The sequence below is a fragment of the Microtus oregoni genome, unplaced genomic scaffold (genome assembly GCF_018167655.1).
Source record: "Microtus oregoni isolate MIOR12 unplaced genomic scaffold, Mior012 000026F_ref0000081, whole genome shotgun sequence".
In the NCBI taxonomy this organism is placed as follows: Eukaryota; Metazoa; Chordata; class Mammalia; order Rodentia; family Cricetidae; genus Microtus; species Microtus oregoni.
In genome coordinates, this window is record NW_024543085.1 from 34,733,765 (window position 1) to 34,805,673 (window position 71,909).

The 71,909-nt window shown below is 44.7% G+C and overlaps 1 protein-coding gene across 3 annotated transcripts; it reads right to left on the reverse strand.

Moving 5' to 3' along the window:
- Positions 1-6,565: 6,565 nt before the first annotated feature.
- Positions 6,566-32,486, reverse strand: LOC121463382 (E3 ubiquitin-protein ligase makorin-1). Of its 3 annotated transcripts, none has more exons than XM_041675571.1 (8): positions 32,124-32,486; positions 19,970-20,098; positions 14,257-14,486; positions 13,198-13,424; positions 9,873-10,087; positions 9,011-9,121; positions 8,441-8,579; positions 6,566-8,118 (listed from the first exon to the last, which is right to left on the reverse strand). In XM_041675571.1, the coding sequence occupies exons 1-8, from the start codon at positions 32,306-32,308 to the stop codon at positions 7,909-7,911; spliced, it is 1,446 nt and encodes a 481-aa protein (XP_041531505.1). In that variant the 5' UTR covers positions 32,309-32,486; the 3' UTR covers positions 6,566-7,908. The 3 variants fall into 3 exon arrangements, with proteins under 3 accessions (XP_041531505.1, XP_041531507.1, XP_041531506.1); XM_041675573.1 differs by lacking the exon at positions 32,124-32,486 and adding an exon at positions 31,909-32,070; XM_041675572.1 differs by lacking the exon at positions 32,124-32,486 and adding an exon at positions 25,807-25,926.
- Between the last annotated feature and the right edge of the window lie 39,423 nt (positions 32,487-71,909).

A 71,909-nucleotide genomic window follows, 5' to 3' on the forward strand; every position in this document is an offset into this window, starting at 1 on the left:
GCTTGCCTAATATGCACCAATCCTGGGCTTCAAGCTTCAGTACCAAGTGCGGTAGTACACACCTATCATCCTAGCACTTGGAAAACAGAAGCAGGACAATTAAAAGTTCAGGGTCATCGTCACCTACATAGCAAGTCAGAGGGACAACCAGGGATACAAGAGAAACTGTGTCAATAAATCAAACTATTAAAAATGAAAGCTTGACAGCTGGTGTTGACATTTCTTTCTTTCTTTTTCTCTGTGCAGCCCTGGCTGTCCTGGAACTAACTCTGTCTGTAGATGAAGCTGACCTCAAACTCACAGAGATCCACCTGCCTCTGTCTCTCAAGTGCTGGGATAAGGGCATGCATCACCATCATCCACATTTCTAATCCCAGCAGTGATGTGGGATTCCCCCTCTGTATGCTGTGAATGTGCTTTGTTACCACTGGTTAATAAAGAAGCTGCTTTGGGCCTATGGCACAGCAGAATAGAGTAAGGCAGAAATTCCAAGCAGAGAGAGGCGGGAAAGAAGGCGGAGTCAGAGAGATGCCATGTAGCCACCAAAGGAGACAGATGCCCCAAACCTTGTCAGTAAACCACGAGCCTCAGGTAATACACAAAATAAAAAATGGGTTAACTTAATATGTAATAAAAATATACTAAGTAAAAATATACCTAAGTTGGTTGAACAGTATTGTAATTAATAGTTTCTGTGTGATTATTTCAGATGGGGGGGGGACAAGCAAGACTCTACACAGCTCTTGCATGTGGGTATCTTGAGGTAGGAAAATCACAAATTCAAGGCCAGCTGGAAAAACAGTGAAACCTGACTTCAAACAAGCACTGCCAGGTGGTCATGGCGCACACCTTAAATCCCAGTACTTGGGAAGCAGAGGTAGGCTGATCTGTGAGCTCAAGGCCAGCCTGAACTACAGAGCTAGTTCCTCTACAGTTAGGATTGTCAAGCAAAAAACAAAACAAAACAAAACAAACAAACAAACAAAAAAACCATTCTCAAAAGAAGACAGGCACTGCAGGCCTTGCTTTATTTATTTTGCTTGAGAAGGGTCCCACTGTGTATCCTCCCTCTCTGTCCTGGAACTCACCAGACAACACCAGACTGGACTTAAGTGCAGAGATCCGCCCCGGCATGATGGGTTTAAAGGTATGTGACACATGTCCAGCAGCACTCAATCCCAGCACTCTGAAGGCAGAGGCCGGTGGATCTCTGCGGGTTCCAGACCAAAATGGTCTACATAGTAAGTTTTACTGTGAAGCCAGCCAGCCAGCACTAGATAGTGAGTGAGCCCTTGTTTCACAGAAGACAGACAGAAAGACAAAAACAAAAAACAACCAAGTAATTTGCACCTTGGAAGGAAGTACACCATCGGGCGACTGCAATGCCACCCTGTGGACACGCACCAATTACGGTATCCACCGGCACTGAAATTCTCAAATTCTAGTACACTTTGGGGGATGATCTAGATTCAGACAGTCCTCCCTACAGGTTACATGTGTGAGACGAATCTACGTGAATACCAGCAACTTCTTATTAAACTTTGGGCTACTGTTCAAATTCTCAACACTTGGAACTGTATAGACTGGAGGGTTTCAGTGAACTGTATGCACAAAAGTCTTGCCTGCTACAAAGAGCGAGGCGGGCTTTCGCAAAGCTCATTAGGCTTCTGACTGCCCTGTAAACCATTTCCAGTGGACTTGACCCTGACTCAGCACTGGACAGGCTGTGTAGAATAGAATTATGGCCATTTTCACACACCCACAATATTGTATAGGTAGCAACCAGAAAATTATATGAAATCAAGATCCCAAAAGGGGCTGGGCGGTGGTGGCGCACGCCTTTAATCCCAGCACTCGGGAGGCAGAGACAGGTGGATCTCTGTGAGTTCGAGACCAGCCTGGTCTACAAGAGCTAGTTCCAGGACAGAAAACAAAAGCTACGGAGAAACCCTGTCTCAAAAAAAAATAAAAAATCCCAAAAGGGTGTTTTGAAAAAATAAAGATATAAAACGCTTCTTTCAGTATTTATTGTCCAGGGGTATACATACCTGTTAATATTTCATAGCTCATAAATTGTCCCTGAGGCGGCTGTGGCGTAGCAAGTGGGGTCTCCAGTTTTCTAATGATGGGAAGCAGAACATGCGAGAGGGAGGGGCATCAGCGCCTACCTTGAGAAATCTTGGCTTTGACAATGGTGAGTGGCCTGTCAAAATACCATCTAATACGGTTCGTTGGGCCGGTGAAGCTATGTTGTGTGAACTGTGAATGAAGAAGATGTCGTTCCTCACACCTGAGAACTTGATCTCATCCTCCACCATGGACTGGACACTAAACAGTCTCAAGAACCAACATTTGAGCTGGTGACGTGGCTCACCTACCATGACTGATGGATGAGCTGAGTTCTGTCCCGAGGAGATAACAGACTCTCTTGTACAAGCACACATGCACACGCACACAAATTCAGTAAAAAAAAAAAAAAAACAATGTAGTCTTTAAAAAGTCAACATTTACCTGGAGGAATGGCTAGAGCAGTTCTCTCCCATGGCTGTGACTTTCCCCTTTATTTACAATTTGTAGAGTTTATTTTTCATAAATGATTTTTTTCTATGCTTTGTTGTTTTGCCTGAATGTATGTCTGTGTGAGGGTGTCAGATGCCCTGGAATTGGTATTCCAGACAGTTGTGAGCTGCCATGTGGGTGTTGGGAATTGAACCCGGGTCCTCTGGAAGAACAGCTAGTGCTCCCAACCACTGAGTCATCTCTCCAGCCCTTGTAGAGACTAATGAAAGGAGAAATTACCTTTGATCCAGAAATTCCCATTACCTGTGGTCTGTAACAGAGGACGTACTGAGTGAGTGAGCATCTGTAGTCTAGGCAACCCAAGCATAAAGCTGAAGACAGACGCACACTTAAACTGAGCTGGCCAGACTGTTAGGTGTGGTGATGCACACCTTCAATCCCAGCACTTGGGAGGCAGAGGCAGGCAAATCTGCTAATTCAAGGCCAGCCAGAGCTACACAGTGAAACCTTGTGTGTGTGAGTCAGAGAGAGAAGTAACAGTAACAAAACCCTAGCACTCAGAGGCAGAGGCAGGCAGATAAATCTCTGTGAGTTTGAGGCCAGCCAGGTCTATAAAAGCTAGTTCCAGGACAGGAACCAAAAACTACGGAGAAACCCTGTCTTGGAAAAAAAAAAAAAAAAAAACCTAGAGAAACCCTGTCTCAAAAAACCAAAACAACCTTCCCCCCAAAAAGAAACAAACAAAAAACCCCTGAAGAGTCTCCAGAAATTTGAAGGTCAACACACATTCTGATTTCTCAAAGCAGGTTGGATACCACACTGACTTTGACCCGTTTGTTTACCATCTTCCCAGAATACAGAACTGTCATGTCAGAGTGTTTTGCCTACATGTATGTACGTCTGTGTGCCTTGTGTGTGCTTGGGGCTTGACAAGATCAGAAGAGGGTGTTTGGTTTCCAAAAACTAGTTAGGGATGGTGAAGAGCCACCATGGACGGATTAGAACTGAACCCAGGTTATCAAGAAGAACAAATTCTCTTAATGGTGGACTCATTTCTCCAATCTGGTTTCCTTTTTGCTACAGGTTTTCACTTTGAGACAAGACTTCATTCTGGGGGGCTGGAGAGATGGCTCAGTGGTTTAGAGCACCGTCTGCTCTTCCAGAGGTCCTGTGTTCAATTCCCAGCAACCACATGGTGGCTCACAACCATCTGAAATGAGATCTGGCGCCCTCCTCTGGTGTGTGGGCATACATGGAGGCAGAATGTTGCATACATAATAAATCTAAAAAAAAAAAAAGACTTCATTCTGTAACCTTGGCAACTATCAAACCCAGCTTTTGTTCCCATAGTTCCATGTCCCAATTGGGCATTCTCTTCATGAGTGAGGGTGGGGGCATAACCGCTTTCCACAAAACTTACTGCCATGGAAAAGGGGGATTTATTCAGATAAGGACCTTGGTTTCTGACTGAAGCTACATGATTTGTGTGTGACTGCTGTCTTATTTACATAGGAGCACTACACACAAGTATTGTTTAACTTCAATACAGTGGTTGCACCTTAATCTACTGCTATTTCAGCCAATTCCAACTCTGCAGTTACCGGCCTGCTTCTCTGGCAGCAGGCACAGGTGTGCAGGCTACACCCGGGTGGGAATTCTGTTTCCGCAGGGCAGGAGCTCTGCCTGCTAAAGGTAGCTCTAACTTAGATCTCTTAGGATTCAAAGGCTGGGGTGAAAACCTGTTAGCTCAGAGGTTGAGTAGCAACTACCTAAGCTTCTCTCCTTGCTGGTGTCTCCCAGAGAGCGCCCTTCTGCTCATCAAAACAAAACTCACTCCAAATGGTTCCCACTCCTTCCAGTGCCCAGGTGCCCTCTGATTACTTTCTGGAACTAGTTGCTAACTCAGCTGATATGGGATTCCCCTCTGTATGCTGTGAATATGATTGGTTAATTAGTAAAGAAAACTGGCTTGGCCTGATAACGCAGAGCAGAACTTAGCTAGGGGGGAAACTAGGCAGAATGCTGGGAGAAAGGAGGTGGAGTTGAGAAGCCATGTAGCCCCACCGGAGACAGATGTAGGAACCTTGCCAGTAGGCCATATACTTCGTAGTAAAATATAAAATACTGGAAATGGGTTAATACTAGATGTAAGAGCAGGGCAACAAATACAAACTTGTGGTTCAGTGTGACCAAATGTCCGCCAACTTCATGCTTATGAACTTAACTCCTTCCTCAGTCTAAGGCCACAAGAATGAGAAGCTGAAGAGCAGCAATGGTTAAAATGTTCCATACCTCCACCTATATCTCCATCATCAAGCCTCCCCCCCACCTCCAGACCTCTGCTATAGTCTTCGTGCCTTTTCACTAAGCATTTTCTTTTATAGTACTGGAGATTGAATTTTTTTTAAAGGTTTACTTACGTACAGTGTTCTGCCTGCCTGGCCAGAAGAGGGCACCAGATTAGATGGTTGAGAGCCACCATGTGGGGGCTGGGAATTTTACTCAGGACCTCCAGCCCCCCTCATGATTTTACTTATGCGTTTGTGTCTGTATGTGGGTTAGTGTACACTGAGAACAGCTGTCCATAGCCCTGGATCCCCTGGAGCTGCAAGTACAGGCACTTATGACCTGCCCAACATGGGAGCTGGGAACCAAAGGGAATAACGTGCTAACCACTGAGGCATCTCTCCATCCCTGAACTTTAGCCTTTAAAAAAAATGGGGTATGTGAAGGTGGGCTAGAGACATTGGCTGTGTGCTGGAAAATAATGTTGAGGTACAATGGAGCTGGAGAGATGGCTCAGTGGGTAAAAGCACTAGACCGCTCTTCCATGTACCCAGGTTCGATTCCTAGCACCTCCATTTTAAATAACAATTAGCCATGGTGGCACACACCTTTACTTGCGAGACAGAGCTAGGCAGTACTCTGCCAAGGGTAGTCCAGCCTACACGAGCTTCAGTGAGATCCGTTCTCAAACAAAATGAGGTGTCCCATGGCTTTTATTTTCTTGCAGAGTACTGGGTTCAAGTCCCAGCACCCCACCTTCAACTCCACTTCCAGGGGATCCAATACCCCCACCATCTTCTGACCTCTGCAGGTACCACACATATATATGGATATTCAAACCAAACCTTCACACATACAATAAATACATCTAAAAATTAAAAGAAAATTTGGTTGGGACACTTAGAGTTGAAGGAGTATCACCTCTGGGACAAGGAGGCCTTGCCTCAAAAGTTAATTTGATGTCAGTTGTGCCTAGCACCACAGCCGTGGGTTCAGTCAAATCCTGCATAACTGTGTAGAGTGGTACTTGGGTGCACAGAGAAGAGGACCAGGATTTAGTTCAAAGCCACCCTTGACAACACTGGGATCCATGAGACACTGTTATGACAAACTGGGAATGGTGGCATGTGCCTTGAATCTCGGCACTCTGGAGGCAGAAACATCGGAGTTCTGAGCAAGTCAAGGTGACACAGTGAGGCTGGAGCGATAGCTTGACAGTTACTGGCACTGCCTGTTCTTCCAGAGGACCTGGGTGCAATTCCCAGCACCCGCACTGGCTCACAGATATAAACGCAAGCAAAACATCCATGCGGCGGGCAGTGGTGGTGCACGCTTTTGATCCCAGCATTCTGGAGGCAGAGGCAGGCAGATGTCTGATGTTCGAAGTCAGTTGGGTCTACAGAGTGAGTTCCAGGACAACCAGAGCTGTTACACAGAGAAATCCTGCCTTGAAGAAACAAAAAAAAAAACCCACCAAGGAACCACTTCAGATTCCCAACCCTCCGGCTGGTCTTGCTTAGGAGCCCGAGCCAGGCTCCACTACAAGCACGCGGTACCAGGAGGGAGACGGTGACTTTGCGGATCCTACAAGAGTAGACAGCTGGCTGATGGCAGCCAGCACACAGGTGCCTTCAGGTTCTCGGGCACGAGGCGACTTAAAAAGGAGACCCACTTTTCCCAGCCAATCGAGACGACTGAGACTCAAAAGCTGACAGTTATCTGTGGTTTTGAAAACAGGTCATTAGAAAAGCAAGAAGGCAATTTTTTTAAATTGTTTTATTTGGGAAAAGTGCTTCTTACAAAAGGGCAGCTGCAAAATACAGAGACCTCTGCAACGATGACTTGCTTTTCTTAAGTGAAAGACCGGGTGGGTCCCAGGGAAGCAAGGCAGAGGGACAAATCCGAGCATCAAGTTATTTCCGGAAACAGCAACAAAAGGCAAAGGTGAAATCCCAGCAAGGGATTCTAGCAACTTAGCTTCTGCTTGTCTTGCAGGTAGCCATGCCCTCCTCTTCCTTTAGTGAGAGGGGTTATTACTACAGCAAAGAATTCTAGTATCATCAACACCTCATTTTGGAATTCACCTGTCTACTTTCAATGATGGAAACGAGGCAGATACCCACAAAGCAAACACAGATCCAAACAACAGAACCCTCAAACAAGGACAAAGGTTTTTCCAAAAAGCGCCTCAACTGAAAAGGCTAGACCATAAAACATTCAATACAATGGTGTGTCCAAGACCCAGCTTGTGCTGCTAAGGGGAGAAGCAGGTCACTTACCCTCTACAGATGATCCGCGTCTCTAGCATACAGAGCCACTATCACTGCTATGTTACCAACTACTGACACACTCTTGGTCCTTTACGACCTACCTGCCACACACGGCTGAAACCACTAATCCATCTCTGTTCACTAAGGCTAAGAATACTGCACCTATGCACAGATGGGAAGCTGCTCATGTGCTCGATCACGCTCAACACCAAGTTACCTGCCACCTCCGTTTCTCACGTTAGCCTTAACACGTTTGCACCTGGTTCTGGTTACTCAGTAGTATTTCTTGCGTGCAATTAAACAAGAGCCCCAAACCACAGGACAAGCACGGGTGATGGGGATTCCAGGGCAGGGAACAGACATAAACCACCAAGGTGCAGCTCTCACAGGAACCACCAGGAGCCCTCCTAATCTAGCGCAGAGAGCAACTTGCCGTCTCAGGTCCCCTTTTTCCCAATTGCCCCATCCTTGGACCCCCAAAGCATACTCAGTGCTTCTTCCTTTGAACTTGGGGTCTCAAATCGAGTGTGCAAAATCCGTGAACACAACCTGGCTGGAAACAGATGGCGCAACAACCCTACACTAACTGTCTGACAGTTACATTCATGTTACAAAAAAACTAACTTGAAGATTTATTTTTGTAACTTTTTGAAACAGAAAACAACACACTCTTGGGGGAAGGTGAGGGTAAAGGAGCAGGCCCTGGGGAGTGATGACGACAGCACCTGGAGTTGGAGGGGCCTGCCTAGGAGAGCCACGTGCACTGCCACACAGCACAGGGACAGCTACTGTCTGAGGCTCCGCAGACCAGTTCCCACGCCACGCAAAGCTGCTATAGATCCAAGTCATAAAAATCCTCCAGCTCATCGTGAAACAAGTCCCACTCGTCCTCAGAGTCTGTCAGCTCGTCGTCCCCACCTGCAGCCAAAAGCATAAGCAACATCTCGCCCAGCTCAAAGGTGACAACCTCCTCTTCGTCGTTGTCAAAGGGGTTGTTCTCTCTCTCCTCAATGAGCTCCCAGAAGTGGCTCCTTCGTTGGGCCTGTAAGAAACAAGCCATGATAGGGCGGCACGAGCAGTGGCTTCTGTCCTGTTGCTTATGAGGCAACCGTGTGACCAGAGGGCACGGCGAACCAGACTCCTGTTAGTCCACCTTACCAATGCCTCCCTCTGGCTAGTTAGACTTAGGGCTTTGAGCGCTTTCCTCTCCTACCCCTCCCGGTTTTCTGGGTTTTCTGAGGTCCGACTCCTTCACTCTGGCCTCCCCCCCAGACCCGAGTGTCATTCTTCCCCTACCCCAGTATGTGCAGGCTCAACTGACAGTGCGGCATTTCCCCTCGTTTAGAAAAACAGTTGAGAGTTACCCGGTATCTGCTTGATGTTCCCACTTTCTGTCTCTGAGGCTCCTCTCTACGGCCATCAGGGTACGCATGCTTGTAAAAACAGTTCCCTCCAAATGGGCAGCTCCCACGTCCTTCATCAAAATACCTGCACGCCTTGTTGCTGGAAAGGAAAATATCGCAACCCTTATTCACAGTGGACTTCAGGCCTGCATTGACTTATCACTGAGGCTGAACCAAGACTGCAGAGCCCCCCAAGACGTGTTCTTAGAAACATTGGCGAGAAACATCCCTCCTTAAACAAAGGTATACGGCTTGCCAGCACTAACACCGAGTGAAAACCCTCTGGAATCCCAGTACACAGGAACTCATCGGGCAACTCTTAAGACCCGGAATGAGCTAGGCTTCAGCTAGGAGACTTCCTTGGAATAGTCCCTCGGCAGACACCCAAGGGATGTGTTAAAAGCAAGAGACAAACTGGGTAAGCAGTGATGGGTGACAAAAGAAAGCAGCCTGGGGGGTCAAGAAAAGGAGGGGGAGCTAGGAGCACACAGCGCAGCACTGCTCTAGCCAAGGGAGCCAGGCTGCTCATACCTCATGGCCTCCTTGTATTTCTGAATGAGTTTCTGCTTCTCTTCTTTCTCCTCCACCCAGTACTCACTTGGAATGACAAAGTTAGATGTGATCCGGCATTCGGGGCAGGACCTGGGAAACAATGAACAGGCTGCAATGCGCGGTCCCCTCTCTAGGCCCGCACTTCAAGACACACCCTGGTGTGTCACCGAGACTTAGAGAAACTGACAAGAACGTGAGCATTTTCAGAAAGGGGTTCCACAAAGTCACAACTGACCCTTTCTTTGGAGGAAAGACAAACTTCATAAATCAACTCAATGGCTAGCCAGTTCAAAAAACAAAAACAAAACTTAAGTTTAAAAAAAAAAAAAAAAAACCAAAGGGGGGGAAAAAACAAAAAACAAAAAGAAGACATTTCACACAGACTCCTTCTTTCGTTTAAATAAATTTATTTCTTGTAACTTTGCTCTGTTTGGATTGTGTGGCTTTTGTTCAGTTATGAGAACAGTTTTTAAAGGATGGTGGATTATTGGCTAGCTTAATGAATGGAATAGGGAAATGGAAAAAAGGCCAAGAAACATACATTCAGAGCGAGATAGGTTTGTTCACGAACTCTAACTGTCAAATCCATTAAACACAATCTCCTCAAAAAACACTGAAGAGTCTACTAACTGATACACAGGGTTTCCTCATTTAAATAAAAGAGACAGACAACTAAACTAGCAGCTAGCTGAAGTACAAAGAAGAAATCCCAATTAGAACGCCCAGGTTCACAATAAAATACATGCATTTAAATGTGGTCCTTCTGGTTGGAAGTTGGCACAAGATACTAAATTCTTCCCGAAAATAGAAAGCACAAACGAAGATTGGGGAGGAGTCTCACTTTATGATCTTGCTTTCAAATTGCTTAGCACTTCTCCATTTGCGGATACACTTGAGACAGTAGGTGTGGTTGCAGTTGGACAGGATCCCAAAGCGGCGCTCGCTGGGGTTGGCTTTCTCATAGACCACCTCCATGCAGATCCCACATACCATGTCCTTGCTGCGCTGCACAGCAAAAGAGAGCTCCATGTCCTTCTCATGGGCCTCAATGCAAGACTGCAAGAAGGGAGAGACAGAGGCACAGTCAGGCTGCTGCAGTTCTCAGACCCCACCGTCAAGTCGCCTACCCTGCCTGTCTCTAGTCTGACCTGGAAGAAAGATTTGTTTGTTAACAAGCACAGGTCCAGGCAGCCACTGTGGGGTCAACTTCTGAGATCCGAAAAAATTATCCAATTCCCTTTACCCAGACCTGTAAAGCTCGGTACCCACAGTTCTCCCCCCCAAAGACCCTACCAATTCCCTACCAATTTCATAGATGTTTCAGTTTCTGGATGGAAAATAGAAAAACTAGGACTAAAACCTTCATTTCACATCTGTCAAGATTGTTAAATACTTGGGAGGTGAAGGCAGAAAGGGCAAGAGTTCTATAGGTTAAACCCATGCTACATGAGACCTTGTCTCCAAAGAAAAATAAAGGATACACAGTGTGGTGGCATACACCTGTAATCCCTTCACCCATGGAGCAGAAAGCAGGCAGATCTGAGTCGTATAACAGCCTGGTCTACATTCCCAGTTCCAGGACAGTCAGGGCTATGTAGAGGGACCCTGAATCAAAAAACAAAAGCAAACAAGAACAAAATGATGACCAGTAGTGGTGCACACCTTTAATCCTAGCACTTGGGAGGCAGAGGCAGGTGGGTGTCTATGAGTTGACGCCTGCCTGGTCTACAGGACAGTTAAGGCCATTATACAAAGAAACCTTGTCCTGAAAAACCAAAAAATGAAACAAAAACAAAAGAAGATGCACACAGTACTAGGTCACAATTATGCAGGGACATTATTTCCTAATCCCTGTAAAGGAGGGTGGTCTCAGTGGCACACACTTGCGGCCCCCAATATTCAGGATGCAGAAGCAGCAAGAACCCCACAAATGTGAGGTTCAGCTAACCTCGTCTATGCAATGAGTTGTTCCAACCAGGTCATTAAGGGCAACACCAGAGACATTGTCCCTAAAAAATTAAAACACTAACAACTTTACTGAGAATATTCACACCACACAATTCACCCATTTACATGCAATTAGATAATCACTGGTACTTTCAGAGAAATATAATACTTATCATTTAATAAAGAATTTTTTTTAATTATGTAGGTGTGGGCGTGTGGGTGTGCACGTGCGCAAGTGACTACAGGTGCCAGAGGCCAGGAGTTGGATCTCCCTGGCCTGCAGTTACAGATGGCTGTGAGTCACCAGATGTGGGTGCCAGGAATTAACTCAAGTACCCTCAACAAGGCTAAGCTACCTCTCTACACTTATTATCAGAATGTGCTCGTTATTCTTCATAAGCCCATCCTAACAGTTACTCGTATGTGGGCAATCATTATTCTGTGGTCTGCCAATTCTGTGGCTTTGAGACTAGCTTGATGGACTCTCTTTCCAAGGTTACCTGTTATTGTACTGCTGAATTCTCAGCACCCATCCCCAGAGACTGTATGAATGATGCTGTTATCAATCAAATAGGGCACTGGCCACTCAAGCCTAGCAACCCACACATAAAGGAGGGGAAAGGAACTGTCCTCTGACTTCTACAAAGGTGTGACATGTGTGAGCACACATGAAGAAAGCTGAGTGCGGGGCTCAAGAGACGCCTTGGCATTTAAGAGTACCGAGTGCTCCTGCAAAGGATCTGGTTCACTTCTCAAAACAAAGGCAGCTCCATAGCTCTTGTTCCAGGGGATCTGACACCTTCTTCTGGCTTCTGTTAACACTGTGCATGTGGTGAACCGACAGACAAACACACACACTCAACACCCATACACATAAAATGACAAATCAAAGCCAGCCAGGTACTCAAAGTGCTAAGCAAAACTGTCAGCTGACCCAGTGACTACTTCCAAAGGATAACCACAGCAGGGTCGGCCTGATATACAGCTTAGTAGATCTGCGCCTACTGCCAGACCTGACTGGATAAATTCAACCTCTGGGCTCCACTTAGTTCATCCAAGCTGCCCTTCGACCTCTATACATGTGTGCTGACATGCAACCCTCTCCACTATGCTAATTAATGTAATTAATGTAAAAGTCTAAGATAAAACACACGCTCACAGAACAGAATTGTTCATAATATCATAGCAGTCACACCTAATAAAAAGTTTAAGAAAAAAGAGAAATCTGTATAAAGATGAAACCATCTAAAAATAGAAAAACACAGGATTGGGGTCGGGAGGTCAGTAGAGTGCTCGTTGTACATACAAGCGTAGGCTCCTAGGTTTGGACTCTCGGTATGCATGTGAAAGCCAGAAACAGCAACATGCATTTGTAATCCCAGCACAGAAGCATGGAGATGAATAGACAGGTCATCTAATTGGTGAGCTCCAGATTAAGGCAGAGACCTTGCCTCAAAAATTAATGGAGAGAACAGAGAGGAAGATACCCAATGTTAACCTCTGGCCTCCATGGACACACCTGGAAACATACCAGGTAAACAAATGTGTAAATCACACACCCAGTATGCAACCACAAAATGAAGTACTGATACAGACTCCAACAGGGAAAACCTTGGAAACATCCTGATAAATGAGGAGCAGTCACTGAAGGTGACTCAGCTACATAATCTAGAATTGACAAAGTATCCAGAGAAACAAGGCAGATCCATTGTTGCCAGGAAAATAGAGCAGAGGCTGACGACTCAGTGGGTTTAAGGTTTCTTTGGGGATGAAAATACCTTAGAATTATGGTAATGACTGAAATTATTATGAATATATTAAAAAGCAATGAAATATGCGTTACAAAAGAACTATAAGAATTATAAATCTCAGAAAGTATTTATTATTAGTAAAAAAGGATGAGTAAAACAAAGCAAACCAGGTGGTGGCGGCGCACACGTTTAATCCCAACACTCGGGAGGCGGAGGAGCGAATTCCAGGACAAGCTCCAAAGCTAGAGAAACCCTGTCCTGAAAAAAACCAAATTAACAAACAAACAAAAAACCACACACCTTCTAAAAACCCATAGTCAGAGGTTCTGGAAACAGAATTCTTTAGGCATTGCTATAGCCGCTCTCTTCAGACCCTCTTGCCCTTGGCCTCCACAATGCTGGGGATCACACGGGTACATCAACACTTAGAATTCCTCAGACTCGGTGGAAGCTTCCTTGATCACTTACTTTTATGTGTTGTGACCTCTGGGCAGCATCCATTGGGTGCAGGACCTGTAGGCCACACATGTCACAGGAGTCTCCGTGGAGATACACACAGTTTTCCCCATAGCGACACTCTCCCACTGCAGCATAGGGGCAAAGCTGCTTCTTTGTCTCCACCGCAGCTGGCTCCTTCTCTGACTCTTCCTTGGTCACTGAGCCCTGCAGGGGTACTTCAGTGCAGGAAGGGGCAGCTGAAAATGTTTAAGATGGTAGTAAAGGTCCAAATACATAAGGCACAAGTACGAACTAAGGTAACAGAACTACAACTGTAAGGTATCAGCGAACCACTGCAGTGAAACCTAAAGTCAGACTACTCAAATTTCTACTTTCTCCCCAAGCCCTAATTTTGGTTTTTTAAGACAGGTTTTCTCTGTCCCCTTAGTTTTTTGAGACAGGGTTATACAGCCCAGGCTGGCTTAGAACTTGCTGTCTGCCTATTTCAAAACATCAACTGATGGAATTACAGGTATATACCCCCACTCTCCAGCTCCATTTTCTCTGCCCCCCCCCCATAACCCTAGGCTGGCCTTAAACTTAATCCTCCCACCCCAACCTCTCCAAAGCTGGTATTACAGGTGTGTGGCACCAAGCCTGGTTCTGCATGTAAATTTCTTAATATTAGTAGGTATTGGTTAGTGGGGTAGAATGGACCAGGAGAATTAGGAGTTCAAGGTCATCCTTCACTATCTGAGGAATCTGAACTACCAGAGACCCTGTGTCAAAAAACACACCAAATAAAGGACTGGCGGTGGGCTGAGTGTTAGCTCAATAGTAAAGCATTTGTCTAGCGTGTGCAAAGCCCAGGGTTTGATCTCAGCACCACCAGGAGCAGGCGGGGGACAGCATTTGGAGACATTTCAGTTTTTAAACATGAATTAATTTTTATTAGAGTTCAAAAAAATTCTTTTACTTCATCTCTCTTAGATAACCCAATCTAAAGTGTTGACAGTTAAATGAACTGAGACCCTGTGGCCTGTCACTTAGCCCTTTGACTGCATCTTACAGGGTCCTCACAATACTTACTACGGCCACAGTAAGGCTGCCCGGGGACAAACTCAATGGCATTCACCCAGTCCTCTGAACCTGCTCCTACAGCTGCAAAGTTTGGGTGTCTTGACTCAGCTTCGCCTGGATTCATTTCAGCAAGTGCTCCAACTCCTGGAGAGAGACTTGAGGAAGCAGCAAGGGATGGTTTCGCACTCGGGTCTGTTGCAGTCACTTCCTCCTGTTTCAGTGGCTTGCTGTGTTCGTATCTGACACACACAAAAGGAAGCAGTTACTGTCCACCTAGAGTCCCCGGACTCTTTTTTTTGTTTTGTTTTGTTTTTCGAGACAGGGTTTCTCTGTGGTTTTGGAGCCTGTCCTGGAACTAGCTCTTGTAGACCAGGCTGGTCTCGAACTCACAGAGATCCGCCTGCCTCTGCCACCCGAGTGCTGGGACTCTTCAAATGTCAGCGTGACCATAAACATGACTGGAAGCAGCTAGAGCTTGTCAAGATGGACTCATGTGTGGTGCATGTGAACCAATGTGTGTGCGTGTACACAGAGGCTCAAAGACACATGTAGATCCTAGGGCCAGAGTTAACAGGCAGTTGTGCACTGCCCAGTGAGTGCTGGGATCCAAACTCAGGTTCTCTCCAAGAGTCAGTGTTCTTAACTGCTGAGCATCTTCCCAGTCCCAGGTAACTTTCAGAGATGGTTTGGCTATGTAACTCAGGCTAGCCTCATGATCATTATTTAGCTCATGTGGCTTCAAATGCACAGATCCTTCTGCCATAGCCTCTCAAATGCTGGGACTACAGGCATATCAACATACCTGGCCTGATTTTCAACCCTGTAGTGCTGTGGATTGAGACCATCTTGTGTACCTGAGCAAGTACTGGGCTGTGCCTTCAGTTGGACATGGAGCCCATGACGGTGTGTTTCAAAAGCCTCACTGTGATGTCATACTGTTGATCAAGGCTTTACAAACTTTAGCAAACTTTACAAGGTCAAGTACAACCAGAGGGTCAGCTATCTGGAAGACTGAGGCAGGAGGATTCCATGTTTGAGACCAACCTAGAAAACTTGCAGAAACACTGCCTCAACAAAATTTTTATAAATGACTTATTTTCTATTTTATGTGTGGTGTTTTACTGCATCTATCTGTATGAGGGTGTCAGATCCTCTAGGACTGGAATTACAGATGGTTGTGAGCTCTCATGTGGGTGCTGGAAATTGAACCCGGGAACTCTGGAAGAGCAGCCAGTGCTTATAACCACTGAGCCATCTCTTCAGCCCCTCAAAACAAAATTTAATAAGGGGTACCTCTGCATAATCCTAGAACTTGATCAGCTAAGGAAGGAGGGTTCTTACAAATTTGAAGCCAATTTAGACCACGAATTGAGTTCTACCACCTACCCCCCCTTAAAAAAACAGACTAAAAGAAAGTTAAACAAACATATTCAAGCAATTAACATTTTTTTCTCACTACCTGGTAGTAAATCTACCAAGTACTAGGAACTTGTGTAATTTACTGTAAAATCAGTACAAATGATGTAAGGTCTCTTTACGAAAGGAGACTGTTGACATGGATACCAGTTAAGCAGGGTATCAAGCAAGTGCCTCTGCCACCACTTTGGAGGTCTCAAAAAAAATGGAGAAATCCGGGCGGTGATGGCACATACCTTTAATTCCAGCACTCAGGAGGCAGAGGCAGGCAGATCTTAGTGAGTTTGAGGCCAGCCTGGTCTACAGAGCTAGTTCCATGACAGCTAGGACTGTTACAGAAAAATCCTGTCTTGAAAAAACAAAACAAACAAACAAACCCAAAGAGAAAATCCAAATAAGCAAACCCAAAAGCCTTTGTTATGAGATTATATTCAAAAATAAATAGAATGGGGCTGAGAGATGGCTCAGAGGTTAAGAGCACTGACTGTTCTTCCAGAGGTCCTGAGTTCAATTCCCAGCAACTACATGGTGGCTCACAACCATCTATAATGAGATCTGGTGCCCTCTTCTGGCCTGCAGGGATGCAGGCAGATGTTGTATACACAATTAATAAATTAAAAAAAAAAAATAGAATGACTACGAATGCATGTAAGACAGGCCCAGTGTGCCCGTGCACACCTGTAATCCCAGAACTAGGGAAGCTAAGGCAGGCAGATCTCTGAACAACCTGGTCTACAGAACAAACTGCCAGTCAAGACTGTCTCCAAAGTAATATGAGATACTGATTCCCTTATAGATCTGCATAGAATATGCTCTGAAGTAAAAACTGAGTAGATACCAGGAAGGATAAATAAAGAGCAAAGAAAGAAAAGCCAAGGCCAGCAGGATGGCTCCATGGAACCAGGCAGACAAATGGCGCAGAGACATTCAGACAAGCAGAATAAACTAAATTAAAAAAAAAAAAAAGATGGGGGCTGCAGAAATAGCTCAGTGGTTAAGAGCACTGCCTGCTCTTTCAAAGGTCCTGAGTTCAATTCCCAGCAACCACATGGTGGCTCACAGCCATCTGTAATGGAGTCTGGTGCCCTCTCCTGGCCTGCAAGCATATATGCTGGCAGAACACTGTATACATAAATAAATAAATAAATAAATCTTGTTTTAAAAAGGTAAAAAGTAGGGGGCTGGAGAGATGGCTCAGTGGTTAAGAGCATTGCCTGCTCTTCCAAAGGTCCTGAGTTCAATTCCCGGCAACCACATGGTGGCTCACAACCATCTCTAAAGAGGTCTGATGCCCTCTTCTGGCCTGCAGACATGCACACAGACAGAATATTGTATACATAATAAATAAATAAATATTTAAAAAAAAAAAGGTAAAAAGTACAGTGCATGCAGGGAATGTTTGAAGAACACGGACTGACACAGTAAATATAATCACAACCAGGAAGAATGGCTTTGACAATTGGGTTTTTTTTTGCGGGGAGGGGGGTTTGAGACAGGGTTTCTCTGTAGTTTTGGAGCCTGTCCCGGATCTAGCTCTTGTAGACCAGGTAGGTAGGCCTCAAACTCAGAGATCCGCCTACCTCTGCCTCCCAAGTGCTGGGATTAAAGGTGTACACCACCACCGCCAGGCCTGTTTCGGTTTTTCAAGACAGAGTTTCTCTTTATATATACCTCTGACTGTCCTGGAATTCACTCAGAGATCAGTTTGTCTTTGCCTCCTAAGTGCTGCTGGTTTTGTGTTTTATTTTGGTTTGGTTTCTTTGGCATCTCATTATATAGCCCTGGATGTCCTTGAACTCACTGTGTAGACCAGATTGGTCTCATGCCTGAAGAGATCTATTCACCTGCCTCTGAATCCAGAGTGCTATGATTAAAGGTGTACACCAGTATACCCAACTCAAGACATCACTCAAGCCGGGCGATGGTGGCGCACGCCTTTAATCCCAGCACTTGGGAGGCAGAGGCAGGCGGATCTCTGTGAGTTCGAGACCAGCCTGGTCTACAGAGCTAGTTCCAGGACAGGCTCCAAAACCACAGAGAAACCCTGTCTCGAAAAAAAAAAAAAAAAAAGACATCACTCAATACAATGTATTGTCGTATAAAACCATGACTGGTGGCTTTGACATTTTTAAATGGTTTTAAAAGACGTATTTTTTCTTTTCTATCCTATCCTTTTTCTTTCTCCTTTTTTTCATTTGTTCTGGTTTTTCAAGACAGTGTTTCTGTGTAGCTCCAGCTGTCCTGGTACTTGCTTTGTATATCAAGCTTGCCTAGAATTCAAGCGATCTATTCTCCTGCCTCGCCCTCCAGAGTGCTGGAATTAAAGGTGTGCAGCACTCTGCCCAGCTCAAGACATACTACTTAACACAATGTAAGCTGCATAAAATTAAAATTGTAGTCACCCAAAATAAAGCTGCAAATTGAAACATTGCTGTATCCATTAGTTTATGTTATCTATGGCTGGTTTTTGCTTGAGAAACCACACACCTTGAGTCAAACACTGTACATTCTTTCCCTCCTGTAGATAAAGTCTGCCAATCCAGCCTATAAAGATCCTCACATCTGCTAGAATCATGAGCCCCTGGGAGAGTCTGTTATTACAGCTACTAAATTACAAGAGGATGTGACAAAATTGCTGGTTCTTTCAGAGTGTTAAGTGATGAAAAAATGCTGAGAAAACAGCGGATTCTTCCATATTCTGTATCAATATAGTTTAACTTCTTATATAAAGAACTTCAATGAGACTGGCAAGATGACTCAGTGGATAAAGGCACCTACCTACCACTAAGCCCGATGACCTGAGTTTGATTTCTGGAACCAACATGATGGAAGGAGGATTTTCTAAGTTGTCTTCTGATCTCCATGTGAGTAGAGAGTACTTCAGCTTAGCCACACCGTTCCCTCATTCTGTCCCATGGTCTACTCCCTATAGCTCTCTGCTATCCTCAATATTCTATTCCCCTCCCCAAGCCACTGAGGGCCAAACCTCCCCACAGTGAGCCTTGTCTATAAGATCCAAAGAAACTTTCCCGCAAAGAACTGCTCCTTCAACCCAGGGTGACATCCTGACATACCCTCCTTTTAACAGGATTGCAGGCCTCCAGAGATGACAATAAATGTATTAACTTGCTACCACTGAGTTATTAACAGCAGGAGACAAATAATACATGTGATGCCTTCTAACCTAGGAAGATCTGCTTTATTCAGTTTCTGCACAGAACCCACTATGGTAACAGATCAGGTGCCAGGCTTATGACAGCGATACCATGCCTAATGGCAGAGATTGCTTAGTACCGAATCCCTGTTGGTGTGCAAATACTTTAGAGGTATTCCGGGAAAGCACTGCCTGGAGCGCTCCTCCCTAAGCTTATGTTGTTTCCTGAGCTTAGGCTGTTCAATAGTTTTAGACCAACGGTTGGCTGTGAATAATGAGGCCCTGGGCTTTATCCCCAGAACTTCAAAGGGTGTGAAAGGAACTAGTGGAGTACACCAAATGCCCAGACCCATCTCACTCACAATCCACACTAGGAGAGGACAACTAAATGAACTAGCCCCGGTAGTAAACCTCACACCAACCTTTGTCTGTTTTCCTCCTAGTTTTTGTGACAGGGTCTCACCGTGCAGTCCTGGTTGGCCTAGAAACTTACTATGTAAACCAAGCTGGCCTCAAACTCACAAGACATCCAATGCCTGTGCTTTAATTTTTGGTTTCTTGGGTTTTACCAGAGAGTTTTTTGCACTCCAGTCCAAACTGGCCATGAGAATCCTGTCTTAGTTTCCTATTTCTTGGGATTAATAATAGGCATAGACCAACACATACAAATTCACCTTTGCCACACTTAAGAGATTAAGTTTGGAGACTTTGCTCCATGAGTATCGATTAAACTTAACAACCGTATTCCAAACATACTTTAACATGTGATGCAGTTCCTAGATTGACTTCTGTACGTGTGCTAACATTCCTAGGAATGTTATTGGTCTTCTTCAGCAGTAGCCAGGGCCTGAACAAAACCTTTGTCACACTACCACTTACTATAACCTCAGTCCATTTTCCCTTCAGAGTCAAGGTTGGACTCTGCAGCCCTAGGTAGCCTCAAACTTGCTTTTCTCCAACTCCAGTCTCCAGGAGCAGGTTTATAGGCATGTGCCACCACAGCTGATCCAATAAGGACTTTTCAAAGCATAAGCATTTTTAAGAGTGCTCTGTATAATGCTACTAGAATTATATATACAAAGCTACTACTAGGATTATGTATTTAGTTTCATTTCATTTCTTCCTCAGCCCACCCTTGAACAGAAGCCTTACCTGCAGCGGTCTCCGTACACACAGCACCCTCTTTGAAAATACTTGCACACTGCACCATACGGGCTGTCGGAAAGGTCATGCGAGTATCGACAGTTATCTCCTTCCTTACAAACCCCATGCATAAAATATCTGTAAGACAAAGAACCAGAAAACTAGATTAGAAGACTAAAGCCAACTCTCAAAAGAATCCATTACCACCACATTCTCCCGGCATGCTCACAACTATTTAGCTAACAAATGAGGTCAGTCTAGGCCGGGTGGCCAGGAATACCCATTTGGGTTCACAGATGCAGCATAGGGATCAAGGTACCTACCTGCCCCTAAAAGTTGGATGTTTATACAGGGTTCCTTTTTTGGGGGGGGGGGGGTAGGGGGGAGTGAACTAGGGTCTCAAACACACAAACACTATCACTGACTGAACTGTCTTCCCAGCTCCCCAACTTGAAGATTTTAAATATTTATCTTGTTCACTGAAGGTCAAGTCTGACCACTGTCCTCGATTTCGCAGTGCCCACTAACTTCAGCTCCTAACCACGATGATCTGCAAAGCACATCAAAGAGAAGGAACCAACAGGCTGCAACAGCTTATATTTTACTTTTGTCAAGGCAACAATTTTAATTCATTAGAAGCCACATGTGAAAACAAGCAAATAGGCCAGCAACTTTAAGGGATTCTAGGCAGGCAGTTTCTCAACAACAGCAACAGCAGCACCATCACCTGAGCATTTGCTACATGTGTGAACTGAGACCCTACCAGCCCTTCCCAGTTCCTAGTACAATCCTTTCTTTCTTCCTTCCATTCGTTCGCTCATTCATTCGTTCTGTTCTGTTCTTCTGTTCTTCAAGACAGGGTTTCTCTGTAGCTTTGGAGCCTGTCCCGGAACTAGCTCTTGTAGACCAGGATGGCGTCGAACTCAGATATCCACCTGCCTCTGCCGCCCAAGTGCTGTGATTAAAGGCATAAGCCACCACCGCCTGGCTCTGGCTCTTTTTAAAAAGATTTTTTATTATGTACAGTGTTCTGTCTGCATGTCTGCCTGCAGGCCAAAAGAGGGCACCAGGTCTCATTACAGATGGCTGTGAGTCACCACCACCACGTGGTTCCCGGGAATTGAACTCAGGATCTCTGGAAGAATCTGAGTCTTTCCAGCCCCCTAGTCCAATTGTAAATTGCACTGGAGATGAAGGGGTGGAAAGGGTTATTTGGAGAGCCCTCCTTCCATCCGCATATTAATTCTGCCAGAGTCCATTTGTCTATTCCCTTGATCTCCGAGCAGGACAATGAAGGTTACTTTTTGGCATGCCAAAGGAAGATAACTATTTCTTGGGTGTAAATGTGGTTGGTCTGTCTCACAGAGCACTCTTCCAACCCTTGAGCCATAGCTATATGAAGAGCACAGGGAGAAGCAGCAGTGGAGACAGTTCCACAGACTCCACACCCCACTGAACTGACGGCTATATTCACAAGAGCTGAATGTAGCACAGTGGAAGAGTGTGAGCTTACATGTGACCCCACAACAAAATAAAACAAAGAAAAAGCTGCCTGGGATTCAAATGAGTCTGAGTCTATACACGTTACCTGCAAATGCAGAGACAACAGAAGAAAAAGAATACCACATCTTGTTGGAAATTGTTTCAATTACCAAGATCCTACACCCTAGAATTGCAGACTATAATATAACAAAGCACAAGAACTCAGTAGGGCCGCACATGGTGGCATGTCTTTAATCCCAGCACCTGGGAGAAGGAGGCAGAGGCAGGCAGATCTCTCTGAGTCCGAGGCCAGTCTGGTCTACAGAGAGTTCCAGAACAGCCAGGGACAGAGAAACCCTGTCTCAAAAAACAAAACAAATAAGAACTCAGCAAGAAGTAGAATTACACACATAACTAGCCTCATTTCAACTGTATCGGGTCTAACCTACCCTAACTCAGGTATCAACTTGGGCAACTACAGTGCAATTTCTGAAAGCTTAAGGACTGAACTCTATAGAACGTTTTAAAAACCTTTCATTAAAAGTATCTAAAATGGGGGGCTGGAGAGATGGCTCAGTGGTTAAGAGCATTGCCCGCTCTTCCAAAGGTTCTGAGTTCAATTCCCAGCAACCACATGGTGGCTCACAACCATCTGTAATGAGGTCTGGTGCCCTCTTGTGGCCTGAAGACATACACACAGACAGAATATTGTATACATAATAAATAAATAAATATTTAAAAAAAAAGTATCTAAAGTGGGGGCTGGAGAGATGGCTCAGAGGTTAAGAGCACTGACTGCTCTTCCAGAGGTCCTGAGTTCAATTCCCAGCAACCACATGATGGCGCCCTCTTCTAGTGTGTGGGAAGCAGAATGTTGTACACATAATAAATAGATAAATTTAAAAAAAAAGTATCTAAAATGATGTTAGAGACACAGCTGGAAGTGATGGCTTAAATTTGCAATCCCATGAGGCTAAAGAAAACATGGCTGAGTCACAGCTCACTTAAGTGTTTAGTTTTATGTGATTACATGCCTTTTCTGACACTAACATTCTGTGAAATCCATTCTTTGTAAATCTGAGACATTATGAGATGGTGCAACATGTAACAAACAATAGGAAACAAAAAGGCAATGCACTTCCAAGAATTTCTCCCCAAAACAAAAGATGGAAGTGCTTGTCAGTGTGGTGGTGGTGGTATAAGCCTACAATCCCAGCACGGGGGAGATGGACGCAGGCATTCACAAACTGTCTCAAAAAAGAACAGGGTGGAAAAGATAACTTGGTGCTAAGACTGATAGCCTCAGTTTGATACAAGGGATGGACATAGGGAAACCTGACTCTTATGACTTGCCCTGACATTCACACACACACACACACACACACACACACACACACGCACGCACGCAAAACACATACAAATGAAGCATTAAAAAAAAAAAGCCTGTGGATAAACCCCAGCCAGCAGAATGTTTACCTAGCATGCACAAAGTTCTGGGTTCAAGGTCTAGTATGAGTCCCACTGCTAGTGTACACTGTGCAATTCCACCAGCACTAAGGTAGGTGGAGGCAGAAATTCAAAAGTCATCCTTAGGTACCTAGAGTATACGGCAGGGCTGGGCTACATGAGACTATGTTTAAAAACAAAAACCTACAAAAACCTCAAGTCTATACCTCTTTATTTTAGAAGGGAAAATAAAAGGTTGGAGATGGCTGAGTTGTTAAGAGCACAGACTACACTTGCAGAAAACCTAAGTTCAGTTCCTAGCACCCAAGTCAGACCCAACTCCAGAGACCTGAGGCCTCTACTCCCTACAGGTACCCACATACATGTGCACATACCCACAAACTGACAATTGAAATAAATCCTAAAACTAAAACCAAATGGCTGGGAATACAGCTGAGTTGTAAGGTGCTCTGTATTTGACGTCCCAAGTTTAATTCCCAGCACAAAAAAAAAGAAAAAAGAAATGAAAAGGAAAAAAAAGTAAGAACAAATGCAGTTCCTCTGCAAGAGCAAGAAGTATCCTAAACCACAAACTCATCTCTCCAGCACCACCCCCCACTTTGAGACAAGATCTCACTACGTATCCAGAGATCTGCCTGCCTGCTTTGGCCTCCTCAAAGTTGGGATTAAAGGTGTGTGTATCACCACACTTGGCTGATGTGTATAGCATGTGTCTCAGATGATATTTTAAATCCCTAGTGAGGAAGCATCATGATCTAGTCTTCTTTACACTCCCTATAGTACCTATCTCTCTCTTAAAGACACCCAAGTACCATAGTAAATGGTATAGTATCAGTAAGCAAATTAAATGTACCTAGGCAGGATTATCTTTACAAAACCATCCAAATGTATATAGCACCCATTACCTAAGAAAAAATTCTAAAGGAGAAAGGAGAAAAAAAACCTAAATATTTGACACAGAGTAGGGTTAAATCTGCAACCCCAGGTATTTGGAGAGCTGAGTTAATACTACTTAAAGAACATTGCAATAAATATTCTATCTCAAAAAGGAGAAAAATAAGGCTTGATGGTGCAAACCTTTCATCTCAGCACTAGGGAAGGGGGAAGCAGGTGGGCTAGAGTTTGAGGCCAGCCTGGATCAAAAAGGAGTAATGTAAGAGAGTAAAAAGAGCCTCTCTTAATTTGTTTTTCGAGACAGGGTTTCTCTGTAGCTTTGGAGCCTGTCCTGGAACTAGCTCTGGTAGACCAGGCTGAGCCTTGAACTTAGAGAGATCCCCCTGCCTCTGCCTCCCAAGTGCTGGGATTAAAAGTGTGCACCACCACCACCACCCATTAAGAGGAAACAAACACAAAAGCTGGGTCTGACTCCTACACAATCTTAAACAATCTGGTGGCTAAAACAAAGGGATATTGAGTTCAAGACTGGCCTAGGATACACATAGTGGGCCTGTCTCCCCACTTTCATACACTCCAAAGAAAAAAACCCCACTGTGGCAAATAATAGGTTTCAGAAGACAGGTGACATACACCTTGGATCCCAGGCAGCTCGGGAGGCAGAAGTGGACAGATCTGTTGAGTTTGAAGTCAGCCAGAGCTATATAGTGAAACTCATTCTCAAAAACGAATCAATTTCACTAGGCAAGGGACTTCTAGAACCTGTTTGAAAGGTACACTGTGATTCCAAAGTCCCATTAGCCATTTCTTGCTTAAAAAACAAAAAAACAGAAACTTGGGGCTGGCATGAAGCTCAGTTGGTAGAACACAAGCAGTCCTGAGTCCAATTCCCAGCACTCCAGAAACCCGCATGATGATCACGCCTGTGATCCCAACTCAGAAAGATCAGAAGAAAAAGTACATTCTTGCAACCTGCAGTTCAAGGCCAGTCTCCAGTAACCTGAATCCCCATCTCAAAGAAAACAAAAAAAAAAAAAAAAAAACAAAGCCAGATATGAAGTCACATGACTAGAATCCCAGGACTTGGGAGATTGAGACAGGAGGATCTGAGGCCAGCTAGACTTTGCCTCAATAATAAAGATAGATAATTTGGAGGAAAGAAACCTTAAAATTTTTGTGTTATTTCAACTGCCAGAATATTCATTTATTATTGTAGAAGCATTCTGATACAGAAGCATCTAGGTTAACAACTACAGTTTGAGCCGGGCGGTGGTGGCGCACGCCTTTAATCCCAGCACTTGGGAGGCAGGGGCAGGTGGATCTCTGTGAGTTCCAGGCCAGCCTGGTCTACAGAGTGAGTGCCAGGACAGGCTCCAAAACCAGAGAAACCCTGTCTCAAAAAAACAAAAACAAACAAACAAACAAAAAAACACTACGGTTTGAGCCGGGCGCTGGTGGTGCACGCCTTTAATCCCAGCACTTGGGAGGCAGGGGCAGGCGGCAGATCTCTGTGTTTGAGGCCAGCCTGGTCTACAGAGCGAGTGCCCAGACAGGCTCCAAAGCTACAGAGAAACCCTGTCTTGAAAAACCAAAAAAAAAAAAAAAACAAAACAACCCAAAAACAAAAAAAGCTACAGTTTGGGAGCCAGTGTGATGGCTCAGTAGTTACAATGGTGGCTCCTCTTCCCAGGACACAGGTTTGATTTCAAGCTCCTACATGGGGCCTCACAACTGTTCTGACCTCTTCCGGTTTCCCCAGGCACTGGGCATACGTGGCACAGACATACATTCCAGCTAAACACAAAGTAATTCACAGCATAGATGGCTGTGGTTAAAAATGAGTACTGAGCAGAGCGGTGGTGGTGCGCGCCTTTAATCCCAGCACCCGGGAGGCAGAAACAGGCAAATCTCTGTGAGTTTGAGGCCAGCCTGGTCAACAAGAACAACCCTGTCTCAAAAAACCAAAAGAAAAAGAAGACTTGACTTTGATTAGCAATACCCACCTCGGGTGCTGCATAGCTGCCTGTGACCTCCAGCTCCAAGGGGACTGGTGTCTCTGGGCTCCGTGGGTAACCATATTCACATGGACAGGTGGACATACACACTCACACAAAATAGAAATAAATCTTGCCATTCTGGTCTACACATTGACTTCCAGGTCAGCCAAGGCTACATGATGAGATTCTGTCTCAAAAAAAAAGCCAGTAAATACGCCAGGTGGTGGTGACACGTGCTTTAATCCCAGCACTCAGGAGGCGCAGGCAGGCAGACCTCTGTGGTTCAAGGCCATCCTGGTCTACAGAGGAAGTTCTGTCCAGGACTGTCTTCACAGCACCTCTCTAATAAGGGTGTAGTAATAATATAGGTGGCAGTGTAACTTTCTCAGCCTAGGCCCTTGTTTCTTAGGCAGCCTGTAGGTGGCAGTGTAACTGTTTCTCAGCAGACCCACTTGTTTCTTAGGCAGCACAAACAAAACAACTCTTTCGGAAGCATTAACAGTAGCTAATGAGAAGACTGAACAATTAAAAATGAGGACGGAGCTCGCTGAGGGGGCCTACAGGAGGCAGGCAGATCTGTGAATGAGGGGCTCCTTCCTGGTCAGTTCAAGCTACACAGTAGGATCCCTGCCTGAGAACAAGGAGAGCATCCCCGGCTGGAAGAGCTGGCTCAGTAGTTAGGAGCACCACTTGCTGCTTTCACAGAGGACCCAGGTTTGACTGCCAACACCATGATGGCTCACAAACAACTGTAACTCCAGTTCCAGTGGACCTGAAGCCTTCTTCTGGCCTCAGTGGCTACCAGGCATGCACGCAATACATTCAGAGAAACACTCATTCACATTAAAAAGTAAATTATCTTTTCAAAACTAAAAAATAGGGGCTAGAGAGGTTAAAAAGCACTGGCTGCTCTTCCAGTGGTCCCTATTTCAACTCTTAGTACTCACACGGTAGATAGCAGTCTGTAACTGCAGTCCAATGGGATCCAACGACCCCTTCTGGCATGCAGACGAACATGCAGATAAACAACCATATACATAGATAAATAATGTAGCACAAACAATAAAAACCCAGAGGCAGATATTGGGGTTCAACCCGAAAACCAGAAAAGCAAAGCAGCCAAGCTACTAAAGAAGTCTTACCTCTACCAAGGCTGGACAACAGCAGACTAAGCAGAGTCTGCCTCTCTCCCATTTTATATTCCCTCTAGTGCTGAAATGAAAGGCGTGTTGACTTCCTAGTATGGGGGATTAAAGGTGTAGGCCACCACCACCTGGATTGGTTTCTGCATTGCTATTGAGTAGCCTAGGGTGGCCCAGAACTCAGATCTGCTTTGTCTCCCAAATCCTGGGATTAAAGGTGTAGGCCACCACTGCCTGACCTCTAATGGCTTAGTTCTGCCCTTCTGATCTTTAGGCAAGCTTTATTTACTAAAATAAAATATCAACTATAAAATAAATCTTAGAAAAACAACAACATTATTATCTAAGCAAGTAACTTTAAAGAGGGATATGCCCGAGGCTTAGAAAACACCCTTGAGGGGGCCGGGCGGTGGTGGCGCACGCCTTTAATCCCAGCACTCGGGAGGCAGAGGCAGGCGGATCTCTGTGAGTTCGAGACCAGCCTGGTCTACAAGAGCTAGTTCCAGGACAGGCTCCAAAACCACAGAGAAACCCTGTCTCGAAAAACCAAAAAAAAAAAAAAAAAAAAAAAGAAAACACCCTTGAGGGGCTGGAGAGCCGGCTCAGAGGTTAAGAGCATTGCCTGTTCTTCAAAGGTTCTGAGTTCAATTCCCAGCAACCATATGGTGGCTCATAACCATCTGTAATGGGGCCTGATGCCCTCTTCTGGTCTGCAGACATACACACAGACAGAACACTGTATATAAAAAGAAAGAAAATACCCTTGAGGGGTGGTGCAGAGCCAGCTCAGCAGGTAGGAGCACAAAGGCAGTTGGGTTGCTAGCACCCACCCAAGGCAACTAACTCCTAAGGGCCGGTAATCCAGTGCAAGGGGAACCTGAAACCTCAGGGCACTAGTACCTCCGGGCTGCGCCTTCTCTCAGGAGCATGTGTAGCTACCAAGTACTCTGAAAAATATTATAAGGAACACGTCTGCAGTGAACTCACAGTGCACACTGAAGTCCATTTGCTGAAAGTCTGAATAAGGTAGTCCCAGAAAGAAAAACATTCTATCTAATAGGTCCTCTCTCCCTTTAGTAACTTACAAGTATACTTTAAAAAATTCAGAATGGATGCATGAACATGTGTATGTAAACAATTTCTACAATTTTAAGATTTTATTTTTATTTTGTGTGTGGGTGTTTTGCCTGCATGTATATCTGTATCTGCATTGTATGCTAGCAGTACCAAGGGAGGCCAAAAGATTCTCTGAAACTGGAGCTATGGTCAGTTGTTAGCCACCTGTGGGTGCTGGAAATCAAACCTGGATCCTCTGGTCGGGCAGCACCATCTCTCTAGCCCCAGTGCATTTTAAACGAGGGCAGAAAATTCTTAAAGTCCTATAAAAGAGTTGTATCAACATCAACTGGAGCATTTACTAGTTATGCGGGGCACTGAGGAAGAGTCCTGCAGGTATAACAGAACTCTGCTTCTCTCAAAGCTCAAAGTCTAGAACAAAGATTTCATAGTTGTTATTCCTGTTCAAAGAAAACTTTAAGAGATCATGTTGTTGGCAGCTAGAACAGAAAACAATGTCAAGCATTTACACCTAAAGTATTTATCAAATAACCTTTGGTTTCTAATGAGGCTGGTGTGGTCAAGACATCATCCTGCCTCCAACTACCAACTAGCTGGAGAAGAGATGCAACTATCAAGGGCTCTACGTGCCACCATAAGGGGTTCTACAATTTTTTTTGTTTGTTTTTCGAGACAGGGTTTCTCTGTGGCTTTGGAGCCTGTCCTGGAACTAGCTCTTGTAGACCAGGCTGGTCTCGAACTCACAGAGATCCGCAGGCCTCTGCCTCCCGAGTGCTGGGATTAAAGGCGTGCGCCACCACCGCTCAGCGGGGCTCTACAATTTTATAGATGACTAGGGCTAAGCACTTTGACACTAGTCCGAAGACTTAGCAGGAGAATCTCGGAGTTCAAGGCCAAGTGCTGCGTTGTGAGACCCGACTTCCTGGTTTTACCTGCACTTTCCAAACACTATTTATTACTATAGGTGTGGCCACCATGTGAAACTCTAAGTTTGTATCTTGTTTGTTTCATTTTCTAATTTACCTAAACTAAGCCATCTTGCTGATCCTAAGCCTGCATCCTTTTTAAGTGTTCAGACTGTTTTTGTAAAATTTACCTCAGCTGGGAGTTCCAGGACAGCCAGAAATACAGAGAAACCATCTTGGAAAAACAAAAACACCTATAATTTTTTGAGACTGAGCTGTCCTATGTACCCTAGGGCAGGCACATGAATTGCCATATTTCCTAGGCTAGTCTAGAATTCAAGATTCTTCTGTCTTACTCTCCCCAAGTCAGGATACTCAAAAGTTTTGTGCATCTGTATGCAAGACTAGGGAAAGAAGCTCTGAGTCATCTCTCCAACCTCCAAAGAAAATTTCTTTTTAGACATAAAAGAAGCGTTCACAAACAATTGTTCCAAAACACCTAGAAAACTCCATTAATTCAATGAGCCTTATGGAGCTGGGCTTGGCCCAAGCTTATAATTCAGCACTTAAAATCAAGGTCATTCTTTAATCCCAGCACTTTGGAGGCCGAGGCAGGCAGATCTCAGTGAGTTCGAGGCCAGCCTGGTCTACAAGAGCTAGTTCCAGGACAGGCTCCAAAGCCACAGAGAAACCCAGTACTCCAGAGGCAATGGCGGGCAGGGATCTGAGTTTGAAGCCAGCCTGATTCCAAGACAGCCAGGGTTAGACAGAGAAGCCCTACCTCAAAACAAATGTGTCAAGGTAATTTCTGGCAGCACAGGGCGTTCAAGGTCACCCTGTGCTAAGTAAGACCCTAAACTGGACTGGTTGGTGTAGGCCTTTAATCTCAGCACCAGGGAGGCAGAGGCAGTTAGAATCTGTTATCCTGGTGGTGGCGCACACCTTCAATCCCAACACTCAGGAGGCAGAGGCAGAGGTAGAGGTGGGGGGGGGAGGATCTTTTGTGAGTTCGAGGAGGACAGCCTGGTCTACAAGAGCTAGTTCCAAGAAAGGCTCCAAAGCTACAGAGAAACGCTACCTTGAAAAACCGAAAAAACAAAAAAACTCTATGTCTCTGTGTTAAAGTCAGCCTGGTCTACACAGTATGTTCCATGGCGGCCAGGTTACACAGAAACCCTGTCTCAAAAAATAAAAAAATCAAATTTTAGAAGACCCTAAATGTAGGCTCTAAAAGACGTCTGGTAAGGAACTAGAAAAGAAGAAATAGGGGGCTGGAGAGATGGCTCAGTGGTTAAGAGCATTGCCTGCTCTTCCAAAGGTCCTGAGTTCAATTCCCAGCAACCACATGGTGGCTCACAACCATCTGTAATAAGGTCTGGTGCCCTCTTCTGGCCTTCGGCATACACACAGATAGACTATTGTATACATAATAAATAATAAATAAATATTTAAAAAAATAAATAAATAAATAAAAATAAAATAAAATAAAAAAAAAGAAAAGAAGAAATAAGGAAAAGTAAAAGGAAAGCAGGGGAGAAGACAAGCTTATAACCAATCTCAGCCTTGGAGAGAGCTGCAGAAGGATCAAGGAGTCCCAAGTCATTCTGGGCCACAGAAGCTTCTACATCACACACCCCGTACGTTCCCCAAAAGAATAAAAAAGCAACTGTGGCAAGATGTCCTTGCTGATAAAAAAGGATGGCTGAGTTTGATTCCTGGAACCCACACGAAAGTGAAAGAGATTAAAATTGTCCCCTCTGACCTCCACAGGTGCTCTGTGGCCCGGGGACAGAATCCCACAGATTATCATACACTCCCTACCGATTACTTAAGAAAGGAAAATGTTGAAACAAAACTTTGCATAGAAGCAGGCATCTGACAGAATGATAAAGAAATCGATAATGAAATGTTATTTGGCAATGGGTATTCAGAACTAGACTAGATGAAGATAGTAGATGAGAAAAAAAAAAGTCAAGGTACTTAAAATTTCATTGAAGCCCGGGTGTTAATTAACACTTGCTATTTCAGCACTGGGAAGGTAGAGGCTGGAAGATGAAGTTCGAGGCCAGCCTGATCTACAGTGCCGTTCTAGTACAACCGGGGCTGCAAAGCTGGAACTTGCCTCAAAAAAGAAAAAAGGCCAAAAGACCTGAGGATAGAAATTCTTCAGTTTCGTTGTTAATGCCAACCACGAGTTCTTCGGTAGGATCAAACAGCCTTTTGCATTTGCCTATAAAATGTCCTTGTCGGACAAAAAGTGGTTTTTCCTTTGGATTTTCTTTAACCGATAGAAAAGCTTAACAGTCTCTCTTGATGGTTAAATCAGTATAGTCGGGTGTGGTATCATACGCCTGCAATCCCCGCACTAAAGAAAAAGGCTTGCCGAAAATTCTAGGGCAGTCAGGACTATATATAGGTCAACCTGGGCAACACAGCAAGGGTGTCTGTCTCAATAAACACCTTCCCACAAACCATTAATACAACAAATACCCTTCAAAATTTATAGCAGGGAAAAAAATTTTCATGCGTGCTGTATAGCCGCCACCTGATCATTCATTTTTCGAATAATTTCGTTTCGCTTACCAAACCAGAACCAACCCTCTCTCCTAGGATCTCTTTTCTCGCAAAGAGGATCGCCTCTCAAAGGGACAGTAACAATAATGGCAGTTTATAAAATCAAGGGTTGAGGAGGCTAACGCCGGCTCCGAACACTCGGTTCGGAGACAAAGCTCGGAACCGCCAGCCACCGACTACATACAAAGGAATACAAAAGCGGCTGCTCCCGGCGGGGCGGGGGTGCGCGGCGCCGAGAGCAGAAAAGACGTTACAAACGGATGGCCGGGCGCGGAGGCCCCGGGGCCGGCCGAGCTCGCCGGGACCCTCGGAGGAGCTCAGGGCGCCCGGAGGATCGTTGGAGCCCGACTCGCAGCGGCGAGCTCGCGCCGCATCCCGGGGAGGGGGACGCGGGTCCTCACCGCACGCACCGGAGCGCCGCTGGAGAAGGGGTGGCGGCGGGACCGCCCCGCAGTCCGAGCCCGCAGTCCGAGCCCCGCAGCGATCCCGCCGACGACCTCCGCGGGGGTTGACGCAGCGATGCTCTGCGGCCGGGCGGCCGCTGCAGGGGACCCCGCGACGCCCGCCTCCGCCTCCTGCTCGGCCCCGCAGCCCCCGCCCTCCGCCGCGCCACGCAACGTCCTACCTGCAGGTGACCTGTTTCGTCCAGCCGCCGCCGCTGCCGTCGCTGCCGCCGCCCCCTCCGCCCGCCCCCGGGGACAGGGCAGCGACTGTGGGGATAGGGGTGAGGGAAGCCGCTGCCACCGCCGCCGCCGCCGCTCCTGCTCCTGATGTTGTGGCTGTTGTTCCGGGAGCCGCAGCCTCCGCCATTACTGTTTATCCCACACAGCAATGGCCCCGGAACTTCCGGGATCACATAGTTCCGGTCCGGCTGAGAGGGTGAGGACAGCGAAGGGAGGGGAGGGGAGGGAGGCTGTGGAGCCCGAGCGCTCCGCTCCGCTCCGTCCCCGCGCCGCGACGCCGCTGTCTCCGAGCGCTCGGGCCTGGGGAACTGCGGGCTCCGCTGGCCGCCCGCGGCCCTCCCCCCGGCGATGCTGATTGGTGAGATCTCAGGCTCCGCCCGAAAGGGGCGGGGCCGCGCGCGCTAGCCAGGTGTGCTCGGATGCTCCAGACCCGAGCCACCAGAGGACCACAAATGAGAGCTGACCTCAAAGCAATGGCTGATGAGGTAGACGATGCGGGGAAGGCCTAGGTGTGTGTCTGCTCTTTCCCTAGTATGAACTGGATACCTATTGTGCTTCTCTCTCGGGAGGACAGTGGCCCCTATCTCACGGGGACTGTCCGAATCCATGTTGTTGGGAGCACCAGGCAGGTGTGGAGGCAGACATCCGTAATCCCAGCACTCTGAAGGGTTGGATATCAAAATCGCTGAAGTTCGAGGCTAACCCAGGCTACATAGTCCCTGTCAAAATAATAATAGTAATAATAGTAATTAAGTAAATAATGAAATTGTAATGTGAGGTATCCCATGTTTGTAATACGAGTGTTTGGGAAGCTAAGGGAAAAGGATCACAGGCTTGAGGCCAACCTGGATTACCCTGCAAGACTCTGTCAATAAACATACAGTCTTCGAGGGCATGTTTCCAAAAGCTGGTTCCCTGCGACTAAGCCCATTCTACCAAAGTTCCCACCACTCTCCAAAAGTTATGAATTCACCAATACATTAATCCACCGATGAAGTCAGTATTGCCATGATACAATCGTTTCTCCAAAACTGTCCTGACAGCACTGACCAGGGAAACCAAGGCTACATCACATGAACTTTTTTGAGGAGCATTTTAGACCCTAAGTGCTCCTTCTGTGTCTCTCTCTCTCTCTCTCTCTCTCTCTCTCTCTCTCTCTGCAGTCCCCCACACCTGAGCCCGTTACCACGCATTGTAAAAAGCTCTTTTATGATAGTCCAAGTGGGCAGTGTCTCCAGTTCCACTTTGTGTGGGGGTCTTGTCCACTCTCTGGCCCTCTGGTGTCCACAAACACCTGGAAGGGAAGGAGGAGGGATCAGGGAGCCTTCTACCACACAGGCTTCGGGAAGCCTCTCCTGCAGCAGCTGCAGAAGGCAGGAAAGGCTGTTTCACAGGAGAATGAGACTGGGGTTCAGAGGCCAGCATAGAACCCCTCAAGGCAGAGCCCTGTTTCTGCCTCCCTTCCACAGTCTCTGAGGACACTGCCCAGTGCTGATAGAGGACCCTCAGTAACCCTAGTGTCAGTAGTCAGGCGACCAAGAAGCTGTGAGAAGGAGGATGTGTTTGAAAGCATCACAATTTGGCAGGGGCAGGAGATGACATTCCAAACACAGAAAGAGGCTTTCGGCATCCTCTCCCTGTAGTACCCACAATCACTATAGAATACAGGAACCCTCTTTATTTTATTTTTCAGTCAATTCCAAATTTATTAGATATAGGAAAAAAACATCTCTAAGACAATTCTTGTTAGGTTCCTAGTAAAATAATACAGTTGAACAGAAAATCACTATGCTTTTAGTCTCAGATACATTGTTGAAGGGGCTAGAGAGGTGGCTCAGCAGTTAAGAGCATTGGCTGCTCTTCCCTGAGGACCTGGATTCAATTTCTAGCACCCACATGGCAGCTCACAACTGTCTGTAACTCCTGTTCCAGGGGTTCTAACACCAATGCACAGTCAACAGTCATATATGCAGGCAAAACACCTGCCTATATTAAAATACAAATAAGTATTTTTTAAAAAAAGAGAGAGATGTTGTATTTTTTTCCTTCTTCAGATGACAGATGGCTATAGCTGAATACAGGAATGACTGTACTTGTCCCAGGTGGACAACATAAATCCAGAAGTGCTAAACTGGAACCGGCCAACTTTGGGCCCTCTAGAAGCTATCCTGTAGAATCATGGCATTCCCCCAGTCCCAGCAGAGGGGGTGCAGCCTGTGCTTCTAGTTCTCCAGCGACAGTTTTTTCTCTGCCTGACTGGAGATCTCCCCTACCCAAGCCCATGCTGCTTTGCTGGGAGAGGGCTCTAGGGAAGCCACACTGCTACCAATGCAGGGAGGATGCTGCATGCCAATACTGGAGAGCAGTGGGCTCCTGAGGCGAGAAAGAGGACAGACAAGAAGTTACCTCCTTTATTTTGTTTTCAATTTTGTATGTGTCTTCTTTTTTTTTTAAAGTATCCATTTAAAGTGTACACCGTGATTCAAATATATAATAAAGGAATCATTATTTGCAATAAATCCATTATCTGGCACGTGGTTTGTGTATAGTAAGAAGCTAAACTCTAATTTTTAGAAAATTTCTAATAAATACTATGCTATTTATTATACACCTCATTTAGTAGGTTGGATCTCTAAACTTACTTGTCCCACCTAACTACAGTAACTTTGTACCCTTTGCTGGGTTTTCTCATTTCCTGTCTTCCGCCCATGGCAACACTGTTGCAGTGTGTTTCGTTTTTTTTTTTTTTTCAATCCCACAATCCTTTGCCTTCCCTAGAAGTCTGAAGGCAAGGTGGGGGTCACGCAGCGCTTCTGAAGCCATTTTTTAGCTAGGGTTCTGACTCTTGCCCAATGTCTGCTCAAACTGTCCCAGTTGGAAGTAGGGGCTTGAATGTGTGCCGGAAGTATTTCTGTCGTTATTCGAAAACCATAGGCTCCTCAGCCTCCCAAGGCTGGGGTGATAGGCAGGTCCCACAACACCCCCCCCCCTTTTTTCTTTCTTTTTTCTTTTTTGTTTGTTTTGTTTTGTTTTGTTTTTTCAAGACAGGCTTTCTCTGTAGCTTTGGAACCTGTCCTGGAACTAGCTCTTGTAGACCAGGCTGGCCTCAAACTCACAAAATCTCCACTTGCCTCTACCTCCCGAGTGCTGGGATTAAAGACACATGCCATCACGGCTTGGCTCACCCTCTCCCCCCCTCTCTTTTTTTCATAAACTGTTTTTCCTGTTTGACTGCTTAAGGTTTCGGTATGGTGGTGGTTTACATTTGTTGAAGTCAAAAGAGGGCATTAGAACCTGGGAATGAAGGTAAGCCACCATGTGGGTGCTGGGAACCCAACCCAGGTCCTCTCCAAGAGAAGCGAGTGCTCTTAACCCTTGAGCCATCTCACCACTACCCCCAATCTATTTCTGTTTAGTCCCGCAGCTCTAATATCTGCACTTTGTACTTGTATGGGGAGATAGAACGTGTGAAGGGTCATGAGGGTGATACCAGCCAAGGTACGCACTGAATGCAAACGAGGATATGGGGTGCAGAGATGTCAGAATCATCTTCGTGTATTGATTCGTTCTGAAGAATACACCAACCTGCTGACTGAGAAGGCGAAAGCCTGATAGAGGAGCCATATCTCCAAGCAAAGCATTTGCTCCAGGAACCTGCAGCGTGAGCAATAGCTGCCGGGTGCAGCTGGAGTTCACAAAGCAGCATGGACCTGGACTGGTTGGGAGTGAGGGTGTCAGCACAGGTACAGTTACAAACTGACTTTTAGATAAGCCGGGGGTGGCGGCGGCGTGGGCCCTTGCCACCAACAGCAGGTAAGCAGACAATATAGGTCCCGGGAGAGTGTGGGAGGGAACTGGAGACAGCTCCGTGGAGTTTCCTCAGAACAGACAGTCCTCTGCTAGAAGGAGCAGGCTGCAGGCTGCAGCTGGTTGCAGTTGGTCCTGCAGACCCTGGAGACAACAGCAGGGTCTCCTTCTCCCTTCTAACTGGGCCGTTCCCAGGTCTCATCCAAGGTTTCTACACCCAAACTCTCCTGAAATCAGCCCTGAGTGAAATCAACACGTTCTGACCATCTACTTATCAGACAAATTGGCACCTGCCGCCCAGTCTCTAGCCAATTGGTATGTATCTAAGGTCCGCTATCTTTAAAGGCCACCTGTAGGTCACATGACCTCCAGATTCTCATGCTGTCGTTTTTGTTTTCTTTCTGCTGTTTTCGGTTTATTTAATTTCATGTATGTCAGTATTTTGCCTGCATGTATGTCTGGACAGCATATGCATATCTGGTGCCCATGGAGGTCAGAAGAGGATATCGGATTCCCTAGAATTGGAGTTCCAGATAGTTATGGGTCACCATGTGGGTGCTGGGAACCAAACCTAGGTCTTCTACAAGTCCCCTCCCTTGTTTTCTGCTAATTTCTCTCTCCAGTGTTCACAAGCACAGACCTTCACACATGCTGGGTAAATGTTGACTGAACCCTAGCCTCATCATTATTCTTATACCCACTTCTCATACTACAGCTCAAACACACAGTTTGTCCTGAAATCCTACCCTACCTTAGTGAAAGCTTACCGACTTTCTTTTTTTTTTTTTTTTTTTTTTTTTTTTTTTTGGTTTTTCGAGACAGGGTTTCTCTGTGGCTTTGGAGCCTGTCCTGGAACTAGCTCTTGTAGACCAGGCTGGTCTCGAACTCACAGAGATCCGCCTGCCTCTGCCTCCCGAGTGCTGGGATTAAAGGCATGCGCCACCACCGCCCGGCTCTTACCGACTTTCGATACAGAATTGGTCAGTTCAGGGGCCAAAGAGATGACTCAATGGTGAAGAGCACTTGCAACTCTTCCTGAGAACAGAAATTTATTTCCAAGCACCCACATCTGGCTGCTCACAATCACCTAGAACCTCCAGCTCTAGGGGATCTCCAGTGCCTCTTTCTAGCCTTCACATGCACACACACACATTACTTAAAAAATAAATCTTGAGCCAGGCGATGGTGGCACACGCCTTTAATCCCAGCACTCGGGAGGCAGAGGCAGGCAGGGCTCTGTGAGTTCGAGACCAGCCTGGTCTACAAGAGCTAGTTCCAGGACAGGTTCCAAAGCTACAGAGAAACCCTGTCTCAGAAAACAAACAAATAAATAAATCTTGCTACACAGAGAAATACTTTCTCAAAAAAAAAAAACTAACTAAAAATAAATCTTTTTTTAAATGTATTTTTTTCTTTTTTAAATTTTTTTTATTATTATGTATACAATATTCTGTCTGTGTGTATGACTGCAGGCCAGAAGAGGGCACCAGACCCCATTACAGATGGTTGTGAGCCACCATGTGGTTGCTGGGAATTGAACTCAGGACCTTTGGAAGAGCAGGCAATGCTCTTAACCTCTGAGCCATCTCTCCATCCCCCATAAATCTTTTTTTTTTTAATTTAAGATGGGCCATCGTCTTGCACACCTTTAAATCTCAGCATTCTGGAGGCAGAGTCTGGTGGATCTCTGTGAGATCAAGGCCAGACTGTCTACAAAGCCAGTTCCAGGACTGTTTCACAGAGAAACCCTGTCTCAAAAAAAAAAAAAAAAAAAAAAAAAAAAAAGATGGGCAGTGGTGGCACACACCTTTAATCCCAGCACCGGACAGACACCAAAGCTACAGAGAAACCTTGTCTTGAATAAAACAAGAAACAAAAAAGAAAAAAAAAAAACGAAAAATAAAATAAAATAGAATTGGCCAATTTAAGTGGAACATAGCAGATCACTTTTTTAATCTCAGCACTTGGGAAGTAGAGGCAGTGGCTCTCTGTGAGTTGAGGGCAGGGTGGGCTACATAGTGAGTCAGCCTGGTCTGCATAGTAAGACCCTGTCTCAAACAAAAACAAGAAACAAGAATAAATAAATAGAAAATGGCCAATTCAATCTGATAAATCTGATAGTAGAGACACGAGTTTCAATGCTGCATTTGAGACATAACTAAATAAACACAGGAGAATGCTGTATTAGTCAGATTTCCAATGCAGTAATAAAGTACATGAGATATCCTGAGATAGTCAACTTTTTCTTCTCCTTTAAACTTACTGTCCAGGAATTTTTTTTTTAATTTATTCATTTATTAAGTATACAGTAGTCTGTCTCCATATGTTCCTGCAGGCCAGAAGAGGGAACCATATTTCATTAGAGATGGTTGTGAGCCACCATGTGGTTGCTGGGAATTGAACTCAGGACCTTTGGTCCTTTGGAAGTGTACCTTTGGAAGTGTAGCCAGTGCTCTTAACCTCTGAGCCATCTCTCCAGCCCCTCCAGGAATTCTTTCTGTGTACCAGGGCAAATCTGAACTCAGAGATCCAGCTGCCTCTGCTTCCCAAGTGCTGGTATTAAGGGCATGGACCACCACACCCAGGTTCCTTTGATTTCTGTAGCTGGAGAAAGGTTTTTCTATGGTTTTCTTCTTTTTTCTTTTGTAATTTCTTATTCTGTTACTTTTATTGTACATTTAGTTTAATTTCAACTTTTTTAAAGAATTTTTTATGGTTTATTTAACTTTATTTAATGTACAAGGGTGTGAAGGTGTCAGTTTGCCCAGGAACTGGAATTACAGACAGTTAAGAACTGCCATGTGGGTGCTGAGAATTGAACCCCGGTCCTTTGGAAGAGCAATAAATGCTCTCAACTGCCAAGTCATCTCTCCAGCCCCAAGAGTCAACTTTTGTATTGTTGTTTTGAGAGATCTCACTTCCTAGTCCAGTTAGCCTAAATCCAGGTCCCCCTCAGCATCCCAAGTGTTGGGATTATGGCTGTAAACCACCATGCCCCATATCCTGTTTCAATTTTTTTCCCTTTGGCAGGGCGTCACCCAACCTAGACCAGGGCACTACCAGTCATTTGGTCATGAGCCTTTTTCTGGGAGTAGGGGTGGGGGTTAGGGCTTCTCTGTGTAACCCAGGCTGTCCTGGAACTAGCTCTGTAGACCAGGCTGACCTTGAACTCACAGAGATCCGCCTGCCTCTGCCTCCAAAGTGCTGGAATTAAAAGTGTGCATCACCACCACCAGCAGATATATATATATATATATATATATATATATTCAATTTCTCAGGCTGAGGGCATTCACCCATGCTTTCTCAGTTAGTTTGCAGAGAGGTGGGGTAGAGCTGGCTGGTACAGTATAAATTTTGTATATTTTATTACAATTTGTTTGTTGTAGCCCAGCTAAGCCTCTAACTTGTGATCCACACCCTCCACCCAATCTTAGTTTCTTCAGTGCTGGAATTACAGACAGATACTACCACAAATATTTCATTTTACAATTTTTTTTCAGTATTGGGATTTGAACCCAGGACCTCACACATTCTTTTTTTTTTTTTTTTTTTTTTTTTTTTTTTTTTTTTGAGACAGGGTTTCTCTGTAGCTTTGGAGCATGTCCTGGAACTAGTGAAAGACCTGGATAAATCCAGACCCCTCTAGCAGGAAAAATAGAGCCAAAAATCTAGCAGGAAATGAAGAGCCAAAAACCTAGGTTAACCCGTTCAGTGACTCTGTTTCCCAACAGTGAGATGAGGCACTAGGAAAGCTGCTGAACTGAACATCGATGACTAACAGTTTGAGAGTTGGGGCTGCAACCTGACTGGGGTGGGTGTGGGACCAAGGTTAGGCAGGTTGCGGCCACGCCCCCCACCTTCCCACCTGCCCCCTCCCCCCAGCCCATGAGAAATCCTCCTGACTGACTCATGACCCAAGAGGGGTCTTTGAAGTCGTTTGAAGGGGTACTAGAGTTGGAGTCAAAGACAGAAGGTGAGCTCAGGTGGAGGCAGGAGGATCGGGAGATCAGGGCCACCCTCGGCTACATAGCAAGTTCGAGGCTAGCCTGTGTCATCGGAGACTATCTCAACAAATGAAACATCCACAGCATTAAATAAGTAAACAGCATTCATAACAGACAAAACACGGCCAGTAAAGCGGCTTTTTGGCATAAAGCCAGTGTGAGACACAGGGAGGCCGGCTGACTTCCAGGAAGGAGGCCATCGCAGGTATAGCAGCCTGCTAGGTAGTCAGCTCCAGATAAGCAGGCCCCAGAAGTTACAAACAATCCTCAAGAGCCCAACTTGGGGCTGGAGAGATGGCTCAGAATTTAAGAACACTGGTTACTCTTCCAAGAAGACTTGGGTTCAATTCCCAGCACCCAGAAAACAAAAAAGTTATAGGGGTGCATGCCTTTAATTCCAGCACTCAGGAGGGAAAGGCAGGCAGATCTCTGTGTGTTCGAGGCCAGAGGGAGTTCCAGGACAGTCAGGACTACATAGAGAAACTTTGTCTCAAAGACAATAAATCAAAAAAAAAAAAGAAAGAAAGAAAGAAAGAAAGAACAAAAACAAAAATCCAAGCTGAACTTCTGTGAACTGCCAGGGAGGCAGGAGCTCCCTAGTCTATTCTCTTCTCTTTCACCCCATCTACTTTTTAAAAGACTCCCAATCTCTCAAATATGCTGATGTCATCATCATGGGAGCCATCATCAGCTGGATGGTCTTGGGAGCTGAGTCTGGACCGCTGCACTGTCTCTGGATGTCAAAACTCAGAAGAAGCTTTGGTGGTGAGAAGGAACCACTTTTCCCGTCATCTTGTTGGAGAAACAGAAGGTTGGGAAGAGAGAGTTCATGTCAAGCACCATAGCACCCAGTTGACAGAGATGGACTGGGATGTGCCAGGCCTTCCTGTCTCCCATACTCACTGCTCTTTGCTGCCTTGGTCTCCATGGGGATAGGTAGAGTTAAATGCAGAAAAGATCCTGCCCTGACTGAGCCAAAACAGACTCCAATCTTCTGGGTTAGGCTGGCATATAACACAGAAGGGATAAATGTCAACTGTGTGTGTGTGTGTATGTGTATAGAAGATTGGGTGTGTGTGTGTATGTGTGTGTGTGTATAGAAGATTGTGTAAAACCAATGCCCAGCCGGGCGATGGTGGTGCACGCCTTTAATCCCAGCACTCGGGAGGCAGAGGCAGGCGGATCTCTGTGAGTTCGAGACCAGCCTGGTCTACAGAGCTAGTTCCAGGACAGGCTCCAAAGCCACAGGGAAACCCCGTCTCGAAAAACCAAAAAAAAAAAAAAAAAAAAATGCCCAGGCTAAGCTGATGGCTCCATTACTGCACAAGCAAGCAAACCTAAATTTGATTTTCAGAACCAGCATAAAAAAAGGCAGAGGGTAGGGTGCCTGCTCATAATCGCAGCCTTGGGGAAGTGGGCACAATAGCCCTAGGGGCTTGCTAGACAGCCAGCCTAGCCTAATTAATCAGCAAGATCCAGCCAAAGGGGGGCTGGAGAGATGGCTCAGAGGTTAAGAGCACTGATTGCTCTTCCAAAAGTCCTGAGTTCAATTCCCAGCAACCACATACATGGTGGCTCACAACCATCTATAATGAGATCTGGTGCCCTCTTCTGGCATACAAACATGCATGGAAGGAATGTTGTATACAAAATAAATAAATAAATCTTTAAAAAAAAAAAAAGATCCAGCCAAAGCAAGGTGATCAGTCGGTGCAAACCACTTGCCATGCAAATCTGAAGTGAGTTTGGATCTCCAGAACCCACACAGCAGCCTCTGTGAGAGCAGTGATTAGGACTCAGAGACAGGTGAGTCCCTGAAACTCCCAGGCCAAGCAACAGGGTATAGGCAGCAGTGAAGAGCCTCTGTCCAAACCAAGATGGAACAGTGGGAACCGACGTCAGGATGCCCTCTGACTTCACGTGTGCTCTGTGCACATGCCTGTCTGTACACACACACAGAACATGTGCACAACACACACGTCACATGTCAGACTCGCGCACGCACACACACAAACACAGAGTCCAAGGTGGAAGGCACCTGAAAACAACAGTAGAGGTTGACCCCTGCTTCCACATAAAGCACACACGTGTATGTGCATCTGAACACACATATGCACCCACCCACATGAACGCCCTCTCACACACACACACACACACAATGAACAAATACCAATGCCCGCAATTCATTTTTATTTTATCTGTGTGTGTGTTTATGCCAGGGCTTGGCATCAAGTGCTTTTGCCCACTGAGTCATCCTCCTGGCCCTAATGCCACAACATAAACGGAAGTGATTGGGATACACTACTCCTAAGTGTGCCAACTTAGCCCAGCGAGTTTTAAACAGAAGGCAGTTGAGAGTCAACAGCCACAGCACCTTCTATCCAATTAGAAGCAAGAGAGTCCCTGTGACTGTGGCTTCCTTCCAAGAAGGCAGAGGGGGGCTCTTATCACCAGCGACAGGGAAGCCCAAAGGATGAGTCGGCATGAGCTTGGTCTCCCTTGTTTTTATCACCCCCGCTGTTTACATGAGTTTGAGGTATCTGGCTTAGCTACTGGACTACCTCCCCATCTGTCTGTACTCTTTTTCTTTTTTTGATTGTTTCATTTTGCATTTTTAAATACCGTTTTATGGAGCTGGAGAGATGGCTCAGTGGTTAAGAGAACTGGCTGCTCTTGCAGAGGATCTAAGTTCTTTTCCCAGCAACCGTGTGGTGGCTCACAGTGGTCTGTAACTCTATTTCTAGGAGATCTGATGTGCTCCTACGGTCTCTGTGGGCCCTAGGCACACATATGGTATACAGCCATACAGACAAAGCACCTGTACATACAACATAGCTTAAATGTTTATTTGTTTATTTAGAGACTGGGTTTTTGTGTGTAGCCCTAGCTGTACTGGAAATAGCACTGTAAACCAGGCTGGCCTTGAACTCACAGAGATCTGCCTGCCGCCTCTGTCTCTCAAATGCTGGGATTAAAGGCGTGCATCACCATCATCCAGTTAACTTAAATTTTTTTTTTTTTTTTTTTTTTTTTGTTTTTGGGTTTTGGTTTTTCAAGACAGGGTTTCTCTGTGGCTTTGGAGCTTGTCCTGGAACTAGCTCTGTAGACCAGGCTGGTCTCGAACTCACAGAGATCCGCCTGCCTCTGCCTCCCAAGTGCTGGGATTAAAGGCGTGCGCCACCATCGCCCGGTTTAACTTAAATTTTTTAAAATTCTGTTTTGTTTGGCTCTGAACTCAGAGTCTTACACGTGTTAGACAAACCACTTTATCACTGATCTCAGAGCTCTACATATGTTTTTTTTGAAACACACATATATGCCTTTTTATTTTGTTTTTATGATAGGGTCTCACCACATAATCCCCCACTATCATAATGTTGTGTGAGTTTGGGGAGTCCCGTCTGGGTATGGCTCAGCCGTAGATTCTTTACTTACCTTGGGAGAGGTCATCACTAGCAACCCACACCCATGACCTTCAGCAAGTGTTTCTAACTTGAAGATCTGTGTCCTCAGCCCCTTAGCCACGGAGGTCTTTCTCTGTCCCTCTGGTCTGGAGTCCTATCCTCCATTTCTGGAAAAATAAAAGCACAAAGTGTGCTTCCCAAGCTTCCAGTGTTAAGTTTAAATTCTGGTTGATGGGAATCTGCCGCCGCTGATGTAATAAGTCAAGCCAATCAGACCAAATTAATAAATCCAGTTTTATTCTGAGCACAGCATTCCTGGGTGACTGCAGGGGAAGTTGAGGAGACAAGGGGAAATTCCAAGGTGGCTCAGGGGTGGAGTCTTCTCAGGGGCACAGCCTTCTCAGGAACAGAGTTCCAACTGAGGCAACTCCAGGGGAGGAGGCTTGGAGTGAAGCCTCCACCCGAACATCGCAGACTCTTTGGTTATATGGATGCTAGGGGCTGGCGTGATGCTTCCACCCAATCAGGCAGGTCTCTGCAGAAACCATCATCTTTAGACCCTGTACTCTGCTTGATCTTAGTTAAGCAGAACATTTAGGTTGTAGAAAGATGGGATGCTCCCAACCCAAAAAATAAAACATATGTTTTAGCCGGGTGGTAAACCTTTAATCCCAGCAATCTGGAGGCAGAGACAGGCAGGTCTTTGTGAGTTCAAGGCCAGCCTGGGTCTACAAAGGAAAATAATTCTAGGACAGCCTCCAAAGTTATAGAGAAAACCTGTCTCGAAAACTAAAATAAATAAAAGAAAGATGAAATGCCCTGGGTTACACAACCAAAGTTATCTTGAGCTCTCTCTCTCTCTCTCTCTCTTTCTCTCCGTAAATACCCAATTGCTATCAACCTTTAATCTGACCTACCATCTTTTGACCTTTAGATGAAACTCAGGAATTTGACATACCCTACCTTCACCAACAGTGAAGCCAAACGGGTGCTAACAACACAGGTTTCCTTACACTAAAGTTTGGACGTGAAGGGTTTCTCTCCCTCACCCCCTCAATAGGCTCACGTGTTTAGTCACTTGGTCCCCTCTTGTGGCACACTTTCAGGAAGTTGTAGAATCCATAGGAAGTGAGGCCTGGCTGGCAGCAGAAGAGCACTAGGGACGCACTGTTGAGGTTATAAGCCAGCCCTGGCTGCATGCTGGCCATTTCTGCTGCCACTGTGATGGGAGAGGTCCTGCTGCCATCAGATCTGTCAGGCTTGCATGGACCATGCTGCTATTCCTGTGAAAGTGCCCCACTCTGCCATGCTAGAGTGAATTATTCCCTCAGGGCCTTACAGTAGAGCTGATACTTTATGTGGACCCCACTCAGGAGCGAGGATGGGTATGAGCAAAAGCATTCTTGCTGCTCAATCCTCTTTGAAAAGTTGGGGTGGGGGGAGGGGGAGGGAAATGGGAGGTGGTGGCGGGGAGGAGGCAGAAATCTTTTTTTTTTTTTTTTTTTTGGGGGTTTTTCGAGACAGGGTTTCTCTGTGGCTTTGGAGCCTGTCCTGGAACTAGCTCTGTAGACCAGGCTGGTCTCGAACTCACAGAGATCCGCCTGCCTCTGCCTCCCGAGTGCTGGGATTAAAGGCGTGCGCCACCATCGCCCGGCAAGAAATCTTTAATAAATAAAGAAATTAAAAAAAAAAAGAAAAGTTGGGGTGGAGGCTGTGGTGTGACCCTGGTCTGTTGTGTGGCGGCACCATCTGCCCGTCCAAGTGTGGCAATAAATTCCACTGTGTGTCTGAGAGGTGCTGCTGGCATTCATTTGAGCAAAACACATGGAAACCACTCTGTCGTTGAGTGCAGGGACCCAGCAGGATGCTGACAGCTGCTGCCGTGAAAAGATGCTTTTCAAATGAGAGGGGCTCTAGCGACCTTGAAAGAACTTTAGGTGTCTACAAGAAAGCTACGTGCTGAGGTGGACTGCCTAGCCCTACCGGCTCGAGAGCCAACCAGTATAGGGACATGGCGACTTTTCTTTGGAATTTCTGCCTTCAATTTTGTGTTTATCTCTAAGACAGGATAGAAAGATGGGAAATGATGAGGACATGAAAAGTGAAGAGAGCCTCTCACCCACAAACCTGGTTAAAAACTTTCTGTGGCGAGCCCACAAGAATTGTAGAGTAAATGGACAGCCGGCAGGTCTATTGGACTATCCGCGGTAAGTGTATGCTCCACCTGGAGAACCCGTTTTTTTTGTTTTTTTTGTTTTTTGTTTTTTGTTTTTTCGAGACAGGGTTTCTCTGTGGCTTTGGAGCCTGTCCTGGAACTAGCTCTGTAGACCAGGCTGGTCTCGAACTCACAGAGATCCGCCTGCCTCTGCCTCCCGAGTGCTGGGATTAAAGGCATGCGCCACCATCGCCCGGCTGGAGAACCCGTTTTTTCAGAACTGCGGGAACAGCTGTTCTTTGGATAAGTCATTGTCAATTCTTTTTTTTTTAAATATTTATTTATTATGTATACAATATTCTGTCTGTGTGTATGCTTGTAGGCCAGAAGAAGGCACCAGATCTCATTACAGATGGTTGTGAGCCACCATGTGGTTGCTGGGAATTGAACTCAGGACCTTTGGAAGAGCAGGCAATGCTCTTAACCACTGAGCCATCTCTCCAGCCCCCATTGTCAATTCTTAAAATTTTGTGAAATCATGACATTTCTCCTTCTATGGTAATCAAGCAGTGTAGCAGTCTATAAACCTCACTTTTCCTGAACAGCAACTGGATACCTCTCCCCACACCAGGAAGCCATGGTGTGAAAAGGATTCAGTCAAGTCCTTGTTCTCATACCCAAAATCTACATAAAAATAGTCCCCCACAACCCTCTTTTATTGACGGTTGTCACTGATAAGAAAGGAGCCTCACACAGGAGGTAGTATGTCTGCCCTAACAGCAGACTCAGGAAGTGTAATTTCTGGTCTTCTGCTCTGATTGAACAGGCTACTAATAGTCTGTATTTATCCTTCACCTTGGTTACAACTAACACAGAATCATAGCTCAGAAAATTAACTGTTTAGACAGGAAAAAGACCTGAGTTCCTAAAACTAGCTTCAGAGAGAAACATTTTCACCTGGGCACCCTGCTGGAGTTAAAAGCAGGGTCTCCAGAAGAGACTCCTTTTTTTTTTTTTTTTAAATATTTATTTATTTATTATGTATACAATATTCTGTCTGTGTGTATGTTTGCAGGCCAGAAGAGGACACCAGACCTCATTACAGATGGTTGTGAGCCACCATGTGGTTGCTGGGAATTGAACTCAGAACCTTTGGAAGAGCAGGCAGTGCTCTTAACCACTGAGCCATCTCTCAAGCCCAAGAGACTCCTTTTAATACAACCAGGTAGATGCTAATGCAAATCAAGCCCACAGGTTAGTGTAGCTACCAAAGCTGTGTTTCCAGTCTCAGGGGAACTTCACAGCCAAGCCCTCTCTGAGATGTAAGGTGCCTCCTTGTCAGATCCACCAGTTTCTTGTGATTCTGTTAAAAAAAAAAAAAAGCATGCTTGATACAATTGTTACCACTTATGGGACTGTTAACTTTTTGGTATGCCTAATAAACTAAAAGCTTTGTGGAGATCACACCTTACCCTTAGACTTAGCTGTATCCCTTATCCTTATGCCTTACTCTTATGTCTGATGCTTTGCCCTTATGCCTTATGCTCTTATGCTCATCTTCCCCTAAGGAATAACGAAACTTGCCGGAAAAACGTGCCTAAGTCAGTCAGTTTGTTTTACCCCTCAGATCCTATTCCCAAACCAGTCTTCACTTGTCCTAGAAGTCCTATTCTGAACCCTGAGAAAGTGCTGGGGCCAGTACTCAGTAACTCTAGGTACTCAGTAACCCTGGATACCTTTCCCTAGCAGAAAAGCAAGAATTCCAGCACAATTAACAACTGCTTAAAGCATTTAACCCTTCCCAGCTATAAACATGCAACTCTCTAGGAATTTCACAAGAAACTCTTTATCTAAGCCTAGGGGCTCCTGGTTTTCACCTTATAAAACAACAATCACATGCAAGGCTCTTATTCTATAATCTCATTTATCAAAAGTCAATTGAAAGGAAGAAGGGGGAGGCTTCTTTTGAGATACAATTTGAAAGTCATCAAAATGATACGTATATATTGTAATGTTTAGCTTTGTCCACTTGACACAACCTAGAATCACCTAGAAAGAGTCTCAATGAAGAATTGTTGGGTTAGCTTGGGCATATTTGTAAGAGATTGTCTTTAAACTAATTGATGTGAGCAGACACATTCCCCTGGGGGCAGCACCATTCCCTAGGCTGAGGGTCCTTAACTGTTTAAGGATAGAAAAATTGAACTCAGCACAAGTAAGTGAGCATGAATATGTTCATACATTTCTCTCTGCTCTTTTGTCTAAATAAGAGAGTTCGAAGCCTAATACAAAACGATATGCAATAAGAATAAATATCAAGTATTGTCCAGGGAAAATAAGAGGCAAAAACATACATAAAAATTAGAATTACAACAAGCATGAACAATATCAAACAAGAAACATATGCTAAATGTTTCAATAGTTATCCTATCCTAAGGAGTCTAAGTCTTATATTAAAAATGGCTTGTAACTATGACTATCTAGTCTTCAACCCCCTCGAAGACCTGCGAAGGGAAATGATATTACTTGAGTAAACAGGAAGTACAGCCAAGCAGCTTCCAAAGGTAAAGGTGTAAGAAATAACAGAGACAGCTGGCAACCTGGGCAATCATCCAAAGTCTCATGTGCAACATTGGGGCAACCAACTTTGGCTAAGGCTAGAGTATCTGACAGACCATGTTCAGAGGCAGGAAAATTTCAAAACTCTCTTACCCTGTCTTAACAAGGTTTGGCAGTCTGTTTGCTTGTATCCTGCTTGTCCAGTCCGGACACTTTGCATTTTGTCAGTGGTCGAGGCAGTGCAGTTCTTTGCCCAAAGGCCAAGAACTTTGCCAAGAAGAAAACAAGCTCCAAGAGGAGTGTCTTTGGTGCCTAATATTCTCTCGGGAATAGACCAATGTTGCCAAGAGCAATTATGTCTCATGTCAACAGAATCCTAAATTATTTAAATGCCATATTCTTTTTTTTTAATTTTTTTTTATTTTTGAGACAGGGTTTTTCTGTACCTTTAGAGCCTGTCCTGGAACTAGCTAGCTCTTGTGGACAAGGTTGGCCTCAAACTCATAAAAATCCGCCTGCCTCTGCCTCCCAAATGTTGGGATTAAAAGCATCCACCACCACCGCCTGGCTAAATGCCATATTCTATAGTTCATTGAAGTGTTTCAATATTAACTATCTATATGGAATACAATCTCTATACATCTAAAGACCCTGACTAGTCTATAGTATGACAAACATGGATGACTATTTACCTATGTCAGGGACTGTAGGCCCATATTTTCTACATGGTGTGACAGCCAAGTTCTTGGGCCATTGTTGGTATCCAAAGCAATCCCTCCAGACAGGCTCAGGATGTTCTGCTCCTTCTCTTTTGTTATTGTGTAGATCACGGGAAGAGGTGTGAATTCCAAGTTAGTGACCCAGTCCTGCTACCCACCCCAAAGAGAATATTAATGAGCTTCCACCTTGGTTTACCTCAGGGGAATAAAAGATGTTTGAATAAAAAAACGTGGGTGATCTTCAGGAATGAATGAAGCCTGAGACTCCATTCCGATATTGCTGTGTGAACTGTGTCTCAATTTTCCTCCCTCCCCCACGCCTCCACGCTGGTCCAGAGAGGGAAAAGTACTTCATGTTGGGGCATCAGACCCCAACAAGGGACCAGCCCAGATATAAATCATTTCTCGTACCAGAGTGGGGGTGTGGGAATAAATGAAGACACAATTCACATGACAGTATTGGGAGGGAGTTTTAGAGATCATTTAAACTCTGAAATCACCTGCATTTATTTTCCAAATAGCTTTCATACCTTGGTATAAATAGTTTACCTTGATAAACTGAGGGGGGGCAGGTAACACAAACTTCCTTTGCATTGTTTCCTAGGTAGCAGGGAAATGACTTAGGTCACCTCCTGTCCATTCCTATTTTGTCAAGCACACTGAAAACACCTCTTCCCTAGCAGACCTCCTAATTTACAATAGAAGGAACAGAACAACATTAGCACATCCTGAACACTTGTTAGGAAGGCAACAGGTTGTTTACTGTCAAAGAGCTAGGCGACCACCTCCTGTGTGAAAGGGGCAAATTGCACCTTGAAAGTTGCTCAGCATTCTCGGAGCGCCAGACAGTGTGGAATATGGGACTGCATAATTCCATCCCTACTATTGTAGGAGGGTTGCTTATTCATTCCTGGCAGCTCAGCCCTGAAATAACCACACAGAACCTGTATTAATGAAATCACTGCTTGGCCATAAGCTCTAGCTCCTTATAGGCTAGCTCTTACATCTTACTTTAACTCATTTTCTATTAATCTGTGTATTGCCACATGACTGTGGCTTACTGGCAAGGTTCTGGCTTGTATGTTCCTAGCGGTGGCTACATGATATCGCTTTGACTTTGCCTTCTTTCTCCCAGCATTCAGTTAGGTTTTCCCCACCTATCTATTCTGCTATGCACAGGCCCAAGACAACTTCTTCATTTATTAACCACTAAAAGCAACACATATACAGAAGGACTTCCCACTCTAACCCACAGACCTATAATACTTAATACCTGTATAACTTAAAGACTAAGGCTTCGTATTACAAAACTTTAACAATGTTTAAACAAATGTGCAGCAAATAAGAACAATGACCTCAAAATGTAAAAAATATAAAAGTATCTTGATCAGAGGTTGAAATGCATAGTTCAATATGATAAATATATCCTAAAATTACATCAATATGCAAAATATCTTAAGCAGAGGTAGAAACATGTATGCATGTAATATGACAAGATAACTTTGCAAAGGTGCACAAATATTGTAAAGAGAAATAGAAGCATATTCAAAAGAAAAAAATGTAATTTGAATTTGTATCAATATGTAACAATCTATACCAATGTAAATTGTCTATAAATAAATAGTTCATAAGTAATCTCACTATTACTCACTATTATTATTAGTGTGAGTAAGCTCACGGTAATCTACCTATTATCCCATTCCATCCATTCCCCTTTAGTTTTTTCCAACATATAGCCCTGAGCCTATTTCATTCCCAGTCACAACTCTATACCACTTATAACCAACCCCTAATCAAATCCCTAGCCCTGAGGACAAACATAGTTGGGAGAGGGAATATAATTTTCTAGAATTACTTCCAGCTCCCATGGGGGCAATGCTATTTCTATGGGATCCTGTAAAAACTAAAATGATGGTTAAGTTTCAAGATTAATGTCTGGTATAATTGCAGATAGTTTCTGAGTAGTCGGTAGGGTATTTCTAAAGTTCTTTACTCTGTATGCTTAGTGCTTTGATTATTATGTGGCAAGAGGAATTTTTTTTTTTGAATCCAGTCTATTTGGTGTTCTGTAAGCTTCTTGTATCTTCATAGGCATATCTTTCTTTAGGTAGGGAAAGTTTTTTCTTCTATAATTTTGTTAAATAAATTTTCTGTGCCTTTTGAGTTGAACTTCTTCTCCTTCTATACCTATTATTCTAAGATTTGGTCTTCTTATGGTGTTCCATATTTCATATTTTAGGTTAAGCTTTTGTTAGATTTAATTTTTTTTTTAACTGATGAGTCTATTTCCTCTATTGTATCTTCAACGCTTGAGATTCTCTCTCCCATTTCTTGTATTCTGTTGTTCATGCTTGCATTTGTGATTCCTGAGCTTTTTTCTCATGATTTCTGTTTCTATAATTCCTTCGGTTTGTGTTTTCTTTATTGTTTCTATCTCAGTTTTCAAGTCCTGAATACTTTGTTTTATATATTTGATTTTTTGTTCTTGGTTTTCTTTAAGTGATTTGCTGATATCTTCCAATTTTTTAAAATATTCATTTATTTATTATGTATACAATATTCTGTCTACATGTATGCCTGCAGGCCAGAAGAACATACCAGATCTCATGACAGATGGCTGTGAGCCACCATGTGGTTGCTGGGAATTGAACTCAGGACCTTTGGAAGAGCAGGCAATGCTCTTAACCACTGAGCCATCTTTCCAGCACCTCTTCCAATTTTTTGTTTATTTTTTCCTCCATCTCTTGAAGGGAATTTCTCATTTCATCTTTAAGAATTTCAAACATTCTCTTGAGGTTATTTTTTAGGTCATTTTCTTCTGGTTCATCCATATTTGGTTGTTCATGTCTTGCTGTTGTAGGGTCTTTAGGTTTTACTGGTATTGTGTTGCTTTGTGGTGTAGTGTGTGAGCTTACCTTTTCTACCCATCTTTTCCTCTAATAGGTGTGGTTGGGGCTGTCTGATATTCTGTTGAATAATCTTCTAGGTGCCAGTGAATCCAAAGTTCAGATGGTTGTTCCTTGTGGTACAGTCAGTGTCACAGTTCTAGTTACCCCGTTGGTTATTCCTGTTCCTGGAGGTAGAGTTTGCTGTCACAGGCCTACTTTGGCCTAGGCTGCTGGCTTTCATCTGTTTCTGTAAATCTCGGTCTGGATCTCCTCCTGCAGAAGTCCCTGGCTTGGAGTTGGACCTGTTGTGGTGGAGATCGCTGACTCTGGATCTGGTCACTGGCTCAGTCCTGATCTGCCAGTCTTAATGTTCTTATTTGAAGTTCTGGCCAGAATGTTGTAAGATGCACCATCTCAGCTAGCCAAGCTGGAATCATCTTGAACAATTGGTAACCCAAAACCGGTCTTAAAGTGGTGTGATCAGCATAATGACATCATATCCACCAGGGAGAAATGTTGTTGGGGGGCCCCATCTTCTTTCTGGAGACTTCAAAGATTGCATTGTGGAAAACTTAAACATTATTCATATAGATATATATTCAATAAAAGGTCCCATTGAAACAAAAATAGGTATGAGGAGAAGTAAAATGTTTTGAAAGCAGAGTTAATAACAGTAGTCCCTAGATTTATTTTCCTTCTGGCCCCTGACAGGTGGCTCCTGATATAAGACAGAAAGTCTGAATTTTTCTTTTAACAGCATACTTGGATTTAGAGAAGGGTAGCCACTGTCCAGCCATCTGCCGAATTTCATTTCTTTGAGTACCCTTTGGGTTACTTCCTACAGGTAGTATTGTTTGGTTATATAAAGCAAACGTAGGACATCACCTTATAATCTCCTTAGCGTGTTTCCATGTAACAGAAAAGTACTTTTCTAAATCTTTGCTATTGACATGGTGTTTTTTTTGGTTTTTTTTTTTTTGTTTTTTTTTTGGTTTTTCGAGACAGGGTTTCTCTGTGGTTTTGGAGCCTGTCCTGGAACTAGCTCTTGTAGACCAGGCTGGCCTCGAACTCACAGAGATCCGCCTGCCTCTGCCTCCCGAGTGCTGGGATTAAAGGCGTGCGCCACCACCGCCCGGCTTGGTGTTTTTTTTTTTTATAAAATTCTGAGGCCTTCAGCACATTTTAATCAATAATCAAGAGATTTCTGCATTACCTTGTGCTAGTGGACGTGGTAGACCTGTACAGGATTGGATATTATATATATTATATCTTGAACCTGAATAAATAATCAAGTCAATACTGTATCATCTGGTATAAATTCAGTGGTTTCTGTTTGGATGGAAGCATCACCCCAGCCCCTAGCACCCCTATATTCAAAGAGTCTGGGATGTTTGGGTGAAAGTTCAATCCTAAGCCCCTCTCCTGGGAGTTGCCTAATTCCAGACTCTACATACAAGAAAGCCCACCAAACAATGACCCATCCTCAGAGATGCTCAAGATCACTCCCACGAGGTATTTAAATTATACTCCAGAGAACAAACACATGGTTTTCTGGTCCTCATTCCCTGTCTCCTCTCTGGGGAGCTGGAAGACCACCCAGGAGCATTGGTATCCATTAAACCTGTTTTTTTTCTAATTCAGTTTGATTTTGTCTGATCTGGATTATTGTGTCAGCAGAGAGGTTTATTGGGGCACAAAAACTTTTCAGTTTCAGTATGCAAAACTGAAAGACCCCCCCCCCCCAGTGTGGGGAGACTCTCACTCAAGTCTCGGGATAACACGACCCCCCCCCCCCCCAGTAACTCATGAGACACTGTCCTTGCTGCAATCACACGAGGTTTAATGGATGAGAGGGGAACCAGTGTAGTGGGCCGAGACTCATAATCCACTCAGGGGAAGAGTTCGACCCCGAGTAACTGGGAGAAGGGCTTTTAAGGGAAGGAACCACAGCCCAGTAATCTAAAGGGGTAGGGAGGGCATCGTGGAAAATTTTGAAAATACCAGTGATAATCACAAGGGGGCAACTCCCTGCCTCTCAAGATCACTCTCAAGGTCATAATAAGCTAGTTCCTGAAACACAGTATTCCAAAAATACCAATGATAATCACAAGGGGGAAACTCCCTGTTTCTCAAGATTATTCTCAAGATTACAATCTAACTTTAGCAGGGCGGTGGTGGTGCATGCCTTTAATCCCAGCACTAGGGAGGCAGAGGTAGGTGGATCTCTGTGAGTTCCAGACCAGCCTGGTCTACAGAGCTAGTTCCAGGACAGGCTCCAAAGCCACGGAGAAACCCTGTCTCGAAAAACAAAACAAAACAAACAACAACCTAACTTTATCTTCAGCTAGGTCCTGAAACACAGTCACTGAACAGCCTAATCCTAGATTTCTGATTCTTCTCTTCCTGCTTAGATTTTTGGCTCTATTTTCTCCTGCTAGGAGGTCTGGATTTATCCAGGTCTTTCAAAACAACTCTTTCTGCATATTGTGAATCAGTAACTATATCAAGAGGTTCTTTAAAAACCCTTAGTACCATGAGAATAACATTTAATTCTGAGTTTTGAACCAAATCATAGGACCTTTGTTCCACTTTACCTAAATCTTCTGATTTATAACCTGCCTTTCCTGATTTATTTGCATCAGGATAGAATGAGGGGCTCCCATTATTTGTGTGTCATGTACAATGCGAGGAAGGATTCCATTAGCTCTCTTCGTAAGGTTCACTCTATCAATTTTGGGATAGTTGTTATTAATCTGCCAAAAAATTTGCACAAGCACTTTGCCAGGGTTCATTGTCTTGCCATATTTTTAAAATTTTATCATTAGGGGCTGGAGAGATGGCTCAGTGGATAAGGACATTGCCTACTCTTCCAAAGGTCTGGTGCCCTATTCTGACCTGCAGGCTTACACACAGACAGAATATTGTATACATAATAAATAAATATTTTTAAAAATTTTTTATCATTAGTAAAAGGTACTATAATTTCTCCCAGGGTCTATTTCTGCTAATTGATGAAGTCTCAATTTTCCTTTTATAATTAATTCAGAGATCTTTTCCACATAAGATTTTAATTTTTTACTTGGTATATGTGGTAAAAAAAAGATCCATTCTAAGAAAATATATTCCTTCTGAATTATAATTAAATTAGGGGAATATTTGGAAGGTAATATGACCAGGATGCAGGTAAGATTCAGATCCACATGAGCCACATATACCTTCACATATTTCTCTTTGATTAAAGTCAATTCTTTTTCACTTTTAGCTACTATTTCCCTAGCATTATTTATGTCTTTGTCATCATCTAAGGTTTTATTTAAATGAATTATTTGATCAGGTGGGCCACAGATTGATAATGTCTCCTAGCAATCTCTGGAAGTCATTAAAAGTCTGCAATAGATCTCTCCTTTTTGTTTTCTAATTTTCTGTAAACCTATTTTATAACCTAGATAATTGATAGAATCTCTTCTTTGTATTTTTCAGGAGCAATTTAATCTCCAACTAGGCAAAACATTACTTCTTCAAACACTCTTTCTAAAGTATTTACATTTGAATCAGATAGCTAAATGTCATCCATGTAATGGTAAACTATAGATTCAGGAAATTGTTTATGTATGATTTCAATTGCTGACTTCAAAAATATTGGCACAGGGTGGGGTATTTAACATTCCCTGTGAGACAATATCTTTTAGTAGACTGAGAATTATTATAAGTAGGCATTGTGAAGGAAATTTTTTCTGACTTTCTCTTGTAAAGGTATAGTGAAGAAACAACATTTTAAATCAATAACTATAAGAGGCTTTCCTTTAGTCAATAGGGAAGGCAAAGGAATTTTAGATTGTTGAGGACCCATTGGTTGAATCAACTTATTAATAGCTCTTAGATCTGTTACCACTCTCCATTTTTCAGATTTCTTTCTAAAAATAAACACAGAGCCGGGCGGTGGTGGCGCATACAAAGGAGCACTTGGGAGGCAGAGGCAGGCGGATCTCTGTGAGTTCGAGACCAGCCTGGTCTACAAGAGCTAGTTCCAGGACAGGCTCCAAAACCACAGAGAAACCCTCTCTCGAAAAAAAAAAATACTTTAGGGCTGGAGAGATGGCTCAGAGGTTAAGAGCATTGCCTGCTCTTCCAAAGGTCCTGAGTTCAATTCCCAGCAACCACATGGTGGCTCACAACCATCTGTAATGAGGTCTGGTGCCCTCTTCTGGCCTGCAGGCATACACACAGACAGAATATTGTATACATAATCAATAAAATACTTTAAAAAAATAAAATAAAAATAAACACAAGACTCTGTGATTTCGAGACCAGCCTAGTCTACATGAGCTAGTTCCAGGACAGGCTCCAAAACCACAGAGAAAGCCTGTCTCAAAAAACCAAAATAAATAAATAAACACGAGAGAATTCCAAGGACTGGCTGATTCTTCAATATGCTGAGCATCTAGTTGCTCCTATACCAACTGTTCTAAAGCCTGCAGGTTCTCTTTTGTTAAAGGACATTGTTTAATCCATATAGGTTTCTCAGTTAACCATTTTAAAGGTAGGAGTGTTGCTAGTTAGTTTTTGCTTTTGTACAGTCTGAATGGTTGGTGACTGTTATTTTTAGTACCTTATAATATCCTTCCCTGAAACGTGTTGGTTTATGTTCCATTTCTGAGACTGCAAGAATGTTAATCTGGGTATTCCATTGCTGCAGCAGATCATGACCACATAGATTCCCTGCCATATTAGCCACATATGGCCTCTGCCTTCCTCTCTGTCCTTCTGGCCCTATGGATTCAGCCTATCTCATGCTTTGATTTACTTGAGATGGGTTTCAATTCCTAAGAATTGAACATCTGCCCCCTGAAGAGGCCAATTCAGATGCCAAGATTCTAGAGTAATAATACTCACCCATATGCCCAGTAATCCTTCAGTTACAATGTTATTTATTCATACTCTCAGTTTTGGTCTTTTATAGAAATCTGCCAAAATATCCATTTCCTATTGGAATTTTTGATTTGTCCTCCATGTTTATTCTATCATCCAGAGCAGTATGATTTTTTAAAACAATCACCATATTTCTAATTATCCTGGAGAGACATGTCCTTCACAGCAACTGGGAATGGCTAGACCATGTTTGATCTGTGGGCCTGCGAGAGGCCCCCCAAGGAGTTTCCTGATGGTAAGAGGTTGTCTTGTTTGTCTCTTGTTGATCTACATTCACTGACATCTTCATTTTGGGCTCAGATGCATGCTTGACTAGGTATGGGCAAGTTAGTCTTACAAGATTATCTATCTAAAATCCTCTGGTAGCCCTGGCCTTCTGCTGCAAGGCTGACCACACAGACTTACCACCCTAAACTTAAAGTTACCTTGGATTCCAGAAGCAGAATTGACCAATCCCTCCAATAAAAGCCATTATCTCTGCTGCCTGAGGATGCACCCTGGGGCAAGAGCAAGCTTCTCTGGGTGGCAAGCCTGTCTTCTCTTGCAGTAAGAACTTCCTCTTCCAGTCAACCCACAGAACCAGAACTTCTCTGAGATAACGATCAACCAGCCGGAGCTTGAAGGAACTACTTTGTCAGGCACACCTCTCGCCCACTCCAATTCTTTCTCTATTTATTCAGACAAGGCCTACACCCCACCAGCTCAGTCAGTAAAGGTGCTTGCTGTGGAATCTGGGAACCTACGTTCAGTTCCTAGGGCCCACATTGTTGAAGAAGAAAACTGACTCTTGGATGTTGTCAACTAACCTTCATATATATTGGGGCACAGGCCCTTCCTCTCCCAAATAGGTAAACATAATAATTTTTTGCTTTGGTTAGTTTCTGAGACAGTAACTTGAACTCATAGAGATCTGCCTGCCTCAAGTGCTGAGATCAGAACAGGAGTGGAAGACCCTGCCTGCCTTTTGTTTGGTTTGTTGTTGTTGATTTGTTGTTTTTGTCCCTTTGAAAGTCATTCATTGCCAATTCCTGTGCTGACTTAACATCTTTGTGATGAGAGACAGTATTTTTCTGTGTAGTCCTGGCTGTCCTGGACTTGACTCTATAGATCAGACTTCGAATTCAGAGACCTGTATGCCTCTGCCTCCCAAGAGCTGGTATTAACGGCATGTGCCACCATTGCCAGGCATAAATAAATCTTTAAGAAATAGCAGACACTAGTTTGTACCCATCCAGATGCTTTGCATGTCATTAGCTAGAGCCTGAGACCTGTGGCCGCTTTCCCCACTTTGCTGTAACTCTGTGGCCATCACCAATGTGTCCGGTAAACAGTTTAATTTATGGCCTTCTTTATTTTGCAACTAGTAAGATGTCTTTTGTGTAACCACTTACACTGAGCAAACATGGTATTTAAGAGTCACTGGTTTTTGGTTTTAGAAAAAAAAAAACGGAAAACTGTGCTGGACAGTGGTGGAGCATGCTTATAATCCCAGCACTGGGTCAAGGCCAAGGCCAGCTTGGTCTACAGAGGGAGTTCCAGGACAGCCAGGGCTAAAAGGTGAAGGAACCCCTTCTCAAAAAAAAAAAAAAAAAAAAAAAAAAAAAAAAAAAAAAAACGACCACAGAGAAACCCTGTCTCGAAAAAACAAAAAAAACAAAAAAAAAACCACCACCACCAACAACAACAAAAAAACAAAACAAAAAAAGACCAGTAAATGTTCCTAACCACTTAGCAACCTGTCCAGCCCCATCTAGCCCCTCATAAACACACGGTCACACATATATAAATATCTGTAAATGTGCACACATACACATAAAGACCCACTGAATCTTGCCCTCTTGCTTGAGCATGGATTGACCACGGGGAAACAAAAAAGATTTCCTCTCTTATTTTCAGAATCTTGAGCTCACCATCATGGTAGAGACTCTTGTCTCACCCCAACACAAGCATTGGCACAATTCTTTTTTCCCGAGACAGGGTTTCTCTGTAGCTTTGGAGCCTGTCACTCTGTAGACCAAGCTGTCCTCGAACTCGGAGATCAGCCTGCTTCTGCCTCCCAAGTGCTGGGATTAAAGGCGTGTGCCACCACTTCCTGGCTATAACTGGCTCTTTCCATGGGTGTTGCTTGTGCAACAAACACTTTACCACAGAGCCAGCTCAGCAGCCATCTCCTCATGACTTTACAGCCTAACGTAGATAAAGCATCTCATGCCAAGCTCTAGCACACCCAAGACCGACCCTGGAATAGTTTAGATAAGCGGCACAGTTCCCAGACAGGCAGAGGGACCCTAGGGGAAGCCGATCCAACCACCTGAGTCCTCTGTGGGTCCCAGGTGGGTAGGAGTAGGAGGCAGTGGTGAGGGACCTTGGCGGGTAGGCGGGGCAGCCAATCCCACGACATGGAGAGATGTGTAGGCATGCGGAAGAGAGGGTTTGGATATAATTTATATAGCGGGTCATGAAAGGGAAGGGGAAAGGAGGGAGCTACAGAGAGAAAAAGAGAGAGACAGAGAGAGAGAAGGAGAAAGTGAGGAATAGGAGAGAAGTAGCAGGTACCTCTTCTGAAGAGGGATGGGACAGAGTGCAGGTTTTAAGCAGAGGAAGATCTGCTAGCCTTGGCAGAAGGGAGGAGTGGGTGGGGCTTGTCTCTTAAAGGGACAGCACAAGTCAGTAAGTAGGTCATAACAGACCCAGCTTGCCCTAGGCTGTTCATTCCTACCTACTAACCTAGGCCCTTCAGTGTTAGCTCCATGGGGGTTGTGCAAGGATGGGGAAAGACCACCAAAGTCTAATAAACCAGAAGCAAACTTTATTCTAGGGGAAAAAAAATTTAAAACAATAAATCTTCATGGGGCACAAAAAGCTTATCAGCTAGCTGAGACCACAGCCAAAGACGGACTTGAAAGGTGTGGCAAAGGCCGGCTGGTTTCTGAACTCCTCCTTTTATAGCAAGCATTAAGCAATAAACCAAAGAATTTTTGCAATCTCAAGGTTAAACTCAGGTACAATTTGCCCTTCCTCGCAGTTTCCATTACCAGAGTTTTTCAGTTGAACTGGTGTTTACAGTCAGCCCATTCTTCCCCTTGGCATTCCTTGTTAGAGTTTACCATAGTCTGACACTGCGGGTTTTGCATAGCAGGGAAGGGTATAGGACAATATAAAACCCAAAAGTCAAAAGTCATGTACATCCTATCATTTAAAAGTTAACTCAGCTGATGTCAACTTCTGGTCATAAGGCAGAAGCAGGCAGATCTCTGTCAATTCAAAGCCAGCCTGGTCTACAGAATGAGTTCCAGGACAGGCCCAAAACTACAAAGAAACCTTGTCTTGAAAGAAAAAAAAAAAAGAGGGGGCTGGAGGGATGGCTCAGTGGTTAAGAGCATTGCCTGCTCTTCCAAAGTTCCTGAGTTCAATTCCCAGCAACCACATGGTGGCTCACAACCATCTGTAACGAGGTCTGGTGCCCTCTTCTGGCCTGCAGGCATACACACAGACAGAATATTGTATATATAATAAATAAATATATATAAAAAAAGAGCGCTAACAACAGGCTTCTTCAATTCAATTCCCAGCAACCACATGGGAAGGTACAACCATCTGTAATGAGATCTGGTGCCCTCTTCTGGCATGCAGGAACATATGCAGACACAACATTGTATACATAAAAAAATGAATAAAATGAATAAATCTTTAAAAAAAATAGCCCAGGCAGTGGTGGCACATTGCTTTAATCCTAGTACTTGGGAGGCAGATGCAGACGGGTTCCTGTGAGTTTGAGGACAGCGTGACTTCAGGACAGGTTCCAAAGCTACAGAGAAACCCTATCTCAAAAAAGCAAAACCAAAAACAAACAAAAAAATAGATACCCTTTGGTATTGGACTATAGACACATGAACCTCAAGAAAGAGGGACTGCTCCAGGAATCTCAGCTGGGAGAAGGGTCAGCCGACGCCAGCCAGCCAACTGGAAGAAGAGTTCACACAATTTGACACCTTGTCAGAACATCTCCAGAAATACAAGCTAAGACAACATAGGCGGGACCACACCTACACAGGGACTGTTTGGTTATGCTTACCTCTTGCCCTTTACTTCAACCTTTATCCGGCGATATCCTGATCCCTTTCGGGGTGGTGATAGCCACTGAATGCCTTTTACTCTAGCCTGCGTGTCCATATTGATCAATTCTCCTTTCTCTGCTCTTCAGCAGTCAGTTTGTTTAGATGCCCAACGGCTGAAGGGTACCTGAACCTAACACATAAGGACTGCCAGGGCACAGACTCTGAGCCTCGCTGCTGGAACAGGAACACTAATAGGGACTAGTGAGACGGCTAGAAGATTAAACACCTAGCCATGAAGCCTGATGACCTATATTCAATCCCCAGGCCCCACATGATGCTATGAAGGAGAGAACGCTCTAAGGTGTCCTCTGACCTCTACACGCACACCGTGGCTCATGTGCACGCAAGCACACATGCAAAACTAAACAAGCTATACAGTCCATCACAGCGTTCACTTGTGGGGAATAGAAATTGCATAACATTTTTAGGTTGGGGGTGTTGAGTGCCCTCACATGGGTGTCACTGTGGCACAGAGAGAGGGTGCCAACTCTTTTGCTTCTCTGCCTGGTTTTGAAAGGAAAGGGTTAACCAAGGCCTCAGACAGACACCCAGACACCGGAATAACTCCCTAAAGCATCAGTTGAGAGAAATTTACATCTATCTACATCAGTAAAGCGAGGGCCAGATGCAGATGAAGGCTTTTCTTTTATGACAACAGGCCCTGCCTCTGTCCACAGGAAAAGGAAGTGGGGGCTCTAACACCTGATCCAGAGACCGCAGGTGACTGGCATGCTTGCAACCACACAATACACCATGCAATATTTCTAAAATATTTGTTTATTTTTATTTTTATGTGTGTGCACATTTTATCTGCAAGCATGTATGTGTACCCCATGTATGCCAGGTGCCCAGGGAAGTCAAAAGAGGGGGCACTGGATACCCTGAAACTGGAGAGTTATGGATGGTTGTGAGATACAATGGAGGTGCAAGTGTTAAACCCAAAATTTTTCAAACAGAAAAACCAGTTCCACAATTGTCTAACTGGAGCACGGTTTATTTCAGAGGTGCACCCAGGACTAGTTAGATGTCTCACCCTAAGTCAGTATTTTAGAAAGCAGCCCCTTCTGGACTTTTGAGGTTCCTTTTATGGGAAAGAGGTAAAAGATTAACAGCTGTAAGCGTGTTTCCAGAAGCAAGATATTTGATAGAAAAATACGATGAAAGAGGAAGACAAAATATACTCATCATGTAAACAGGTTCATATGTTTCGCAGGTTACAGTGAAAGACCTGGATAAATCCAGACTCCCGCCCCCTAGCAGAAAGAAAATAGCCAAAAATCTAAGCAGGAAGAGAAGAATCAGAAATCTAGGATTAGCCAGTTCAGTGACTCTGTTTCAGGAACTAGCTGAAGATAAAGTTAGATTATAATCTTGAGAATAATCTTGAGGAACAGGGAGTTTCCCCCTTGTGATCATCACTGGTATTTTCAAAATTTTCTATGATGCCCTCCCTTCCCCCTTTGGATTACTGGGTTGTGGTTTCTTCCCTTAAAAAGCCCTTCTCCCAGTTACTCGAGGTCAAACTCCTCCCCTGCATGGGTTGTGAGTCTTGGCCCTAGAGCACTGGCTCCTGTCCTGTCAATAAACCTCCAGTGACTGAAGCAAGGACGGTCTCTTGTGAGTTACTGGGGGCGGGGGTCATGTTATCCCAAGACTTGAGTCTCCCCACACCAGGGATCTTTCAACAGTAGATTTAAGAAACAAAAATTTAGCAGAGAAAAATGTATAATGCAATAAAACAATAAAAAAGGACCAAAAAAGAAAGAAACAGAAACTTATTCTTGAATAAAAAACCCACCTTTGTAATATAGGGGTTAACATAATGGGTTCCTTAATTTGCAAGGTATATTGCTCCATTTTGGTCTCACACAGGGAAGAGAATGCAGATAGATCCTCTGGAAGAGTAGCTAGTCTTCTTAACCACTGAGCCATTTCTCCAGCCCATAATTAAAACAAAGAAATAAAAAAAAAAGCAGTATTGAGGAATTAGCCCAGTGAGTAGAGTCATTGTCTAAAATGCACAGTCATGGGTTTGATTCCCCATAGGATACCCAACGTAGACTAAAGCTGGACAAGGTTATAGACGGCCAGAATCCCAGCACTAGGGTCAGACACTCTAAAGTGACGTGTGTGTCTCCCAATCTGTCAGACTATTGAAACAATGGACCTCAGCCAGGTGGTGCTGGTGCACACCTTTTAGTTCAAGGCCAACCTCATCTGCAGAGGTACTTTACAGTAGGTCAGGCCTACACAGAGAAACAATGGACCTCACAGAACTGGGGATTTCCCCAGGAATTTCACTATGGAAGAAGGGAAAGGCAGAGGTTAGAAGGGAGTAGACATCTTCAGACGAATTAGATTCATTTCTGATTATGATTAAATCTTTCTTAAGAGTTGGGTGCTGGGTGGTATTAGTACATACCTTTAACCCCAGCACTCAGGAGGCAGAGGCAGGCCAGTCAATATCTGTGAGTTCGAGGCCAGCCTGGTCTACAGAGTGAGTTCCAGGACCAAAAAAAAAAAACCCTAAAAAACCTTATCTTCCCTACACATAATGCTGACCTCTAGAAGCCCCCTCCCCCCATTGCCCTGCCTTGCTGCTTTAGGGGAGGCATTGCTTTAATTAATTTGACCATGATGATTTGGGTCAGTGGTCTTTCCCCTTGAATCTTTGGGATTAACATTGACTTACCTTTCACTATGAGCGTGAAGCCCAGGCAACAATGGTTCCAGAGCTGGCAGGACCCCATCTCGGCTGCACAGACTACTTTTGTGTTTCTCTTGCCTCCTATTTCAATATTATTCTCATTTTCCAGACCCTGATAATGCATGTGGGGTAGGGGCTCACTAGGTCTCTGTCTCTCTCCTTAATGTGGCCACATTACATAATTTTATTATTATTTTGCACCTTTTAATTGGCTTACAGGTGGCTGAATCTTGCTTGTTAGGGCACAGGCTGTGGCCCCCAAGCTTGGTAACATATTAATCCTCCTGTCTCCAGCTCCTGAGCATCAGGATTACAGACAACATATTATCATGCTTGGTTTTGTTTCTAGTTTTTTTTTTTTTTTTTTTTTTGGTTTTTCGAGACAGGGTTTCTCTGTGGTTTTGGAGCCTGTCCTGGAACTAGCTCTTGTAGACCAGGTTGGTCTCGAACTCACAGAGATCCGCCTGCCTCTACCTCCTGAGTGCTGGGATTAAAGGCATGCGCCACCACCGCCCGGCTTTGTTTCTAGTTTTGATGTGGCTGAGATGTGCGTAAATGCTCACGGTTGCCTTGTGCGTGTCAGGCAGTTCCTCCCTCCGCCATCACAGGAGTCGGTATCTAGGAACGCAAGGCTTCTGTGACTTCATAACCACAACTGGGAACACAGCTCTCCCCTCTATGGGCATCTTATTTTATTCTAGAGTCAAATATGCCCTGACCATGGCCACTGCACACAGATATAGGTTACCCCAGATACCAATGTTCTAACTGTTAACAATTCCAGGAAGTTTTTGTAGTAGAACTGAAAAAGGCCATGAGTCAGGGTGCTTTATATATATTAGTGGAAACATCAGGTAAATGGTTACAGCGGGTTTGGGGGGCCCTTTGTGAAAGGGCGAGGTGCTGTCTGCTGACATTCATGGCTTTTGCTTCGGTGGAACGTTAATGGTCTGTTTATACATTCAGAAAAGATTTATCTCATAGTAACGGGATGGATATTGTTGTATCCAGATGACAGCATCTCCCAATATCCAACTAGTAAGCGTAGTCCTGTATTTAAAGCAAAGAGCCTTTATTCTTAGTTCAAGCTCAAAGTCAAGTATTCTGATATCTCAAATTTGAACTTGGGCTCTCTGTGTATCCAAGGTATTGGAGGTGATGGGAGAGCCCTGAGCTGACTTGGGGTGTGGTTTTTACAATAGCAAAGGTTGGGGTGAGGGATTCCTAAGGTTCAGGACCCCTGATTGACTAACATTTGTCCCTGGGTGTCCTGGTGAAAAGTGAGGGGTGTGTACTGGCAGGTGACCCTATCTACAATGGTTGGAATGTTAGGAATTTCCTTTGGACACGTCCGTCCCTGGGTGGGACCTGGGCGGTCTCTGTGGTCTTTCTAGGAACCAGGTATTGCCTTAGGGTAAAATAGAGACACAAGCCTCTATTTAGCTTGTCAGGGCTGGATCCTACAGAGCAGGGCTATGAATAGCTTTTAAGATCCTAAAGATAGGGGGCTGCAGAGACGGCTCAGAGGTTATGAGCATTGCCTGCTCTTCCAAAGGTCCTAAGTTCAATTCCCAGCAACCACATGGGGCTCACAACTTCAATGGGTCAGTGAAAATTATGAAACCGCCCAAGTCCGCGTCTGGAGTCCTGGAGTAGGTTTAAAGGAAAGGTATGCAGCATTCCTGGCGAATCCCACCTGTAAGGTGGCTGGACAAGAGGAGACAAGATCTCCCTCCTGCTGGTGCCCTTTCCTCCTCTCAGCATGAGATTCCTGGGGAAATTCCCAAATCTTCTGGGGCCATTGTTTCAACAGTCTGGTAGCAAACCTTCAGTTGCTGGTGGTGGCACCTGCCCAGAGGCAGGTGGGTCTGAGTTCAAGGCCTGGCTGACCTTCAAAGCAAATTCTAGAACGTCTAGGGTAACACAGAGAAACTGTGTTTCAGACAAAACAAAAAGCCAAAAGAATATCTCCTTTTCTGGCACGTCTGTAAGTAAGATTGTCTTTTTTTTTTTTTTTTTGGTTGTTTGATTTGGTTTTGTATTGTTTTTCAAGACAGGGCTTCTCCGTGTAGCTTTGGAGCCTGTCCTGGAACTCGCTCTGCTCTGTAGACCAGGCTGACCTCGAACTCTCACGGATCCTCCGGCCTCGACTCCGTAGCGCTGGGATTAAAGGCGGGCGCCACTACCGCCCGCGAAGAAAGGCTTTTTCTTTTATTTTAAAATTTACACCTCCTCCCATCCTCCCATTTCCCTCCCACTCCCCCCCCCTCGAAGAATGGCTTTTTTTATATAGATTTATTTATCTAGTATACAATGTTCTGTCTGTATGCCTACAGGCCAGAAGAGGGCGCCAGACCTCGTTACAGATGGTTGTGAGCCACCATGTGGTTGCTGGGAATTGAACTCAGGACCTTTGGAAGAGCAGGCAATGCTCTTAACCACTGAGCCATCTCTCCAGCCCCGAAGAATGGCTTTTAAGGAGAAGCCCCCACCTATTTCGAGAAGTCGGACCCGTGGCTCCTTCTTCTTGAGAGCAGTGAGAGCCGAGTAATCAGCGGTGCTCAGACACCCGCTGCGACCAACAGCTGCCAGTCAAGGTCAGGAGCGAACAAGCCACTTTCAGAACGGCCAGAGGGGGCTTCAGGCACCGGAACTGGGTGGGCAACACAGAGAAAGAACACTGGCATTCCCTGGGTGAGCCAGGGGACAAGCAAGGTGTGGCTGGGCCCCCTACTGGCCGAGTCTGTGGTGCCCCAGAGAATTAACCAATCTAAAGAGCCTTCACCTCAGTTTCTGACATGAATCTCCAGCAAATTCCAAGACAAAGGAATTTGATGGCCTTTTTAAAGTCCCTTTTGGAATCCTCTTTAGTCTTAGTACTTCCACTCATATTTTTGGTCTTTGGTGTTTTTGGTTTTTGTTTTTTTTCTTTTTGAGACAGTGTCTCACTATAGCAGCCTTTGGCCAGCTTGGAACTCTATATGACCAGGCAGCCCTTGAACTCATAGAGACTTGACAGGGTTGGGGTCAAAGGAATGTGCCACCATACCCTACCTACCTCTGCAAGCAATTCTTCTCTGCTCTGCATACTCCCACAAGAACCCAGATGGCCTCTCAAGTAGAGCAGTTAGGTTGGATAAATAAATATCTTGCCTCCTCAGAACCAAGGAATAGCCAATGGAGAGCATACCACGTAACCCATCTCACGTGAGTGTTATGGGCAGAGGGGTGGGATTGGGGGCACTTCTAAGAGAGATCTGTGTTGATGCACATGGGGTGTGCGGGAACTTTTATTTTTTTAATTAGTTAATTTATTTATTATGCATACAATATTCTGTCTGTGTGTATGTCTGCAGATCAGAAGAGGGCACCAGACCTCATTACAGATGGTTGTGAGCCACCATGTGGTTGCTGGGAATTGAACTCAAGACCTTTGGAAGAGCAGTCAAGGCTCTTAACCACTGAGCCATCTCTCCAGCCCATGTGGGAACTTTTAAAAGGTACGCATGCCGCATCTGGAGACTGGTGATGCTGTAGCTGGTTGAGTTACTGGAAGAGCCCCTGGTTCTGTAATTGGGTGGTTTCTAACCTGAGCTTTGCTGACAGCTGAGTGTCCAGCACCATAGGACCCTGGGTCATACACAACTAGTTAGAGAAGGATCCCATCTTCCTAGTAAAAAACCCTGAGTCATTATCAGCCCCTGGAATTACAGGCACGCCTCACCACACCTGGTTTACGCTAAAGATCAAACCCAGGGCACCCTATGTGCTAGGCAAGCCCTTCAACACCCAAGCACAAACCAGCTGCATTTTAATGTTTTATAAAGCATTAAATAGATCCCGAAATACCATTTTAAAAGCTTTTAAATTTTTATTTATCTTTAATGTTTGGATGTTTTGCCTGCATGTGTCTGTATATCAAATGCATTCCCGGTGCCCACAGAGGTCAGAAGAGGGCCTCTGATGCCCTGGGACAGGAGTTACAGACAGTTGCTAGTTGCAGTATGGATACCGAGAGCTGAATCCAAATCGTCTCCCAGGTCCTTTGGAAGAGCAGCCAATGCTGAACAACTGAGCCATCTCTCCAGCCCCCTGCATCTCATTTCTTAAACTCCCCCCCCCCCAACTCCAACTAACTGTAAAGAAAAGATGAAATAAAAGCCAGGAGGAATGCATATATTAATACAAGCAGTCGGAACTGGGAATGCTCTTCCTGCCAGGCAACTTTCTCCTCTAGCTGGACTCGGGTGTTGTGTAATTTTTACTGGAGCAATTTGAACAAACGTCTATTGATCTCACCTACAGCACTGGCCACAGAGCAAAGGAACCTTCGTACCCAAGTCTAGCTTAGTTGACGGGGTGAGCTTCAGCGGAGTGGGTGAGGACTTACTTATAGGGACGTGGGTGAAGGGTTCTTATAGGAGCGTGGATGACTCAAAGGCAGCTGCATCCCTGAAAATCCCACCCTAGCAGGCTGATGACTCACAAAAGCTGCATCCCTGGAGCTCCCTGTGTGACCTGTAGGAGGCTCAGAGAGCTGCAGGTCTCTCCTTGCCTGGACTTGTTACTGCTTTTATAACCTCAGAGTGGGGAGGGAGGGGGAAGCTTGAGGCCTGTTAGTTTCAGGAACTTCTTGAGGCTTGTAAGTTTGGCTTATTTCCTGAATCTTAAGGAGTCTTCCCCAGAAAGGAATGGATAGCCAAACAAAAGACAGGGTTTTAGCCTTTCCCCTTCCCCTAGTAGGGGTTCACTGGTGCGGGGGTGGGAGGGCTAAACACAGAACAACCTGTGCAACAACAACATTGTTTGAGCCCTGATAGCCGAGGGAGGGCACATGAATGTCTCTCTTTAGAGTGTTTTCTCTCCCTCCAAAGTAGCTACAATTTCCTTCAGATTTCTGACCTTAATTTTGGGGAATCTGGATTGCTATGTTGTACTTGGTGTGTAAACTAAACATCCACAGCAGAGGGGCTAGGGAGATGGCTCAGTGGTTCAGAGTACTGTCTGCTTTTACAGAAGACCTGGGTTTTGTTCCTAGCCACCCACATGGCACTTTACCACCACCTGTAGTCCTGTTTTGTTTTTGTTTTTTTTTTTTGAGAAACGGTTTCTCTGTGTAACAGCCCTAGCTGTCCCAGAACTAGTTTTTATAGACCAGGCTAGCCTTGAACTCACAGAGATCCACCTGCCTCTGCCTCCCGAGTGCTGGGATTAAAAACATGGGCTACCACTACAGGGTGTGTAATCCAGTTCTTTTTTTTTTTTTTTTTTTTTTTTTTTGGTTTTTCGAGACAGGGTTTCTCTGTAGCTTTGGAGCCTGTCCTGGAACTAGCTCTGTAGACCAGGCTGGCCTCGAACTCACAGAGATCCGCCTGCCTCTGCCTCCCGAGTGCTGGGATTAAAGGCGTGCGCCACCACCGCCCGGCGTGTAATCCAGTTCTAAGGAATCTGATGCCCTCTTCTGGCTTCCTCAGTCTCCCACCCTCATGGTACACGTGCAGAATACAAGGAAGAGCCAGTGTTGGAAGGCGTAGAGTGTCAGGGAATTATCAGGGGTGAACGGAGACACAGCTGTCTGCTCTCACCATTAGTTACCCAAGAAATGTCCTATTTTTTAGCTACCTCACCCCAAACCAAAGCAGGCCTATTTACTGCATCTATTCATTCATCTTTGAGACTTGGCTTGGTTCTAACTCTGGCGTTGCAGAGTAGCAGAGGATGACCTTGAGGTTTTGATCTCCCTGCCTCCACTTCAGGGAGCATAGGTGTGTGCTACTATGCTTAGTCTGTGCGGTGTTTTGTCTTTTAGAGACGGGGTCTCATGTATCTCTGGCTGGTCTAAAACTCAGAGAGACGAGCCTGACTCTGTCTCCTGAATGCAGGGTTCGAAGGCATGCACCATATGTCCATTTAATGTGCTTTGTCTGGCTGTCCTGGAGACTATATAGACCAGGTTGGCCTTGAATTTAGAGATCCATCTGCTTCTGCTTCCCAAATGCTGGGATTAAGGGTATGCCTGGCTGAAAGTGATGTCTGTATAAATATTCTGATGAACATAAAGTACCTCTTTTTTTTTTTTTTTTTTTTTTTTTTTTGAGACAGGGTTTCTCTGTGGCTTTGGAGCCTGTCCTGGAACTCGCTCTGTAGACCAGGCTGGTCTCGAACTCACAGAGATCCGCCTGCCTCTGCCTCCCAAGTGCTGGGATTAAAGGCGTGCGCCACCATCGCCCGGCTCTTTTATTTTTCTTAAAGATGTATTTTTTTATTATGTACACAGTGTTCTGCCTGTATGTCTGCCTGAGGGCCAGAAGAGGACACCAGACCTCATTATGGATGGGAATTGAACTCAGGTCCTCTGGAAAAGCAGCCCGTGCTCTTAACCACTAAGCCATCTCTCCAGCCCATTTTTTATTTTATTTTTTAACAAACAAATAGGTCTTATTTATTAGGTTTGAAAGCATTTAACTGTATAAAATTTACAGGAAAAAGGGCCATATTTGAAAACATACAGGAATCAAAGCAGAACACAGGACTGTAATGAACAGAGCCACAGAATGGACTAAAGAGCTGTATACAGTCAATCCCCTTTTTAAAGATTTATTTATTTATTATGTACACAGTGTTCAGCCTCCATGTTTGCCTGCACACCAGAAGAGGGCACCAGATCTCATTACAGATGGTTGTGAGCCACCACGTGGCTGCTGGGAATTGAACTCAGGACCTCTGGAAGAGCAGTCAGTGCTCTTAACCTCTGAGCCATCTCTCCAGCCCCTAGGGTCAGATTCTTTAGTACTAACTTAAACCTGTCCCGATGGCAGATATATTCACTCTTCAAGGTACAAGGAGCTGCTACTCAGGGCAGAGCCCACTGTCTCAAAATTGGGAACCCTTGGTCAGAGCACACTGATAAATCAGGGTTGTTGAACACAGTCAGGGTGTGTCCACCTAGCCTATGTGGTCTGTGACAGCAAGTGTACACAGCAAAAAGGCTTGGGAACATCGACACACTGTGAATCTCGTCAGGTGTAAAGGAAGACTTCAGATTCTTTGGACAAATAGTTGGAGGTCTCTGTATGTATCGGCGTAAATAAATGCAAGGTTGATATTAAAGAATATATACAGCTTTAATGTTTAAATAAATTTACAGAACCGACGTTCCCACGCAGCCGTTTCACAGGAGGCAGGAAAAAAAGGGAGCGTGGGCAGGCTCCGAGCGCTGGATTTATCAGTCAACATTCGCCCGAGGCAAACCCTCCCTCTAAAGGGGCTGGCTTAACCCTAAATCTGTATTAATTTTCTGATGCCGTCACTGATGGAGGTCTCTGTATTAAATTTTCTGGTGCTGTCACTGATGGAGGTCTCTGTATTAATTTTCTGGTGCTGTCACTGATGGAGGTCTCTGTATTAAATTTTCTGGTGCCGTCACTGCCTCCGATGTTTCTCTCTTCTAATGAAGTCAAACGAGATAGGCCCACAAGATGCCCTGCTGGGATGTAATCTTTAATCATGAGTGAGTAAGTCCTTGGTGCTTTCTCCAAATTTCACTTTTACTAAAAGGTCTCTGTAAAAACAATCTTTCAAATCCTCTTGCCTCAAAATAATTTCAGAAGAAAGGCCATTATGCCAGTGTTGAAGGGCTGTCCTTGCAGTCTGTGGCTAGCCTGCCAACAAACTGCTAATCCCACCCAGAAAGAATAAGACCACTACCACAGTTTAAAGCCAAATTTGAAGCAAGCTTTAGTTAAATACTGGCCAGGTAGATGGGCTCTGACCAGGTCCATACCCAGGTTTCTGGGAAATGGCCCAGAGTCACAGTTTGCAGGGGTTTAAAAAGGAAAAGCACATAATTCATCGCTTTTCCCATCAGGTCCAATCAGGGAAATGCATACATCCTGACGTCTCTCCAGCGTACATCCAATCAGGAGCAAGAGTACATTCTGGTGTATTTCCTGCCTGTGACTCTGCTGCCCACTTGTGATCAAGCACATCAGATGGGTCAAACAAATGCTTAGGGGAGTAAAAAACATGAGACTTATTTTCTCCCATAAACAATGGCCTCCACGAGCAGGATGGTGGTGCACGCCTTAATCCCAGCACTCGGGAGGCAGAGGCAGACAGATTTCTATGAGTTCGAGGCCAGCCTGGTCTACAAGAGCCAGTTCCAGAACAGGCCCCAAAATTACAGAGAAACCCTGTCTCTAAGTCTCGAAAAAAAAAAAAATGTGCTGGAGTTCAGGTTGTAGTACCTACCCTGGACGAGTCACAAGTTTGTATCTCCAGTTCCAAGAGTTTGGATACACTGCTTCTGGTCTCTATACCCCTTCTCCCCCCTGCTTCCACACACAAACACAACACACACATAAATAAAATAAATCTTAAAAAATAAAAAAATAAAACATTCGGGCTAGAGAGATGACTCAGAGCCTAAGAGCACT

Bases quoted from the DNA above. Each gene is read 5' to 3' on its own strand.
- LOC121463382 (XM_041675571.1), bottom strand. From the start codon at position 32,308: ATGGCGGAGGCTGCGGCTCCCGGAACAACAGCCACAACATCAGGAGCA. The intron at 14,487-19,969 runs GTAAGGCTTCTG...TGTGTGTGTCAG, and splicing joins GTGTACGGAGACCGCTGCAG to ATACGAACACAGCAAGCCAC. The intron at 8,119-8,440 runs GTAACTCTCAAC...TGTTTCTTACAG, and splicing joins GAACATCAAGCAGATACCGG to GCCCAACGAAGGAGCCACTT.